Source organism: Vigna unguiculata, chromosome 3, assembly GCF_037176805.1.
Source record: "Vigna unguiculata cultivar grain cowpea cultivar isolate G323 ecotype 2 chromosome 3, ASM3717680v1, whole genome shotgun sequence".
Lineage (NCBI taxonomy): Eukaryota > Viridiplantae > Streptophyta > Magnoliopsida > Fabales > Fabaceae > Vigna > Vigna unguiculata.
Window position 1 is genome coordinate 18,927,846 of NC_140794.1, and position 57,220 is coordinate 18,985,065.

Genomic DNA, 57,220 nt, shown 5'->3' on the forward strand with positions numbered 1-57,220 from the left:
TGTGGCAGAAGTTATTGTGGCAGAGGTTGTTTGGCAAAGAATATTTTGTTGTTCCAGGAGTGGCTTGTTAAAAGAGAACTCAAAAGGGAGCCAAGAGTATATACAAACACAAACAATACTCACATTGTACTTTTGCAACATTAGTATACTTTCCAAAACTCAATTAGTCGATTGAGAATTGCCAATAGTCTAGAATTCATGTTATTCTGTCTTTCTCCTTATCTCTTTGCATTGCATGTTATTTCCACCTAAACTAACTTAAAATGAGAGTTTTTGTAAGAATACATATAACTAAATCATTTTTAAACAAGTGAATCAATTAGGTGTTTAAGCTTTGTTTGCTACATTTCACTTGAGAAAACTATCATTAACTGATTACTTAATATATAAAACTATCATCTAAAAATTATTCATTAGATGATATTTGTAAAAAGAGCCAAAAAGTTTGAAAAACACAATTCAACCCTCCTAAGTTTTTCATGTTTTTCATAATAAGGAATGTGATGGCCAATAACCATATAGAACCACAATCTCCCAATAACCATATGCCATAACCATGCCCATAACCCTATATGAAAAAATATATAATCTATCAGTGGTATCAGAGCCGATGGTTCGGAGTGACTGACCGCATAACCACCACCATAAACAAAAAGGGGTCACCGATGTGACTGACCGCATAACCATAACCAAAGGGGTCACTCATACCTGAAGGGAAATATACCATATGAAAAAGAAAAAAAAATAAAGGACTCACCCTTGAGGGGAGAATTGGGAATGGAGAACAACTTGCTGTGAAAGGTACATGAACAATTTCAATTAAAACTCATTCAGGTATCAAATTAATTTTTGATGTCTTATATGTTCCTGAGATTACCCAGAATTTGTTAAGTGTTGCTCAATTGTTAGAGAAAGGTTATAAGGTCTCCTTTGAAAATAAAGTATGTGTGATAAAAAATGTAAACAACATAGAGGTATTCAGAGTCCACATGAAAGACAAAAGATTTGCGCTGGATTTTATGAAGGAGGAATTTGATACAAAGAAAGTGAACATGAAAGAAGGATCAAAATTAGAAAATAAATATCTTTGGAAGAAAGTAGATGTCCAAGTGAAGAAAGTAGATGGAGGTTCACATTTTAATATTCACAAAAGGTCCAATGCCACTCCAATGAAATCCACACCGAACAAAGCAAAAGAAGATGATGCTGATATAAGAAGAAATATGAAGGATAATGCCAAATTGAAGAAAGATGTGATGCCATGGAAGAAGGAGAAAAACAAATATTGCAAACACAAAAAGAGGAGAAAATCAAGCATCAAAAGATGGAGAATCAAATCTGAAGATATAAAATAAACAGATATTAAGCAAGGAGGAATGTTGAGAATATTACTTAATATCTTTTTTTATTTAAATTAGTTTTTAGAAAATATTTCAGTTTTAGAAATTTGTTATTATTTTAGATTAGGAGTGAGATATTCTAAATATTTTATACTTGATATTTGTTATATTTTGCTCTATATATAGAGTATATCAATAAAATACAAAAACATGTTCCTCCGTATAACATATCACATATATCTCTCATATTTTCAAAAGCCCAAAAATCCCAACAGATCTATGACTTAATTTGATTGTAGTTCTTATTTACTTTTATGTTTCAAACAAATTGTTGATTGTCTTGATACTTTTATGTTTCTTTAAGACTCTGGATGAATGATTCATTTTCTCTTTTGTTCACAACATTTTCCTATCATCCATTTGGAAGTTTGATTTCTTGTTTTCATTTTTCATTGCTCATATTTTCTTTTCTTACTCTTTTTTCATCTGCATGGAAGTGCAAAAAATTTAGAGGAAATTTGATGATACATATTTTGTGAACACATTTAAAGATTTAGTGCACAGTAAAAGCACTTTTTATATATGCTTTATTTCCAATTTTTCACTCGTTCATTTTCAATAACAATAAATTGGATTTAATGTGCATATTTGCTTTAATTTTGTATTTAAATTAATTTGACATTTATTCACTATTTTGGTCATAACTTCACTTCACGTAGATATTATTTTTTGTTAACTCCAATTTAGATTCTACATTTCTGGAGCTTCAAAGTAAACACATGCTTTGGTAGATTTAAATTTCCTACCATTTTCTACGATTTTTAAGTTAAGATAGATTTATTGATAATTTTCAAAAACAACTTCTGTGGATTTAATCCTCCTTGTTTTAATTTAGACTCTTATAATAAATTTATGTACCTAATTAGAACCCACGTCTAGAACCATGTTTACTTTAAATTTTTGAATATATATAACTTAGATATACTATAAACATGAACAAAAATATCATTTGTTTAAATTTCCAATTATAAGAAGTGTCTCTTTCCTCTTGAATTTCATTGACTCATCCTTTCTTCTCTTATCTAACTTCTCTATTCTTCACTATCAAAAAAAAAAAAAAAACTGATCTTTAAAGATCAAATCACAATGAAAATCAAGCAAACTAGAATGTGTTTTCCTTTTCTAATTTTGATTTTGCACTTTGTAATTATAATTTACATTTATAATGTTAGAAACCAAATTAAAAATCTATTAAATCTTAGATTTGATGATTAAATATAAATTAGATTGAATGATATTTTGAGTTAATTTGTATAATTAATTTAATTGGTAAACTAATTAAACAAATCAAATTAAATTTGTTCTTTTCTTTTCTACTTTTGATTTTGACTTTGTAATTATAATTTGCGTTTATAATTCTATAAATTAAATTAAAAATCAATTAAATTTTGATTTGATAATTAAATTTAAATTAGATTAAATAATATTTGGATTTAATTTGTATATTTAATTTAATTAATAAGTTGAGTAAGTAATTTAGGTTATTTTAATTTATATCCGAATCTTACAAAAGAAATTATTGGATTCTTAAATCTATAAATTGACTTTTACCTTGTACTGAATTTCATTTTTCAACCCTTAATTTATCTTCTAAAATTTGACTTTAAGTTATACTTCATATTGCAAATTAGTAATGAAATGAAAATATTTTATTATAAGAACGAAATAGAAAATCAACTTGACAACAAAATTTGGTGACAAACAAGTTCTTATAGCAGTGATAAAGATTACAAAGTTCTTTAAAACCTACTTGACAACCAAAAACTAAAGTAGAAAACGCAAAGTCCAATAACATTTAATATTGAAGACTACAAGAGTTTGCACTCAGAAGTTTGTAGTATGCACAAAATCTAAACTGTTTGTCATACCTAGAAGTATAAAACATGACATGAATGATCATCATGATGCCCTAATGCTCATTGGAGTCGTCAGAAACATCAAATCCAGGAGGTATAAAAATAACATCATCCCAGTTCGATGTAGAATTTTCCTGCAAAAATTATCATTTTAGTCTTGATTTACAAAATAGATTTCATTACACATTAAAGGAATACAGATAATAACAAAAAAATCCTTCGACCAAAAAGGGGAGTAACAAAACCAATCAAGTAAATGTACGCTCTCATCTGCTGTAACTTTGACACTCACCCTCATTTCTTTTATTATATCCTCTAGAGTGGCAACCTGAAAATAAATCATGGGTTAGTCCTATGAAACAATTAGTCATACATTGAAAGGTGTCATGTAGTCTATACCTGGATATCCCCTCGTCTCATAGTGGGATTTAATCTGTTCTGATCACGGGCTGCCGATTTCAGTGTATTTTCCAAATCCTCCTGTGAAAAATTACAAGATGTGAAAAATAAAAACAAAATCTAAGCTTCATTTACAACTACCTAATCTCAAATAACTCAAAGCCGGAAAATCAACACACCTTTCTGAAGAAAAGTGGACGATATCTCTTATTCTCGTTCTTCAATATCAGACTTCTGGACTGAAACTCGCCAATATAACAATTCAAAATCCCAGTAAACGGATTCAAGCACGAAATAAATTAAGGTAACAGGATCAGTTGAAATGAAGCGCAGTCACTAATTATGATAAGATTAGAAGAATCAGTACTCCAGACATACTCGTAGAACAACTCCAGTTACTGTCTCCCACAAACATAGCATCAACTCGATCAATTTTCTTCATAACACAAGCATGACAAAGATGACAAACATGGAAGCACATAAAGTTCAAGATATAAGTCGTACGTGTGAGTTGGACACGTTTGTGTCAAACAGTTAAAATGCTCCTAAGTTAATTTTATAACTTTTTTTTTTTAATTTTATATTTCATAAGTTTACCAACACATTTGAGAATGGCAGGTAGATATATGATAGCCCTTTGGTTACAATGACTTATGGTAACTTTAAAACACCAAACCCTCGATTTCTGTTTTTTGTTTTAATTTTATACTTGATACTTCATTTTGTATTATATGCCCATAATTTTTTAAGTGTTATATTTGATTATCAATGCTATTGTATAAGTGCCTCATATCCTTGATTTACTATAATACCTCGCTATATAAATAGATGTGCTCTCACCAGTCTTATCTTTGCATGAAAGCAGATAAAGGAGGTTTAGCACAGTTTAGAACTTAAGGTTTGCATCTTTTAAATGAAAGCAAAGATGCTGAACTGAAATAGGATCTTTGCTGACATATGGTAAGTGATAAGAGTAAGTCATCCATGGTTCCAAAGTCACAGACAGAACATTGATGAAAGGAATCATGGTCTATGAACTTGTGGTGTTTAACTAATTTCAAGTTTGATAGAGACAAGGCTTCAAGCATGTGCGAGCAGCAATTTATGGGTGGCAGTAAAGTGTAAGAATTTTAGACAGCTTGCAGTTAGGAATTCATGGATAGAACACAAGAAAAATCTAACACTTTTCTTTCTGGGAGAGAATGAATACGGTTTATGTTCAGCAGAAGGCAATGACAAACAGAATATGAAAAGTAACATCAAGAATCAGTAACAAGAAAGAAGACTTTGCTCATAAGCATTCTGCCAATGATTATCATTATAACTTAAAAACCAAAGAAAAAAAAAATCAGAGATTCACAATTCTCAGCTATATTAAATCTCAGCATGATTCTGTTATGGTCCCCGTTCATTAGATCTAAGTGGACTTGGAATCATCAAGCATAACGAAATGGTATTAACAGGTGACAGTTATCTGCCAAAATGTATTATCTACACAAAATAGTTGACACTTGGTTCTTCAGTTTAGATAAACCTTACCAAAGGTATTATTTTAGCAACAAAGTTTGGTTAATCAAGAGACCATAGCACTTAATAGTTGACTGTTTCAAATCCTGATTAGACTAGAATTTCTAATATACACAACCAGAGATGTCAAGCACAGGTTGAAATTAGGTATGTGATTCTTTTTTTTCTGTAAGCAAACACGATGTGCTCAACGACTCAACACAAAAAAGTACCTGTAGCTTTTAATTTTTTAAAGCTAAAAGAGGCTCTACCTTAAACGTGAGAAATAAGGTTTTATGAAATCTATAATTTTAGATAATGTATGAAGAGTGTCTTGTTTTTATTTCTAGCCGAGCCTTATTAGGTAAATCACTGCTGGGCAGACAACAAGCATATATGAGCTACATAAAAACTGTTAGAATAAATAATCTTAAATAGAATTTATTGTAAAGGTGTTGTGTGCTCTGTGCTATACCTAATTCATAGATATATATCTTTTTAGATTCTTTTCTCTTCCTCTCATACATTGTATATGATCTATCCAAAGTTATTATAAACGAGTTCCAGCTAAAGGGAAATTCATACTCTCAAATTCATTATCAATTAATTTATGTTTCTCAAGTTAGTATTAGAGTGGGTTGGTCCAACACTGCCTATCTCTTCTGGCAAAGGAACTGTGGAGCAGTGCCACCCAAACCTAGTGGTTGCACACCCAAATTCCGCTCAATGCGTCATCCACCACCATTGTTGCCCTAGATGCGTGTGTCTCACATGCCACCTTCCAATGGTAAAAATCTGTCCAGACCACCATAATTTGACTTGTCAGAGCACTTTGAGTCCTTTTCCACCCTCTACTCTTCATTCTAGAACCATTTGGAGTCTTCTAGTCTTGATCACGGTTTCTCTCATTTGGAACCCTAGGTTTCTCGATTGTATTACAGAACTATCCTTGCCTCTAACTTGTTCAACATGTCTTCAAGGATTATCTCCTTTAACATAATTTCTACTTGTGAAAAAGGAGGCTGTAGCACTAGAGAAGGGTGTTCTTGCGGTAAAGGGCATCCAAAATGCACATATTGCAAAAGAATGTGTGACAACCAAAAAAGATTGTTACTCTTTACACGGCTTTCCTAACAAGGCAACCATTATTTCCAAATCTTAAGTTTATGAGCCAAAGTTCTATAATGAAGAATATCAGGATTATCTCAAATTTAGGTGCTTCTGATCACATTTCATGTAATGTTTCATTATTTTCTTCTATTTTTCATCCTAAAATACCTATTGTTGTTACTTTTAGCCAATAGATCCACGGTTAATTCTTAGGGAGTTGGTCAAATCTCCCTTTCTCCCTCTTCTTGCCCCTGATGGTCCTTTAAATTTAATTTCCTTAACGCAATTAACCAATTTTTTAAATTGTTCCATAACCTTTGATGTTAGTTCCTTAGTTATATAGGAGCATTTGGAATAGTGAAAGACATTAATCTAGAGGACTCTACTATCTTGGTAGTAGACCATCGATATCTTGCTTAGAATCCCCATCTCCAAAGCTTTAGCATGATCACTTAGTTCATCCACAATTATCAAAAATAAAAAGGATGATTCAATATGAAGTGACAATCAATTTCAATATGTTTGGTCCTCTCATGGAACACAAGATTAAAAGCAATGTGTAGAGCAACTTGATTATCACACTACATCTTCATTGGTTGAATGTTGCAAAAAACTATTTCTTGTAGGAATTGTCTAACCCATATAAGTTCACATGTTAGGGATGTCATTGCTCTATACTCTGCTTCAGCAAATGATTGTGCAACAACATTCTGTTTTTACTTTTCCACAAGACTATATTCCTCCAAGCAAAACACAATATCCCATGGTAGAACGTCTATCCATAGGAGAACCAACCCAATCAACATCACTATATTCCGCACCCGCCACCCGTTATAAAAAAAGCGGCCGCCATGGCTGCCATAAGAAACCCACATCGCCACCGCATTTGTATGGTGGCAGGCTAAAAAAACATCCCCGATTTACGCCATAACGCTGCCATAACCGATTTTTAATAACACTGTTCCTGAACAGCAGATTGAGCTTCAACCATTAAAGTCACCATGTCATTGTCAAATTGCTTTAATGAAGCTAGTCAAATAGCCAAATCATAGAGGCGTTGGATATCATTTGCAAATATATTTTGAGCATTTTTCCAAAAAGAATGACATGTTTTAAAGGTCCTAAGTGTACTCAAAATATTGGGCTCTACCGATTGCCAAAGTAGAGCACAAAGCTGAAAATCAGTTTTCTTCCATTGTTGAATTCGATCTTATCGTACTAAGCTTTTGTCTCCTTCCAAATGATCATGAAACCCTTGGCCAAGGAACCAAAGTTCCACAGATGCAGACCAAGACTCAAAAGTTTTTCCATTTAATTGTTCGGAATTTATGGAAGTAGTACTCGAAAAAGATGGTATAATCCCTGCAGACATGATAAGTGAACAGTAGCAAGTAGACTATTCGAAAAACAGTAGAAACGACACACCAAGGGTTCAAGAAAGAGAAACTTAGGGTTTTAGGGTAGAAAACCCTAGGAGACCCACCAAAAGGCTGTGAAACCAGAAACGAAGGACAAATATGGACTCAGTGCTTCAGCGAGTCTGACGAAGGTGGTCTTGAGAATATCCAACAATTGGACACAGTGCGTGAGACTCACACGCCTAGGGTAACAACGACATTGAACGACGCGTGTGACAGAGAACGGAGGCATGACCCCCGGGGTTGGATTGTGCTCCTCGAGGCGACTCAAACCCAGGTGCTGGATGGCAAAAGTCCGGGGAACGACGGCGGAGGACAGCGGCAGATAGAAGACCAGTGACAATTTCTTTGACAAAAAGGTAGAGCAGGATCGACCCACTATGATACCAACTTGAGATTAAAGTGAAGAAGACTTTAGAGTGAATTTGAAAGAGTGAGTTCTCTCCTCTTAGGTTTCCATATTTGTAGTAGTTTAGATACATTAGATACAATGGATGAGAGGAAAGAAGAGAACTCTAAAAGATGCTCCTAGGAACTAGATCTAAAGCATGCTCCTAGGTACATGGTCCAGCACACAGTATAATAAATCATATTTAAGAGTATTTATTCTAACCGTAAGTTTGCACGCATGTGCTTCATTGTTCACCCAATTTAGTAAAGTTGATACTTCCCTCCATAAACAGGTAACCAACATAAAAACAGACTCACCACTTGTGGGGATAAGGTTGCATGGATCAACCTTCCCCAAACCCAACTAGGCGGGACCCTCAAACATTCCTTGAATCCTCAATTTTCAATAGCTTACAATTAAAACACAATTAAAAGGCTAAGAGAAAAACCTGGAAAACTGGAACACCAGAAAAGCCATTGGAAGCAGAGCCAGATTTTTCCCTTTCCTACAAATCACAAGCATACATTATCATTGCTGAAAAGCTCAATGGACAATAGAAAGGTAAATAGAGTGACTCTACAGGGATTACAAGCAATTTTCAAACTTCATGTTGAAGACCTCACATTGACTAGAAATATGACCAAATTATAGTATATAAAGGAGTGCAAATTTTATCTTACAATCGAATTTTCTAATGTTGAGTCAGACTTGAAGTTCACTTTATAAAATTGTATCAAAGTTTATTCTAACAAGGTTTGTTGGGCTTATTTTGCCACCACCACTATCGGACATCTTTATTCCCATGGCATGGAAAAGTGTGTTAAAGATCACATTAGAGATATGACTAAATTCTTACAATTCAGTTAGTGAGCTTGAATTAGGCATGAAGCCCACTTTTTAAGACTTCACACATCAACTAATTTTCAATATACAAGAAAATTTTCTAAGAAAAATGTATCATATTGGCTAACTAGACCAATGTAATAGACAAAAGAGTCGTACAACAGAGACATCAAGCTCTAATTCAAGGAATTAGTGAGAGCCAATCTATAATCTTGGTAAATTTATTAAGAAACTTTTTATCAACAAAGTAATTTTTCCCTCAAGGATGATTTGTCACCATAAATTGCACGCAAAGTACTAAGAGAATATAACTCGAAGATTTTTGTATTATCATAATCCATCATAATGTGAAAGTACCAATGTATTTTTGTATACTTCTCTTCAATTTCAGAATCAATGTATTTTCAAATGAGATATAACTTATCTGTATCTGTGTTCATAGGATATAAGCCATTAGAGAATTTTCAAAACTCAGGTCTCCTTTAGACAATAGAACTAAGGTTTTAAATTACTGTCCCATTTCTTGATATTGGGGAAAATCACATACCTGCAGCCGCGTGGTTGCAGACATTTCCGGTCACATTGCCATCACAAACACTTAAAAAGCCTTGCATTTTATTGGAACTAACGGTAACATAAAAGTTTTAGATGTTTTACAGAGTTTTAGGTGGGTGTTCGCGGTCACAACTTTGAGTCAATCCACCTAAACAATTTGCAAATGGTAAAAACAATAACGAATAAACGACTCACTTTGAGAGCATTCTGTATTTGAGAAAACTCCGGTATCAATCTAAAGGCAACGCCGTTCACCTTGAGCTGAAATACCTGAAGAAACAAACGCACCTTGAGCGGAAACACCTGAAGAAACAAGCACTACACAAAAATAAGCGGATGAGAAGAATGGAGGACCTTGTTAAGCGCAATGGGGACGACTTTGGAGCCCGCGCGAGCGTGAGGTTCGATAAGCGTGACCTGGCTGAGGAGCGCTTCGGCGTCGTCCTTATTGAAGCAGAAGAGACCAAGGTTTTTTCCGGCTGAAGAGCCCGAGACCAAGAGAAACTCTTCCGAAGCGTTGCTGAGGGCGTAAACGGGTATGCCCTCCAAGCGCTCCTCGATTGCCTCGACCGACATGGGCCTGCTCCGGCCCGGTGGGGCTATCCGGGCCCAGGGCGGGCTGGTGCGAAGGGCTGGAAATGAGCTGCGGTTAGGCTGGAGACGGGTGAGGTTGCCGAGCAGCTTGGAGCAGTGGGCCTGAAGGTCCCCTAGGGCCTTCTGGAAGCCGTCCAAGCTCATGTTATTTGAGTCTGTGCGGTGCAAAGAACACGATACTGACAAAGTGAATCAAAGCTGTGTTCATAGACTTATTATACCATTGAAAATACGAACTTTACGTATTTGTGTCAATTTTATTATAATAACAAATGTAATTAAAAAATTAAATATCATGACAATTATTAAAATAAAAAAGTTAACTGAAAAAATAATCATAAAACAAATATTTTTTTCTTAACTCTTCTAATATTAAAGGATAATTTTTATTTATTATAAATAATTTTTCATAAATGATAAAATTAGTAAAATGAAAAGATAATTATTATTTATTATAAATAATTTTTACAAGTAATAAAATAAATTATGTATACAGTTCTATATTTTTATCTAAAGGATTTCTTTTCTAGTGTACATAATTATTTTTAAAATTTATCTAACTCTTTTTTAAATTAGAATAATTATTTTATTATTTTTATCTTTCACTAATAATATAAATTTCAATGTAAAACTCCGTTTCCTTTCTTTTAAAATACAAAAGTCAGCACCACAAACTAACACCCTCACGTTTTGAACTTCTCCCATTTTCTCTTTTCTCTTCCTCTCCAACATCTCATCTTTTTCCCGTTTCTCCTTATGTACGGTTTGCTATACAACCAGAGAAAGGAAGCTCTCCCACTTTGTTGTCTTAGTCAATCTCAAAAGGTATCTACTCCCTCTTCTCGTGGGTCAATTCTCCATCACATTGCAAGTTCCATCTTTCTTTTGCATGTATTTTTAAAAAATCTATTCAAAGCGTCTATTATAGAACGTGAACCCAATGGAACGTTGGGTCATTAATCTCAGTTGTGTTCGTGTTTGTAGAAGACGGATAACACCCTTTGTCTCCAAAAATCCCCCAATGCCATACGAGAACCTCGAAAAAATATGAACACCTAAAGTCTTCAATTAGGAATTGTAAACTTGACACTAATATGAAGGTTTGTTTTTGAAACTTTGAGGTTATTGGTTGTAGAGTTTAAACCATAAGGGAACTTTATCGGTTGTCGACAAAAAGTTAGGGAGAAAGCAAAATAAAACCTTCCTAAACACACACATTTGGTGGGTGTCTTCGTGGGTGCAATAGAATGGAATTAAGGTTCTAAAATGGCAGCAAAGGATTGAGATCGAAAATGGGAGCTTCTACAAACGGAATAGAGATTGGGTAAATTTGAGTCCAAAAATGGAAAGTTCAAGAAAACAACAATGGAAAATTTTTACATGAAAAGGAACAATGGTTTTGTTTGGAGGAATGGAGGTAAATGAATGTGAATTTTTCCCACCACACACGTCTGACGGTTTTACTTTTCCTCTAGCAGACTGGACAACTAAAATATACATTGAGAAAAAAATTTAAAATAAAAAACATACTGCCACATTAGGTAGTAAAAAAAAGTGGTAAAAAATAATAGTCATCAAATCGTTTTCCTTTTAATATTTCAATTTTATAATCTAAATACTATTTTTTGTTTAGATCGTGATAATCTAATTTTTTTAGAAAATATAAATTTTAAATTGTATAATTCAAAAGTTAAAATTTATTTTTAAATTATATAATCTAAAGTTAAAAGTAATTTTCAAATTGTAAAACCTATTTTTTTTAAAAAATTTGACATAATTCGAAAATTATTTTTATCTTAAATAGATTTAGCCTATTCATTTAACTTGACATGGCCAAACGGTTACAAATATACTTCCTCCATTTATAGCTTCAAGTTGGAGATGATTGCATATGTAGCTTTAGAAGAAAATATATTATTACCTTCCCTGGTCGTTATAGCGAAAAGAGGCTCAGCTTTCAGAAAATATGCCTTAAAAGTAATGATTGATAGTATTTAGTATGCCACTTATGAATTGATAAGGCATAAACTATAGTAGCTAAATTTCTGAACCAAACTTCCTCCATGTTTCAACCCAATATAAATAAGAGAAGAATATATTTATTTATTTATTTAATTTAGGAGGTGCAGTTATTCTCATGGATTGACTGCAAGTTGGCTCCAGAGTTGTGCTGCCTCCATATCTGTTTTATCACAGTCTATAGTCAGTGTCACCATGTTGCTTACACAGTTAGCATTTTCCATTGCCTTAATCTGCAGCAGATGAAAAAACTATTATTCTATAAAAACCTGTAAAGTGTAATTACCTCAATTTTATTTTTTAAAATTGAGTCAAACATAATTATGCTCTAAAATGTTTCTATATTACATTTTACCTGTTTATGCAAATGCTCGTTTTCTTTTCTCAGTGTATGTTCCTGTTTGGAGCAACAAAACATGTAAAGAAACGAAAAGATTAACAAACCATAATTGAACTTTGATCTACTGTTTATGAGACTCCATTTTGACATTTGGACAAAAAAAAAAACAGAACAATTGTGTAATTGCATATGAGTGCGACACGGTTCTTCACATCATATGTTCATTTTTTAATAAACCTTAATTGTCATATTCAATACGAGGAACTGGAATTACTCTCAACAATTGCATACCCTTTTCTTAAGATTATCTACGGATTCCATCATCAATCGCATCTGCATAAAAATCTTGAGTTAGACAACTCTGTCTCAAATATAAAACGGTGGAGATAACGAGAATAACTGCACCCTAAAATGCAATTTTAAAACTTCTTATCCTGGCTACAACTGCCATAATTTACAAGGCTTGGTAAAATTTTCACCACAGATACTTCAATAGTGTAAGAGAGAATGTCTTTTCTAAAATAGACCTTTATTTAGTTAACAGAAAAAAAGAACTTGGCAAACAGTTAAACTCACAAATAAAGCTTGCAACAGAGTGGGGATACTAGTTAGGTATATATCGTTACAAAGTTGTTCAATATGAATCTCTTACACAAACATACAACACCATCACTAGAATTGAAAGGATCTTCATACTATAAATATTTCACCCCGAAAATAATGTTTTTGGGTGACTTGAATAGAGAAAAAAAAAATAATCAATCAAGAATTACCTGAATTTATTTTGATATTCATATCAAACACGACACTCCACCAGAAGCCTTTTGTCCTTGAAGTAAAGCTAAACAATAATATACCTTATTTTGTTAAAAGAAACAGTTTTTTCTAAAAACAATGTCTAAAATCTGTTTAGGGAAATTAAGCTAAAGTGCAACCAAAATTCGCCTAGAAAACTTGTGCTTAGCCCCTGCAGTATTTTGGTTTAACTTTCATTTAATTATGAAGAACGCATAACAATAGTTGAAAACTTGACCATGGATTCTAAAAGGATTTGGTACCTTACAAGAAATATACTCACCTCAAAAGCTTAAACTGTGAGTTAGATCGGTTGACCTAAAAAGAGAAGGTCGAAACCATATTATTCTCAAAAAGTGCATAAGGCCTGACCCAAAATCATTAAATTAGAAGAATGTAAGCTAATGATGTTTGTCCCAGGTTATCTTGAGAGAACACTTCAATTTTTTAAAATAAATGTAAAAGATGGACTCATTAAGAGGTAAATTTTAGAATATAGTGTTGGGTATTTCGACAAAGGATCACTTGGAAAATACAACACTAATGAAACATGAGTTCAACTCATACATAAGAAATTGACACTACCGATAGATATGGTATTGTGTACAAAGGAGGGCCAAACAGATAGTTGAAACAGTTAGAAACAGTTAGTAATGTAACCGATAACAGACCTATATAAGTCTGTTAAGGGTTTAGGTGTTTTTTTTAGTCTGTTTTCTGTTTACAGAATTATAGGAAGGGCTGAGAGAAGGTCTCTCAGAGTTTTGTGCGAATTGTGTGTAAGAATCAAGAAGTTCTTTGGATTTTCTCCTTGTCACTATAGTAGGAGATATACCCATATTCAATAAAGCAGGTTGTTAGCTAAGTCCAGCAATTACCAATCCTTTGTTTCCTCACAAATGACTCTTTTTAGCTCTCTACGGACGTGACCCTCCCCTACTTCTAAAAGGGACTACAATTCCTTCTAAAGTTGCTAGTGTGAATCAGCTACAACAAGAACATGATGATATGCTTCAGGAACTCAAAGCTAACCTCTGTAAAGCCAGGATCAGAATCGGGTTCAGGCCAATAAACATTGTAGGATGGTGGAATATCAGGTGGGGGATTGGGTATATCTGAAGTTGCAGCCCTATAGGCTTCGGTCCTTGGCTAAGCGACCCAATGAAAAGCTCTGTCCTCGTTTTTATGGGCCCTATCAGGTGCTTACTCGTATTGGTCAGGTCGCTTACCAGCTGGACTTACCTCCTCATAGTAGAATACATCCAGTATTCCATGTCTCGTTTTTGAAGAAGGCTGTTACACCACTTGCAGTGCCTCAATCCTTGCCTCTTGTTTTGGCTGACGATTATGTGTTGGAAGTTGGTCCTGAGCACTTGTTGGACGTTAGGCGTACATCCCAAGGAGATCTCGAAGTCTTAATTCAGTGGAAGGATCTTCCACCCTCAAACAACAGTTGGGAATTAGCTGAGTGCATTTCTAGGGAGTTCCCTGAATTTCACCTTGAGGACAAGGTGAAACTCCATAGAGGGGGTAATGATAGATATAGTATTGTGTACAAAAGGAGGGCCAAACAGATAGTTGAAACAGTTAGTAATATAACCTGTAATAGACCTATATAAGTCTGTTAAGGGTTTAAGTGTTCTTTTTAGTTTTTTTTCTGTTTACAGAATTGTGGGAAGGGCTGCGAGAAGGTCTCTAAGAGTTCTGTGCGAACTGTGTGTAAGAATCAAGAAGTTCTCGGGATTTTCTCCCTGTCACTGTAGTAGGAGATATACCCATATTCAATAAAGCAGGTTGTTAGCTAAGTCCAGCAATTACCAATCCTATCAATTACCTTTAACCCAAAACCTTAAGGTGATGGGTTTATGGGTCTTCATCCTTATATGGTGCTCAATTTTATCATTTTTACTCAATATTGGACTTAGACTCACACTTGGATTCCTAGCCCCTCAAGTGTGAGTCCCTTCACATTGGTACTACCCCCTGAGCGGAAGCATTTTAAGTCACGAGTATCTCTTATTTGTATTGTCGTTCATCTTAATGGGACACGCTTACCTGACCCACGGTCAGGAAAACTTTTGATACAGTGATGTGAACCCCATTTACACAAGGGCTGACATATGATCTTTAGGGTTAGAACCTTGTAGGAAACTTGGAAAATTTATGAAATGATAAATAGGAAAGTAGCTGATATTTCAGTTTGAACAGTAATTTAGGATCAACGATATCTCGTGCTGTAAACCTCCAATTGAGATGATTCCAAAACAACGTGAAAGTTCACATTCTAAACTTTAGTTTAGGCTTAAAAATCACTAATTTTGGACGAGTAGAACAGGAGTTATGGCCACGAGATATATCTGGGCAAAAGTGGGATTTTTCTGAAAAATTTGGTGAAGAAGAAAGAATAAGAGGTGAATATGAAAGGTGGAAGGAAAGAATCACTCTTCCAAAAGAGAAACACACAAAGGATGGAAAAGTCCTTTGATACAACAAAGGGTTCTTGAATCACTCCATAACTTAAGAGAATCACTCTCACTAAGATAGAAAAGAGATGAACTCTAATATTTCTGAATAAAACTCAATCTGTTTTCATTGATAAAATGGTTCAGCTTATATAGAGACTTTAACCATCAGAATTACAAAAGACTCATTTTGTGCAATTACCTCCCACTTAATCTAATAATGATCCCACTACTTAATGACTAATTGTAACTGAAATTGTGGTAACCCAAAAGTCACCCAAAGATGAATTCTAATATTTATGAATAAAACTCAACATGTCTTCTTGACAAAAATGGTTCAGCTTATATATAGACTTTAACCATCAGAATTACAAAAGACTCATTGTATGCAATTACCTCCCATTTAATCTAATAATAATCTCACTACTTAATGACTGATTATAACTGAAATTGTGGCAACCTAAAAGTAACCCAAAAGCATTTAGCTATGCATCCTCTTGGTCTCCCAAAAGCTGATGACTAAGTTGACAATTTGGCCATTATTACAACTTGAAATAAAACCAAGCTAAAGCCCATTAATTGATTAACCCAAAACATAATGTGGTCAGCCATTTTTACAAATGATTGGGCCATTATTTAAACAAACTAATTACTTAGAAACTGCAACAAAGTAGTGTGTTCGTCCTCCTCCTCCATTTGGGTTGTGATGTAGTTCATATCATACAAAGACTCGTCTAATTCGGTTACCACACGAACCTTCGGCTCTGATATCACTGTCGATTTTTTTGAGAGAGGATCACTATGGCGATGAGTTTATAGGTCTTCATCCTTATATGACACTCAACTTTCTTATTTTTACTCAATGTTGGACTTAGACTCACACTTGGATTAGTAGATTTATATCGATTTCCAAAGAATTCTACTAAATGTGATGGTAGGTTGTAAGATAAAAAGACTAAGTTCTATTAAGTCTCATCTATGACTAGAGCCCTTAAGGATAGAAATATATATAAAAAAAGTGCAAGTGAAGCATATTCATCATCCCAACTAAAGCGAGAGAATAAAATGTGTGAATGGATAATCACTTAATAGATAGTCTTTTATACTCATAGTGTTACAAATTTTTGTAACTCTCGAATGGAGGTATTTTGATTCATTTGCAAAGTGGTACACAATTTGAGGTGGGTTACAATTCTTATAATTTACCTTGGAAAGTGAGACACTTTTGAGATGGCTTTGTGAAGGTAAATAGGTAGGTTTAACTATGGTAATTATTTGTCACCTCCATCTAAAGAACACTATTATTTTGACAACCAAAATATTTTACACGCTTTACATCTACTATTTTATCCTTCAATCTCTCTCTTTCTTTACAAATACAAAAGTTAATATTTTAATGACCAAAATACCCTTAAAAATGGATTGTCAATAGGTGCAAGTGGGTGATTCCATTAGTGTATATTGTTTTCCCAATCAAACCAGAGTTATCGCTTGAAACACATTAGTATAAGATCATGTTTGATGGAAATAAATTTTATATGATTTGACTAGTACCACTTAAGACACTTTTGGGTTAAAAATAAAAGAGAACAAACTTAAGATCTAAAAGAAGGCTTTGAGCATAATTCAATTAGCTCTTCCACTCGCAATCAAGTACAACAAATTGAAAGAAACACCATTAAATCTCTTACGGGAGAACTCAAAAGTACTTGCACATCCATCCCGTTGTTGATTCTAAAGAGAGTAAGAACTATAAAAATAAAGAGTTGACTTAAGAGTTATCATCACAACTCAATTAGTTTCATAGGCGTATGAAAGGCTTCATACTTGTGTGTTATTGAAGAGTTTGCAATTTTGTTCAAAAATTTGTGTGTGATTATTTGTAGTTTTCTCCTGAAAAATTGAACAAGATTTGTAGTTTTTGTAAGAAAAATTGCATGTTAAGTAATGATATTTTTGTTGAGTATTTGTTTAGTGGATGTGGACTTAGAGATGACAAACTACGTTGAATTTATGGTGTAATTTTATTTATATTATTATTTGTGGGTGTGCTTTCGCTTGAAAAGATTATTTTTCTATTATGTAATTCTCAAAAGTGATATTAGAGTCACAATTACAATCAAGGGATGAAGATGAGCATTTTGGCATGCTGACTAGAATCAACATTGTGTGGTGTTTTTTGAAAAGAGGTTAGTGTTGTAATTTTTCTTATGTGTGATGACTTTGTTCATACATGTGTGGTACTTTAAGTCTTAGCCAACCTTACAAAACTCATGACTCCATGTTGAGAAATGGAACCTTACAAAACCGAGATATATAAGGTGAGATTTGTACCTATTTATTATATATAGTAGTTGTGAGATCTCCAACAATTTCTCATTTATTATAGATGTGTTTTAGTTTCAAAATAATTAATGCAAAAAATGTTATACACTACAAGAAAATATTTTATTAGTAACCAATTTTAGTGACAAAATTTGTTAGTTACTATAGTAACCAATTTAGTTACCAATTTACAAAATAAAAAATTATTGGTTACTAAAATAGTCACTATTATGAATAAAAAATTATAATTGGTTTCTAAAATTTATCTACCTTGGTTTTGACTACTAAAGAAAATTGGTCACTAAAATTTAGTACCTAGGTTTTGGCTACCAAAATGAGTTAGTTTCTAAATTATTCTCTAAATAATTAGTGACCAATTTAGTGATCAATTAATAATTTTTAATTTTGTAAATTGGTATCTAAATTTGTCACTATAATGATTAACAACTTTTGGTCACTAAAATTGATTGCTAATAAAATATTTTTTTGTTGTGATAGGAGTGTTATAACAAGAAACGAGTATCTGTTCTTAAAATTAATGTTCACAAAATCTCAATTGAATGTTGGGATTAAAGTTTCTAAAGTGTATCTTTACTGATTAAGTTTAGAAAAGAAACAAAATTTTATCATGCAAAAATACTTTTGAAAATAACAAACATATCACAAAATTTAATTTACCCTCCAAATTAAATTTGGAGCATCCCAAACAACAACCAAAAACATAGCCTAAGTTATCATGTAGAGTTCAAGAAAGGTTTCACGTCTTCCGACTGTTCTTAAAAGTATTGGCAAAAATAAAGTAGTTTCTTGCGAATTATGACCAATTCTACATCGAGTAAATTACTGTACAAGACTTTTCATTGAGGAATGATTCAAATGATGCTTGCTACCTAAAGTGACTTCATCATTTTAAGAAACCCATAGCATAAAGAATGTATACTAGCATCAAATTCCTAGAATAATAACTTTTTATTTAATTTATTTTTTTGTGAAAGATAAAATGGTGTTAGTACACTTAATGAATTGAAGTTGTTTCTCAGAATAGAGTGTAAACCTTTGCTGATCTGATTTGTGAAAGAGCAGTATGAATGAATTTCTCTAGTTCCATAAGGTTAGTCAGACAAAGATGTTCAAGTTCAGAAACACCATATCGCCTGCAATCAAATTTAGATCAGTGATTCGTTCATACCTTAAACTTGCAGGAAGACAAAGGCAAATCATCACCTTTTCACCATTTCAGAAAACGTTGCATCATACAAAATCTCTGCAATTTTAATGTGGCGTTCCTGCGACCAAATAATAGTAATAATAATAACAATGATTACAAAGTCACATTTCTTTTCCACGCATCACTTCTACATTTTGCATTTGCTTCAAATAATTCCATAAAAGGCTGAAACAAAAATATTTGTGCATCACGTTCGTTTGATCAGCCACATTTTAGACTTGTAGAACTTAAAATATAAGTTTGGCTTAGCTAAGTAAAATAAAGCATATATTTTCATTTAGAAAGAAAGAGGAAAGGAAAAAAAAAACACATAGAACTTTACCATTAATGTAGTAACATTAAGAAATATATCATATCATCCCAACATTTCATATTCAAATTTCACCTATTCAACTCACGAGACATTTTGGTTCATATATGTCTATTGTTATAACCTTCTAGATGTTCTTATTGCAGCTATGTCTTGGATTTTTATTTTGTCTTGTATATAAAGAGTAATACATTTGGCATACATGACAAGCTTTATACCTTTGAGTCAACACCACTCACTCCTTTGTAATGCCAATATCGTTGCAGGACCTCGTCCAAACTGAGTCAAACATTAAATTCATCGAACTTTAGTTTTAATAATGAAATTTAAATAGAAAAATTCATGATGATAGAAATTGGTTCAAGAAGATTAACAATATTTGAAATTCTAATATTATAATTTATATGGACTTTCTTATTTTTTATTGTTACAGTTTCCATATGTTATTATGGCTATACCACCTGACTTTATTTTTTATCTCCACTTTTGTGGCCAAGTACCAAAGATTTTTAAACTCTTTTATACTTTGCATTTATGTCTTTCTTGTTGACTATTCTCTAACTACTTGAGTTTTCCAACCAACAGCTTTCCACTAACACAAAATACATAATTAACGTCTACGATTTTACGTCTAATGCAGAGGAATCAGACATTAAAAATGATCGGTTGCAAACTTGTAAATAAGTGATCAAATTTTTACGTTTTGCGCCCTAGGATCAGATGTAAATATCGCAGTTTACGTCTAATTGCATAAGGTCACACGTAAATTTATATCTGACGTCATATGGTCAGACGTAAATTTACATCTGACTGGGTAAAGTCATACGTAAATTTACATCTGATTGGTGACGTCAAACGTAAATTTACGTCTGATTGGTAACGTCAGACGTAAACGTTAAAATTTATATTTCAAATCTTCTTCTCCCGTGGCTTCGACTGCGCGAAAGGGTTAATTTGTTTTGGTTTTCGTGGTGCGCACAAGGGAGGAAATTATCAAGCAATTTCAAAGGTTTGTTTTTTCTTTGATTCCATTTTTGTGTGCCTCCATTCACGTGGTTCTCCATTTTTGTTTCCTGAAACGTTGAAACCCTCCCATTTTGTGCAAGGGTAGTGAATAGTAGTGCTATGTGCAACTGCAACGGCGATGCGACGGAAGGTCTCCTTCCAAGAGGAGCGACGACGAAAGTATTTTCACCCAACTATAGTGACGACACGAACAACAATGGTGTTTCTCCATACCAAAAGCTTGGTTTTTGCATTTTTCTTCTGTGTTTTCTCTCATAAAGATTGGTTTATGTTAGATGTGTTATGTTTTTGTGTAATTTTACATTATCATATGAAGAAGAAGGAGAGAAAAAAGAAGAAAAGAAAAAGGAGAAAAAGAAAGAAGCAAAGGAGGAGAAGATGAACAAATTTGATGCAGATCTGAAAAAAATTAAAATTTTTTTATGTTTGTTACTTTTGTAACAGACGTAAATTTACGTCTGTCATAAATGCAACAGATGTAAATTTACGTCTCTCGATATAATGTCTGACCTACCACAGACGTAAAACGCCAAAAATAGCATACGTAAAAAGCCTTTTTTATGTTAGTGTTCTTAGCTATGGTTGACATGTACATTATCAACAACACACTCAATTATAAATTCTTGAAAATTAAAGCATTTCAAACAAGTTAAGCATTCCATACTGAAGTATATGGTGAGTAGACCTCGTGAAAAATAGGTTCATTTTCTTAAAACATTTATGATCATTAGAATAATTGATTTCGATATATATGAAATTTGCAAGTATGGAAATTCTACTACAATCTTATTAGAAGTGAACTTTAAGTCTAACTTAACCCTACAAAATCGGCTTGTAAGATGAGATTTGCACCCCACTTATATATATTATGAAATTGTCTTATCTCTAATCGATGTATGACTTCCAACACCCTTTTCACGCCGAGTTATATACATTTCGTGCGTGAGACTAGAAATGGGTGGTCTGATAGCGGCCTGATAGCGGGTGAAACAATATGTTCAAGAATCTCGCTAGGATAGGTTTTAACCAGGCTTTGATACCATATTAATGAAGTAGAATTTAAGTCTAACTCAACCCCACAAAATCGACTTATAAGGTGAGTTTTGCACCCCACTTATATACTATGAAATCGCCTTATCTTTAGTCGATATGGACTTCTAACAAATCTCATTGCCTTACCTCATGTGGTGATCTCCGTCGAGATCCTAACTACACTCTAGACGTCGTTGCCACTGGAGCATTGGTATATCGTCAACCAATGTGATGCCTGCAATGCCCATTGCAACACCTATGTCTGCAAGCTTCAAAGATAGGTGCATCTGTCACAAAGACACAATTAAGACTTCAACGCTCCGTTCAGTCATGCCTTTCACCAAACACTGGCAAGAACAATATCGCAATGGAGCTTTCCTCCTTGTACTAGATTTTGTTCTTGTCGTTGTCGTTATAATCTCTAACGACAATGTCGAAACTATGACGAGAAGGATGATGAAGTAAGGTTAACTCCGAAGGCGTAAGCAAAAAGAACTTCCCAAAACATCATAATGACTCCAAAATAATTTGCAACGTACCAATTTTTTCTTCTTTCTTCTCAATCTTTATATATAGATGATCTTTTAAAGAAGAAATGTTGATGATGATAATGACCATGAGAACAATAGCAAATCTACTGTAATCCTTAGCAATCCTCAAGCCATAGTTTGTGAGCAAGAACAATTTTATGTTCATTAACAATCTAAAAGAGTATTCTTGATCTTATATTCAATTTAGGAAATTAACTCTGTTTTAATGAGCGAACCTTGTGGTAATTTAGATTAAGCTTTTTTTGTTTATCATATTCTCTTAGTTAGGAGTGATCAAGTGTTCAAAGAATTCTTAATGTTTGCCAATGAGTGGTTGTATGTTAAAAAAACACTTAATGTTTAGCTAGGAGTTGTTGGACATTCAAAGAGTACTCGATGTTCAGTCAGAGTGGTTAGGTCCAAGGAATACTCAATGTTTAAGCAAGAGTGTTTGGAGTGTAAATATTACTCAATGTTTAGCTAATAGTGGTTGTAGTCCAATGAATATTGACCTTATACCTTAAAGTAATAGATATTCGATACTCGACGTTAGGTGAACCTTAGACTAGGGGCATGGGTTGAGAGTTAGAAAGCAACATTAGGCTACCCCTTAGGTTTGTTAGACGCATGGTCTGCTAGACGCCTAGCTCTAGCAAGAGCATTAGACGCTCACAAGGGAGTTAGATGCCAAGGTGAGTGATTGGTGCTCTAGCTCTATAAGAGGGAAGCATGTGCTAAGTGAGGTTTTACGCCTCGAGAAGTTGCATGGGCTTAGGGTGCTAAGTCCCATTTGAATGTTGAGGTTGAGTGTTCATAACCCTGGGAGGACACGTGGAGGAACAAGATAGGAGATTTGGTTGGGACATAAGAATTGCAATTTTGATACGTTGCCACAGAGACAATGTCAAGCACAAACTTACACTATGGTATGAAGTAGGTTTCTGCTAGGACAAAGGAGCAAACACATTGCAATTGCAAACTTTCTCATTTAGAAAGCTAGAGGTCGAGCCACATTAGGTCAAATATAAGGTGTCATGTCTCCATTTTCTCTTCACTCATCCCCTCATCTTGTCTTTTCAAGTTCTAAGAGTTCTTGTGAGAAGATAGAGCACAAGTAGCTTCTAAGGAAGAGTAAGCAACCATTAGCTACCTAGTGTCATTAGGAGAACCTGTTTAGGTAAGGGAAGCTAACCTTATTCTCTTGTTTATGTTTATGTGCATGTTGTAATGGTGGTTGTATGTCTTAAAGGTGAACTTCGTGGTGTTTTATATTTTCATTTGTATTATGATGAATGAAATGATGAATATTGATGGTGTTATTGATAAGTCTATGACTTCTCATGAGATATTGGAAAACCTTTGATTAGTCCATCTTCAAGCTATGAAGCCATGCACATTAAAGGAGGGAATCAATAAAGGTTGAAGTCGTAGAAGCAAAAAGTAATGGAAAGGAGAAGGCTTAGTTATGGTGAAGGAATGAAGCTCTCATATGAGATTAGGCCAACACTCAAGGAAGAAGGCTAGATGAAGCCACTAAGGGGAATTCTAGCCTAGGTTGATTCACAAAAAGAGACTAGTCTGTTGTCATCTCAACATCATAACTCTACTATATTCATGAATGATTTTACATGACCTAAGGTGTTCTATTTATAGGATAAAAGAGAGCTAGGTGTCTCCAAAAAATGGGAGGAAAAAGTGATCTAGAATGTTGTATTTGGAGCCAAAATGAGTGAATGCACAAAGTGTGACTTGCCACCTAAGCAAGTCACATGCTTCTGGCCTTGGTGCATAAGGAGAAGCTTGATCTCTAAGATTAGTGCAAATTTAGGGTAAAAACACTAATTCTTATGCGTCCCACTCCTAGGCCCAATCTAAAGCCCATCTCTTCTTGGTCTAAAACACTTCTTAGGCCTACAAACCCATCTTGACCCAATTACATGGCTCAAAGAAAATTCTATACTACTGGGCTCGGAATACAAAGCCCAAAATTAAACCTTAGTCTAATATTTAGAAATTATAGAGTCCTAAGTTAGGTCTTCACATCCTTTTTAGCCCAGATGAACTTTAACTTGGGTCTGTCATGCTCAAAGAAAGCTCAATCTTCTTGTATCCTCCTAGCCATAAATTTGGTTGTAGGTTGCTTGGTTAGAGGTATGTCATCAACGTTCCTAGTAGGGGGCCTCTAGCCCATCATCTTTGTCTTTGTTTCATTTCTTTATGTTGACTTTTCTTTTGTTGACTTGAGTTGAGTTGACCTTGTTGACTTACTTGAGTTGACTTGTTGACCCTTTTGTTTTGTTGTTTTTTGTAGGACAAGCTAGGATCACCTTGGAGGAGGATAACACTACTTGGAGTAGAGAATAGGCTTGTACTTGGGACTGCACACCATAAGTGCATATTGAAGAGCTTGGAAGCAAGGTTGGCCTTCTATTCTAGAAGGACAATGTTGCACCATTTGTAGGCTTGGTGACCACGTTAGGTCACCCTCCATACCAAGATGCCACCTTTAGTTGACTTAGCTTCTAGAACATGTTTTTGTGTTTTTTCCATATTGCCTTTAGCTTTGTGGCTTTTCAAGGAGTTCCCCCTACATCACTTATAAAAGGAGTTCTTTTATACTTGTAAAAGGGTTAATATTTGGAGTTATATACATTATATATGACCATTTTTATGATAGCTCTTCTCGAGGGTATCTTCTCCCCAATCTTGAGCTTGGAGATCAAGTGGCGTGCCTCACCATAACCTCCATCTTTTCCCCAATCTTGAGCTTGAAGATCAAGTGGTGTGCCTCACCATAACCTTCATCCCTCTTCTAGACTTCCTTCATTTTACTTAATATTTTCTTCTATTTTGGTTATCATGATGCATTCTATGTCCGATTTACATGTTTCCATTTCCATTCTTGTTTATATATATATATATATATATATATATATATATATATATATATATATATATATATATATATATATATATTTTGCACACATGTTTCTTTTAATAGGTAAATTTTGAATATAGGAGAAAAGAACAAAATCAAATGATACCAAACCAAGTTCTCTCTGAATCGAGCAAGAGAAAGAACTAACATATTCAACGACAAAAATTCAAAAACTTGAAGAATTATATCGCAGAATTAAGTTAAAGAGCTAACCAATGAGTTGGAGAAATTAGAGAGGAAAGAATGAGTTAATCAGTGAGCCGAAGACGGAAAAATAAAACTAAAAATCATGAATCTTTTTAATGGTAAAATTCAAACAACAAAATACTTAAAACAAAATTTAAAAACAAATTGAGCACTCAATAAAATGATACGTTGAAAATACTCAAATTTTTGAAGTACTTAAAATTAAATTAAGCCAATATATAAGTTAATATGTTAATGCGAAAAAATATAATTATGAACATTGATGTTTGAAATTGACATTCTTTTTATGAAGTTATGATAGATTCATATAAGAGAGAAATAGGCTCAAGAACTAAAAGATTCAAGACTTAGCTTTCATGAAGTACAAATTAAACAAACTTTGGACGGTTGTTGTGTGTTTCATAATGTAAGTGGGCTTAGTAGGAAATTCAAGATGTAGTAGTGTTTTATGAATTGGCTCTCAAAGTTTTACAATTGGCTCTCAAAGTTGAAACACAACTAAGAAAAAAAAATGAGGCCAAGAGGAGTAGCTCATACGATGACTACTACAATAATAGTTGGAAAGGAAATGAAAAAAAAAAACATGATAAGCTTCCTTCCAAGAACTCCCACGACCCACCTACTAAGACCAAATTGCCTAGGGCCTCTCAAAACACTCCTAATTCTTCTCAAGTTTCAAGGTTAGGTTCCATAAAATGTTTTAAATTCTTAAGGTATGGAGACATAGCTTTAAATTCTCCTACCAAAATAACTATGACCATAAACCCTAAAGGAGATGTAAAGTGAACATTCTTCTCTCCCTTGCCCTAATAGTTCTTCCTCCCACACTTCTTCTTTCTCTTCAAGTGAGGACGAAATTAAACCAAGTGAAGGAGACTTGTTAGTGATAAGGCACATGCTAGGACAAGTTCCCAAAGAGTTTAAGTACTCTCAAAGAGAAAACATTTTCCATACAAGGTACCTTATCAATAACAAGTTATGTTTCATCATAATAGATGGTGGCGGTTGTATGAATGTAGCTAGCACAAGGGTGGTGCTTAAGCTTGGCTTAAAAACCATTTCTCATGCCAAGCCATATAATATCATGGCTTAGTGAGGAAGGTAAAATAAAAGTCTCAAAATAAGTCCTCATCAACTTCTTAATAGGAACTTGTAAAGATGAGGTATTATGTGATGTTATGCATATGGAAGCTACACACATTTTGTCAGGGAGGCTATGGCAATTTGATAAACACATTTTTCATAATGGCTAGTCTAACAAATTTACCTTCCTCTTCCAATGCAAAAATATCACACTCTTACCTCTCATCCCTAAAGAATTCAATAAGGACCAAAAACACATGCACACCAAAAAGAATGCGAAATGGCACAAGTGACACATAGGCAAGGCAAACGGGCCAAGGAGAAAGGCATCATGATTAGGGTTGTCAAACTAGGTTAAAACCCATGAGCCAACATGGTCTACCATAGGTTCGAGTCGAGTTGGGTTAAGAAAAAATTGCAAATTTCAGTACGAGCAAGAAATTGACCTAGCCCACTAAGGACCTAGGTTGAACCCGTGACGAGTCAAGTTGGCTTACCAACCTGTAAATGAAAAAGAAAACACTCACTAATTGGATTTGGATGCTTCTTCGTACAACCTTACCTTTTCACTTCATGCACCTAACACCATCATGGTTATATAGTAAATTCAAGTCAAGTTATTAAGTCTTTTTTTTTTTCGCATGTGTTTTGTAATGTTCAGGTTGATCTAGTTGTTACAACTACATGTGGCATTGAAGAAGAACTTATAAAGTGCTTTCCACCGACATTTATAGGAGATTTCTCTCTACTTGGGGTGTATATTATTTGTAATTGGAAATGCACAAACATTTGAAATAAAACTACTTATGTATAATGTGCAAAATTGTAATTTATTCCTTTTGGGATTGAAGATAAAAATTGATTTTTTGTTAATTAAATGAGCCAACCTGTTTAACCTACTAACCTGTGGTGAGTTGGGTTCAAATTTTTTGGACTCGCTGATAAATGAGCCAATTGGGTTGGCTCACTAAGTGGTTATAAACAACATAACCATAAAGTATAGACATCTCATTTCTAGGTTAGATGACTTGCTTGATGAGCTATAAGGTGCCACCATATTTTTCAAGATAGACTTGAAAATTGGACACAATCAAATTAGAATCAAAGAGGGAGATGAATGAAAAACTGCCTTCAAGACTAAGTTTGAACTGTATGAGTGGTTAGTCATGCCTTTTGACTTGACCAATGCACCTAGTACCTTTATAAGTGTTGATTGAATGTTGATTTGATAACTGAATATTGATTGAATTAGATGATATTTAATTTTTATAGCTAATTTGGTTAATAAATTGAATCGATTAATTGTTTAAATATGGATATGAATCTTTAGAGAACTGTAATAAAAGGATTGTTTGGTTCTTAATTATGTAAATTGATTTGTTTTATGTTTTAGTGATAGTTTATATTTCTCTAAATTTACATCGAAATATGCAAAAAGTGGTGCATTTAAACATTTTAAAAGACTTGTTAATGTATTGAGAAATGAAAAAGGCTGCAATATTATCACTATTATAAGTTATCATGGGTTGACTTTCAAAATGATGAGTTAAATATTTTTATGAGAAATACGAAATTAGGCATAATTTATTTTTGGACTTGGAACATTATAAAAAAATGGTGTTGTTGTGAAAGAAAGAATAAATCATTGGAAGAACTTCTTAGAACCATGTTGAATGAACCTAATCTACCGACATATATTTGAGTTCATGTAATGAAAATATTGTTAGTCAATCCAAATATTGTCAAGATCTCCTAAGAAAATAGGGCACGCAAAGTTGCAAAGAGGCACACATATGCCCACCAACGACCATATTGATAATGATGAAAAAGGTAAGCCTTTGAACTCCACCAAGTATAAAGGTCTAATTGGCCCTTTGTCATATTTGACTGCTATCATACTAGATATAATATTTAGAGTGTAATGTATGCTATATTTGAGTCTCGTCCAAAGGAATAACATATTTCTATTACAAAAATAATTTAAAAATATCTCAAAGGAACTATGAATGTTGGATTGAGGTATCCATGGTTACATTTATTATGATAAAAAATTTTGGATCCTTGTATGAATGAGTTAACATTTTCATAACAATAGTATCAACACTTTGCAACGAATCCTATGTCTCGAGTTTGAACATCTTTGAGGCTTTTACTCCTATGAGAGTCCAAATTCTCTACTGATTTTTTTGATGTTGTCCTCTGCTGAACATTAAAAATACATTGTGTTGGTATTTTAAATATCTTTTTAATATATTTTAAAACGTCAAAATTAGTGGTAATCAGTGTATTATAAAGGCACAATAGAGAAACAACAAAAAAAAAAAAATCAGAAAATCCAAATTCCTCGTATGAAGGGAGAGTTTCAAATTCACCGTGTTAGGTATCAAACTCTTAAGTAGAGGCGTTTGATAAGGAAATTTGGATCCTCATATAAAGAGGTTAATCTTTTCGTAACATAATATGTTTGGATATTTTCATTATAACTTTGATTGATGTAAACTAGATAGAAAAAACAATTGTGGTACTTGTAATTTACTAGGAAGTAATTTAAGTTTTTTACATGCAAAAACCAATTAATGTTACGATATCTAGAATTAAGTTAATTGTAGTACAACTTAAAGTTGTCGTGCTTAAATTTTGAGGTTGAAGCAACAAAATTTTGATCATAGCTTAAAATTGGATCACATTCCTCGTAAAAGTGATAACACAAGTGCAATTTATTTCACTAAAACGCTATATAGCATTCAAGAATAAAACAAATACACGTCCTTTTTATTTATGATCATATCCGAAAAGTTGATTATGTGATTGAATTTGTTAATACAGACAATCAATCAGTAAATATTTTCATTATATCCCTTATTGTCGAAACTACCTTAGCAATCCAAATTCTAGAGTAAAAGGGTTTAATGTTGGAGACATGAAAGTTAATGAAAGGAAGAACATTTAATTTAACCAATTAAAATGTTTTTAGCTTTGTTGGATTGACATGCATAAACACTTTAACAGATAAAAATAAGTTTTTAATTGGTTAAAAGATCAAAAGTTTTATTAACCTGTTATTTAATTGATTAAAATAAATAAAGAAAACCAACTCAATTAATTTTAACCAATTAAAAATGTGTTTTTAATTAATTAAAATTATTAAAGAAAACATGGATCAAAGAATAACATATTTTGATATCATGTCTCATCCAACAAGCTCTATAGGTAGAGAGCTATAAAATTATTTAGTCCGTCTTTTTTTTATAAAGTTCAAGTAGAATTCTTTAGTCGTGGAATTCTTTTTCCTTTGTAAAATTTTATAGAGTTTAGTTTTTTTTGTTTTTTACAATGCTTGTTGGATAATAACGATTAATTATTAATTATAATAACTGATTTCCAAAAAATATTTTGAGGATTTTGTTTATTTTCAACAAATATTTTGAGGATAATAAGACTCCGTCCATGACTTCAGTCTCCATTTCTTTATTTTTTTTATAGATTCTGTTATTCAACACTATGACTGATTAAATTCTTCTTTCTTGAAATTATTATACGTAATAATCGAAAGTATATTTTAATTGTATTTATATATAGTTTTATTGTCATTCTTTTCATTGATGTTTCATATTTATGCTTATTATTTATTGTACCTTAATCAACCATAAATTAGTTGAAATTGTAAGACATTAAGAAATCTATATAAGTCCTTGACTTAAAATAAGAAAATAAATGAATCATTTGTATGGGAACAAAGAATGATATATTGATCATTTTAGTGATATAATCAATTATATTTAATATTTATTGATTATCTTGAAATTGATTTTTAAACCCTTTCACATATTTATCAATTATTTTCAACATAATTAATTATTATATGTTTAAACTTGCACTTAATGGAGAAAAAATAGATTAGATTGGTCCAGTTTTATTTTCATAATTACACTTAAATTCTATAAATTGATTTAAGTGCCCTGTTATAATAATTGAATTTGATATTACTGAATATACTCTTTCAGAAACTCCCCAAGAAGTGAAAATTTATTCGATTTCACATATTTTTGAGAAAATTCTCTATTTGAGGCAAAATTTGACAAATATAGTTTCTTTTATCTTTGACTTTAATAATTGGATATTCATCACATCAGGTAGGGGATATTCTTCCAAAACTTTTATGTTTTCTGTTACATTCAATGAAATGTATTTTGTGCATTAGGTTTATCTCTCGAAAGGTGTTCAAGCGATTCTAGTTCTTATGTTGTGTGATTAAATGTGTCACACACAAAATTGTTATATAAATTACCAAGGTAGTTCAAACAATCTCATAATTATGAGTAAATTGATATTAGATATAAGTTTAATTTGAATAATTTAAAAATTAATTATGCAATTTCCTTTTCTCTTATCCTTTTATAGTTTCTTAAATATAATTGTCTTTATATATAAAAGAAATTCAATTAGACTTGATGATTCAAAAGTCTTTTCAAAGATTTTTAAATGATAAAAAGTTCTAAATCTCAGTCTGAGAAATTTACTTCTTCTATTCAAGTAATATGGAGGTTACCAGATATGAATCGGATCAAAGTGAATACTGATAGAACTGCTCGATTGAGGTTGGTACAGTATTACTGTTTATGCTGAGGTATTAAGGAAAAGTATATTGGTAGTTTCTCTTCTAAGAGATTCAAAATTCCTTATATATTGAGATCATGGGAATTATTCATGCCATTAATTATTATTGAACTATTAGTTTTTATATGGCTTCGGATTGAACATGTTTCATCCTTAGTGTGTCAAGCCAGTTCTCTCATTTGATGGTTCATTAGATTCTTAGAGGAAGATGAAAAATATCTTTCAGAAAGAAATCATCGTGCAGATAAATTATCTAATATAGGAATGAGAATAAAATTGACTTTAAATGGTATCTTGTTGTCATATTTTGTTATTTTGGATTTTTTTTCACAATAGTATTAGCTTTCCTATATTTGGTTTTGTTTAACAGGAAGTGTTTCTTGGTTTGTCTTTACATGGGTGTGGTGTAGGCTCCATGATTTTGTGTGATGACAAATGAATAATGAATTTTTAGGTGTTAACCTAGATAAGATGTTAGACTTTATAGTGATTCCTAACATGAATTTCATTTTTCTAAAAGGAAAATATAAATTACAAGTTCACTCGTTAGAAATTTTTGCTACAAAGAAGGATACGAAAGAAGTTATACACACAACATACATGATAAATTGTCCCAAAGTTTTGTTGGTGTAGGAAGCCATTTGTAGGGTGTTGAAAACAAAAATCCTTCATGTAACAATTGACGTTACAAGCCCATAAACTATTTAAGTGTCTTCATCTAACCATTGATTAGATTTACTACAAGTAATTTTACTTGTGACTTGACTTTCCTTTCGTCGAATTTAATAATTTCCCGCTTTATGTCTTGCCTTTTGCGTTTACTTCATCTTATTTTGTAGTGTTTTTTATAAGTCAAATAACTTATATTTTATTAAATGACTAAGTGGCGGCACAAGAAATTCAAACTCAGTGAAATCTACAAAATTACAACAAAATAAATGAAAGTACAGCCTGAAAAAGCCAAATAGTGAAACCATAATATGACATAATTCCCCTAAGACCATCCTTCTATAAAAATGTCCAAACTCTATCGAGCAAATTAATAGAATAAATATGCAAACCTTTTCCCCGTTCTGTGGATTCTACAGCACAGGGCATGAAACGTAGGGCATGAAAACGTAACACCTCTACTTTCATAATTTAGAAAAATAATTTTAAAACTTGATTTTTTTTAAAGAGAATTTAAAATAATTTTAATAAAATTTTAAAAAAGTTGAAATTTATAAAAATGTATAAAAGGAAATTTGATAATTTAAAAGTACAAAATTACAATTTTCAAATTTTCAAATTTTTTCCAATTATTTATATTTATGTCTCATATTTTGTTCTTTGCTCAACTTTGATTATGGTATTGTCACTCAAGATATTGTGTACTCAACTTCAATTAGATATCATTATCTCAACCTTATTAAAGCGTTGTTAATTTGACATCATGTTTTAATTGATTTCAATTAAAATTTACTTCATATAAAAGTTTATCAAGATTATTAATGTTGATTTTTTATATACATTAAAATTGTTTCTCAATTGACATTAGTTAAACTTATTTCTCAATTGACATAGTTAAGATTTTATAATAACATCAATGATATTTTTTAATAAATGTCGATATAATTTTTTTTGTTAGTGTCAATTGAAGTTGTTATGTTGATATTATTTTCAGTCAAATGTTGATCACTTATCTTTGACTAACATGGGTTAAGGTTATTCATGTTGAATGTCATGGGATAATTTTTCAACTGACACAAGTCAAAAATCTTCTGGTCAATATTCTTCATTTAATATTATAAAATTTACTTTTCACTAATTTGAACCAATATATATTTCTTGATCAATGTTAATCAAAATTTTCTTAATAAACAATAAGAAACTTATTCTTCAACCATGACATTTGTAAGAGCTATCTATTGGTCAACAATGTTCATACAATCTTCAATCAATGATATTTTTCTTTATAATTAATTACTAAGAGATTTTTCAACCAACATAAATAGAAAAAAAAGTCAACAGAAAATAACATCAACTAAATTTAACTGAAAATAAGTTCTCGACGACCCACATAGATTGACATGATCCTAAAAAGTTGCCTTAACCCAATAAAAATTCAACTTGAATAGGCTAAACCTAACTCAATTTGTCTCAGTTTCATCTGGACCCAACCCGACTTGGACATTATCAGAGTTGGAGTAGACCAAACTTGAGTTGACATGGTCCTACCCTAACTCGTCTGAACATGATTTCACCTCAACTAGGTCTGACTTCCAACTCAACTCAATTTAACCTATGCCAAGGTTGACTCGACTTGACTAGTACAGACCAAGTTAACTCAACTTGAACATAATTTGTTCTTGATTGGACCAGGATCGACTTGGGCATAGCCCAACTTGGACAAACGTGAGTCGGCCCGATTCGGATGAACGTGGACACGCCATGACTCAATTGAATGTGGGTTGCTACAACTCAACTCAACTTGAATCCAGATCGACTTGGCTCCACTTTGGTCCACATGAATTCGACTCAACCTAGATTCAGGTCAACTCAGCTTAACATGGATCTAGATCAACTCACTTGACTTAAGTTCCCTCCAACCTAACAAGATCAATTCAACCTTGTATGAGCCTAACTCGATTCTATCTTACTTAGGTTTGATTTTTATCTAACATTTCATAACTTAAAAATAATTTCATTTTACATAAACCGAGAAAAAGTTTTTGCAAATATAAAATGATAAAATCTTAAAGAACGTTCACTAGAAAATAACATCAATCACAATCAACTAAAAATATAAACTACAAAAAATCATTAATACCGGTAATTTTTAAATTTAAAATATTATTTAATATGTAAGTATATTTTTTTAATTTAGTGATAAATGAAATACTTTATCTAATAAATACATTTAGAATTCATTAAATTTGGATTGCCTTATCAAACAAAAATATTAAAAATAAAAAAAAATTAAATAAAACCAATTTAAATTCAATGTGTCTTAAAAAAATACGAAATTTCCTGGTACAAGGTTAATTTGTATAATTTGTAGATGTTCAATAGAATAAAACTAATTAGTTGGGCTTCTACCTCTGCTCACGAAACTGATTACTAAGTTGATTAGTGGTTGCATATTTAATCAATCTTCTTTATAAAAACTTTTACATAAGGTAAAAAAAATGAGGATTACCAAAATTTAAAATTAGTTTATGTATGAACTAATTTCTAAAAATTATTTTTTATTTTTTGTAACTTGTACGTTAACTTCGAAATAAATCAATTATTTCCTTGTACTATTTATTTTCCTATTAGCTTTAATGAAAAAGTTTGTTGAAACATAATCTTAGTATCCGTACATATTTTTGCTGCAGTATACACCTTAAATAACATGCAATTGTAACGCTCATAATCAATAAAGATGATCCATATCTCTTGACAAACAAATATTCATTTTATAAGACCCACTTTTATTAAGTATCCTAATGTTAAGGATCAAACTGTTGGGCCTAAAGGGTTGATCTATAGGATGCCAAGGCCCCTAAAGCAGTCAAGGTCCCTCAATTGTAAGTCATTTTAAAAAAAATCAGTGTCCTAACTCACCCATATTTTCTCCACATAACCTCTGCTAGGGTTTGGAAATCTATCTAAGTTCAAGTGAGCTCAACCTCCGTCTCCCGTTTAGTTCTCGAACCTAGCCTTTCTAAGTTGTTTTCGTGGTTTAATCCAATCTCCTTTGTCGTGCCACTGTTTCAGTTCATAGATTTGTTCTTGGAGCTACTGGTTTCGCTGGCTTAAGAGTCGAAGTCCAATATTAGCCCTTTTCCAGATAAGGGAAGCTAGGGTTTCACGTTATTTCTATTTTATGTTATTAATGTTTTGTGAAATATGAGAAAAGATTGGGGGGTTTTGGTATATTTTTGAGTTAGGGGTTCAAATATTCATGAAACTGTGACATTTGACGTTATTTCTCGTATTCTGATGCGTCGCACAGTCACCCAACGACGGTGTGTTTTTCTAATATGTGCAGTTTTAGTAAAATTGACTTTCCCGACTCATTAACCGTTGGATTGAGCTCAAATTTTGACAAGTGGTTAATAACATGCTATTTTATGGTTTGACCGGTTGGATCGTCGATTAGATGTCTGAAGCTTGAGAAATGTGTCATGCATTACTGCAATGATTTTGGTTTCGTGATAATAAATTTTCTTGGGAATTTTGGTGTAAGAATTATGGTTGTGAGTTGTGCTTGATTGTATGGAATTGCAAGTACTTAAACGTTGACACTCATTTATTTGGGATGAATACTATTTTGTAATATATGTATGTCTTGGTATGCATTTATAAAATATGAGATGAATGAATCTGCATGAGTGATGTGACTCATGGATTGTGAATGATGAACTTGGATAAATCTTGGCATGCGATTTCAATGAAATGGTTGGTTATATATGTGGTCATGAATTCGATATGAACAATAATGTTACATTGATGGCATAGTATTGGTATGAGGTGAAGCTCTATATCCCCGAATTGGGAAGAATGAGATGGTATAAAATTAACATGGAATATGAATGAGGATGGGTTACAAAAGGATGGTGTGAGGTGTTAAATGAATGATCAATATTATTTGTTTGTTTGGAATGTGATTGGTATGTTGTTAGTACGTAAATCCACGAGTCTCTAGGTGAGACTTCCTGGTCGTGCTTCAGTGGTCAGGACGTAATTCCATGGCCCCTGTTAGTGGGTGTCCATGGTGGTGCCCCATCTATATAACTTGGTAAGGATTCAGGTAAGGGTTGCATCCTGACACTATAAGGAGTCAGTCAGTCTCACTTAGAGCGGACTGACTCCTATGGTAAGAGTAGTAGGAGGCCTGAAACTCATCAAGGACTAACCTTGTGTGTGAGGGAATTGATTTATTGTAACACTTGTAACACATAACTCGGCATAACTCGGGGGTGAGCAGCTCGGAGGTGAGCAGAGGTATCACCACAAGTGCAAGCATCCAATCCGACCAGGTTATATGTATCCGGATGAGTCGAGTCGAGTCTTAGTGTATTGATTTGAAGGTCATAACATGCTTGGATGATCTGTCTTTTACTCCTTTTGGGTTGTAGGCATTGTAGTGAGCTTTAGTATTTTCTTTTAAGTACCTCCGATAACTGTAAGGAGTGACCTTATACTCCACAGTTTGACTCTTTATTTTATCCGGTGTAAGATTTATTTTATCCGGTGTAAGATTTCATTTAATTATGTTATTATTTAGATGGGATGTTACATTTTGATAACCATATTAGTTTATACTTTTCTTAATATAAGATCTTATAACGTAATAATAATTTTTAAAATAATGATGGTAAAAGTCAACAAATTTATATGTATGATACTTTTTTAGACATAATGGCAGTGTATTAAACTGTTTACAGTGAATATATACGGTTTATTCTTTAATAATTTTATTTATATAAATCATATATATATGCACTATGTATAAAAAATGTTATTGTCTGTCCTAAATTAATGTGTATAGTGAACCTATCACCTTTGTAATAATTCTCTTTAAATTATATTACGGGTAACTTGTAATTAGTTTTACAGTACTGATATTTTAATCCCTCGAAAGATGAAGCTAAGCGTTGTATTAGATACAAATTTGATTGCAAACGATAACTACAGCATAAGTGAAAAAGAGTCAATATATAAATATAAAATATAAAATATATTACAAGATGAATATACGATAAATTGATTTCACTACCACCGTATTAGTTTTATATCCATTGATTGTCGTTCCTACAAAAGGCTTTTGTTAAAGATTTATGATATTTAGACATTAATATTTTATTCAACAATCTTAACATTATATATATTATTATTTTCTTTTAAATTTTACTTATTAACTATTATCATCTAAATATAATATTTAATTACTAAAAACATTGTTAAACATTTGTTTAAAAAGATGTTAAAATATGAATTTCCTTCCCGAAAATTTAAAAGAGGGTGGTGATAGAAGAAAGCAATTGAATAGTTGTTTGGATATCGATTACTTGAATAACAAAACACCACTCTTTGGCACTGTTTTCGTGAGAGATATCCGTACAACCAAAAATAACCTTTTTAATATTTTTTTCTTAAGGAAAAAAAATCACTGAATACCTTAAATTTAAGCGTTTTCTTAAGTGCAAAAATTTAATAAAAGATGTATACTAGTCAGTTCCCGTGGCAGAGTAGTTATATCAAATCAAACAATAGGGCAGCAGGATGGTGCAGTCAAGATATGTGACCGCGAACTTATCCGTTCAGCAACTACTGTTTGTCCTAATCCACATCTAAGGCTTCGTTAATTCATCATTTCCATTTATAGATTTCAACCAATGAAAAGCAAGCACATCGAAAAATCAAAGTACACGAAGAGGCATAAAATGGAATTTAATGAATTTCATGTGCGACGTGAGGGATCCTAAGAAACTGGTCAAGTAAATTACTCTATATGCAATGCTGTTGTACGGAATGGAAACAAATCTTCAAGATATATGTGTACTCACTACTCTTTACAGTTCTGTGCGTTTACCTGTCACCGTTGCAGAGGTCGAAAAGCTTCCCGGTGCTGGAGAAGATGAAGAGCGCCACCTTCGCATCGCAGAGAATGGACAACTCGCGAGCTTTCTTCATCAATCCATTGCGCCTCTTCGAGAATGTTATCTGCCGAGAGCTTTTGTTCTCGATTCGCTTTATCTCCAACTTCTTCTTCCCCATTTTTCTCGCACCAAAACCCTAACTACCTTCTTTTATTTTCTCTTCTTTTATTTTCTGTTCTGATTTCTCGTTTAATATCTCCCAACTCCTATAGTTATCATCACTGTTCTGTGATGCTTTGGCACTTAGCAACAACACTCATTCCTCATCTGACACGTGTCCAAAAGCATATTATTTTACTTAATGATGTCATCTCGTTAACAAAACTAGTTTTTAACCTATAGCGTTATTGTTGAAAGCAGATTTTAACATTTAATATCTGTATCCTTTTATTGTTGAAAGCAGATTTTAACATTTAATATCTGTATCCTTTAATCCATTTTTTTATTCATTTTTAACCTATTATTTATTACTCTTAAATTATCATATTACATCACTACAAAAAATTAAAATAGATAATCTAAAAATAATGAAAGTGATAGATTAAAAGTGGGTAAAAAAAGTGGGTTAAAATATCATTATCCTTAATATTTAACTAGAATTTTGACACGTATAAACGCACAAGTTATATTTTAATGAATGAATTTTGTTTTTTTAGTAAATGGAAAAAAATTAAGAAATATCAATTTAAATATGTTTATAAATGAAATATCAATTTTATCATGTTAATAAATGAATTTAATAATTCTGAATATTCAGGATCATGACAATACTAATTGTAATAATTATTATTTTGTTCGATATAAAGTTTTGACTTTCTGAACATTTATATATATACCTGTTATGATTTCTATACAAAATTTTTAATTGATTTAATGGGTCAGAAGATCATTGTAATCCACAATATAAAATCGATATAATTTTATTAAATTTAAAATGGGATTAAAAGAAATAAAAAAATGCAATACAATAATTGACAAATAACTGGAATAGTATAAGATTAATTTTAATTAATATAATAACATATAAAAATATGAAAATAATTAAAAAAAAAAGAAAAATAAATTAAAAGAAGAAATTTCTTACTGGTCTTCATGAATATCATTAATATAAATTTCTTTATACAATAAATAATAAATAATAATATTAGAATTAATAAATACGAAAAATAATAAATATTAACATTATAATTAATAGATACTAAAAGTTATTATATTTTGGTTCTATACAAAATTATGGTTGCAAAATTGAGAAATTATAATCGTATAATTAAAATCCAATTCAATAATTTTTCAATACATTACAAACTTTTTCAATTAAAAATTAATACAATTATAATTTCTCAATTTTGCAACTACATTATAGAACCAAAACCTAATAACCTTCGGTATTTATTAATTATAACGTTAGTATTTATTACTTTTCGTATTTATTAGTTATAATATTATTATTTATTATTTATTATATAAAAAAATTTATATTAATATTATTTGTGAAGACGAATAAGAAATTTCTTCTTTTAATTTATTTTTCCAATTTTATTTTATTTTAATTATTTTCCTATTTTTATATGTTATTATATTAATTATTTTCATACCATATATATTAATATTATTCGTGAAGTCTGATAAAAAAATTCCTTCTTTTTTATTTTATTTTAATTCCTTTCGTATTTTCATGCTTATTAAACAAAAGCATATATAAATCATTTCAAAATTATATATTAATATTTTACAAAATATTATATTTTAAGTACACGATATAAAATAAAGTACTAAAAAATTAAATTAAATATTAAATTATGTAATTAAGTATTAGTGAGAGAGTTTAAATACTTTCTCTTTTACCAAAATCAATGTTAAAATAAAATCATTAATTGTTCTACAAACTCAGAAGAAACTATAATTATAAAAGAAAAATCTAAAATTTATCATATCGTGGAAAAAAATAGGGTGGTAGATTTATTTCCTTTAAATTTAATTTTATTAGAGACAATTCTTCCATATCTAATATCATTGAAAACTTTTATCTCGTGTTGAATATTATGATCTTCGTAATGTGTGCCTGAACTTGAAACATATATTGATTTTAAAAGTAAGATAGAAATTTTTAAAACAAATATCATGATAATCTGATCTTTTTTTTGTGATGTAACTGAATTTGTAAACAATTTTATCATACATAACACACATTACTTCGATGTCTGACAATCCAATGCTTACTGATTTTAACATTGTATTAGGAGATTACAAAATCATCTCCTGAAATTTATGTGACTTCCTTAAATCAAACTGAGAAATTTATGTGAGTGTAAATTTATGTTCTTTAAATTCTCAGATCTTCTTTTCAACTCTTTGTCTCTATTCTAAACTGAGAAAAACCAACAAAACATCTTTGAGTGAAGTTACGTTCATGAAAAATTGGGTAGGCAAAGTTGAGAGCAAGAAATATCTACACTTTACAATAATTTACCATTAAACAATTAGATCAACACAAAATGCAGCAAATTTCTTTGTTATTTCACCTCGTAAAAAAGCTAGTAGAAGTTTCGTTAAGTTGATCCACATTGTTGAACTTAATTTCTATAACAATTAACCTGATCCATCTTAAGTAGTAAAACTATTAAATTTATACTTTGAAGCATAGGAATGAAAGTAAAAAAGTAAACAGCTTGCTCTTTCTTGTCCCTGGTTTGGATAGATCATCCAGTTTATTCAAAGCAAATCTATTTCAACGTAAATCAGAGTCTGATGCTAACAATTTTCCAAAAGCAATGTCAAAGCTATTTAATTTATGTGCAAAATAATATATAGTATGCTAAACATGTAGAATAAATTTCATGAAAAACTATTAAGACAAATTATAAATAATATGTTAGTGTTTTACCCAATGTATCAAAGCTGTTTAATTTATGTGCAAAGTATGTGTAGTATGCCAAACCTATAGAATTAATTTCATAAAAAACTATTAAGACAAATTATAAATAACTATGTTAGTGTTTTACCCAATGTATCACAAAAAAATATTAAAATAAAAAAAATCTATTATAGAATGAAATGATTAGAAGTATTGTATTGTGTACTGGTTCACAACTTCAACCAGTACCTTAATACAACAATATTTAACATGCCAACCGAAATAAACTAAAGAAAATGGGTGAAAGAGAATTCTATTGCTGAGTTATCTCTTCAAGGGAGTTTGAGAGCATAAAGAGAACAGTACATAAATAAAAATAACCTAAAATGCACAAAATTAAGTATGAGTATTTAAGGGAAAAAATTGATGCTGAGTTAATAATTATAGAAAAGGATGATGAGTTTTACCAAAATACAATTGTCCAAATCTTTCGTCTCCTAGTTCTCTGCCAGGATCAAAGAAGTTTGGAGTCTCTTAAAAGTGTTTACTTCCCTTCTCAAATTCTTCTAAAGAGGAACCATGTGAGATTATTTTATAATTAGATAGTACAAAAGATGTTACTACATGGAGATAATTCTTTTTCATTAGACAACCATAACACAACAATCTGAATGAAAACAGTCAAATACAATTACAGACCAAAATTCTGATTATAATTTGTCTTTAGACAAACAACAACAACACAAATACCATAACATCAATCTTCCACAATAATCTAAATGAAGACAAAATAGAAATGTTGATAATCCAAAAGTTTAGACAATTCATTTGCAATACACAACTCACTTTTGTTTTTTAATATTTTTTAGCAACATCTTCAATGATAACTCATCATTGTATGACTCTAACATAGTTTCAAAATCTCTTTTAAGAGAAGTGGTTGGTAAATCAGTATATAAAACTCTCCAAATTATTGATTATTTAGTAAACTTGCTCAACAAATCCTGATAAATAAATACACATATTTAGAATATAGACAATTGTTGGGTATTGGGCTCCCTTCCTATGTGGAGAAAAGACCCAAAATTTGAGAAGCTCATGTCTCACTTAACCTAGTGGAGAAGGGGCTATAAAATAAAGAGAGAGGCAGAACAATAGAGTCAGAACACACTGAAAGCCCTGACACATAGAGGGAGAGGTAGAGGGAAAATTCTGTTCACGTTTTTCACAGAGCTGTCACAGTAGAATCAGCGCTGCGGATTCGTTCACCGTTGGATCGGGCTGAAATTTTTACAGCAGGTTCGGAACTCATTGCTCTTCATTCTGACTGGTCGGATCTTTGATACGAGGTTTGAGTTGGGAGATATTAATTTCGTATTGCAGCAGTGATTTGTAGAGGTTTTCCTATCTTGTTCTTCTCTATTTTGAAAGCTTTGTTGCTTTGTTATTTGGTTGGGTGTTGGCACTAATTTGTGCTATTGATTGAGACTCTTTTGTACTCTTGTTGATCATAGTGGAGCTATTTCTTTGGTCTGGACGACTCGTGGTTTTTACCCTTGATTTGAGGGGTTTTCTACGTTAAAAATCTTGGTGCCTTTATTTGTGCTTTTGGTGATTTATTATTGCTGCTCTTTGATTATTGCTCCTCATAGATTCTTGTAAGTTAGGGGAAATTATATCCGCTGCATTCTCTAGTATATTGTTTGTGTTATTGTTTTCCCCATCAGAGTGGCATCAGAGCTAGGTTGGGCTATATTTAATTGCTTGAATGATGGAGGCAAATGCAAAGATGGTTGCTTTGAATGGTACAAATTATCATTTGTGGAAGGGCAAGATGAAAGATTTATTATTTGTCAAGAAATTGCATCTTCCGGTCTTTACAACACAGAAGCCAAATTCTATGTCTGAAGAAGAATGGGACTTTGAGCACCAATAGGTATGTGGTTTTATTCGGCAATATGTTGAAGATAATGTTTATAATCATATTGCTAATGAGACACATGCCAGAGCTTTGTGGGAGAAGATTGAGTCTTTGTATGCTTCTAAGTCGGGCAATAATAAATTGTATTTGTTAAATTGCTTGATGAATTTGAGGTACAGGGAGAATTCTTCTATTTCTGATCACTTAAATGAGTTTCAAGGGCTCCTAGATCAATTGTAAGGAATGGGCATAAAGTTTGATGACGAAGTTATGGGATTATGGTTGCTTAATACTCTACTAGAGTCTTGGGAGGTATTTCAAGTTTCAATTACGAACTCTGCCTCGAATGGTGTTGTTTCTTTTCAGATGGCAAAAAGCGGTGCTCTTAATGAAGAGATGAGAAGGAAGGCACATGGTTCTTCATCTCAGTCTGAGATGCTTGTTACAAAAGCTAGGGGGAGAAGTCAGAAAAAGGAACATAAAGGTGGTAGAGAGAAGAGTAGGAGCAAGTCCAAGTCAAGATACAAGAATTTAGAGTGCCATTTTTGTCATAAAACTGGGCACATTCAGAAATACTGTTTTAAGTGGAAAAAGGAGAATAAAGACAAGAAGGGCAAACAGAGAGAGAATGACCATGATGATGATCGTGTCATCACTGCTACAGATGGTGATCTTGTTCTTCTTCGTGACTTTGAGTCCGTTAATCTTGTATCTGATGAGAGCATGTGGATTATTGATAGTGGTGCTACACTGTATGTTACACCTAGGAAGAAGTTCTTCACATCTTACACTTCTGGTGATTTTGGAGTGTTGAAGATGGGTAATGATGGTGAGTCTAAAATGATTGGTGTTGGTGATGTTTGCCTGCAAACCAACAAAAGGAGTGCAGTTGTTGCTTAAAGGAGTCAAACATGCTCCGGATGTCCATTTTAATTTAATCTCTGTGCAGTTGCTTGATGATTGTGGTTATGACAATCACTTTGGTTCTAGTAAATGGAAGCTCACTAAAGGTAACTTGGTTATGGCCAGAGGGGAGAAACAATCTAAATTGTACTGGACTAAAGCTTTGGTTGCTAAAGACAGTGTGAATGCTATGTATATGGAGGCATCTTTGTGGCACCGGAGGCTTGGTCATATAAGTGAGAAATGGCTTAACTACTTAGCTAAAAAGGATGTGCTTGTGGGATTGAGAAATGCAGAATTGAAGAAATGTTCTCATTGCATGGCTGGTAAACAAACCAGAGTATCTTTTAAGAAGCATCATCCCTCAAGGAAGCCAGAATTGCTTGAATTGGTGCATTCTGATGTTTGTGGCCCATTAAAGGTAAAGTCATTTAGTGGTGCACTTTACTTTGTTACTTTTATTGATGATTGTTCCAGGAAGCTATGGGTCTATGCTCTTCAGCGGAAAGGTCAAGTACTTGAAAAGTTCAAGGAATTTCATGCTATGGTTGAGAGGCAATCAGGCAAGAAGCTGGAATGCATCTGTAGTGATAATGGTGGTGAGTACCATGGACCTTTTGATGTTTATTGCAGGCAGCATGGTATTAGACACGAGAAGACTCCTCCTAAAACTCCTCAGTTGAATGGTCTAGCAGAGAGGATGAACAGGACCTTGGTTGAAAGGGTTACATGTATGCTTTCAGAAGCAAAGTTGCCTAAGCACTTTTGGGGAGAGGCATTGCTTGCAGCTGTGCATGTTATTAATCTTAGTCCCGCAGTTGCTTTGAATACTGAGGTGCCAGACAAAATTTGGTTTGGTAAGAATGTTAGCTATGATCATTTGCGTGTCTTTGGTTGCAGGGCATTTGTTCATGTTCCTAAGGATGAAAGATCCAAGTTAGATAAAAAGACAAGGCAATGTATCTTTATTGGCTATGGTGAGGATGAATTTGGCTACAGGTTTTATGATCCTATTGAGAAGAAGCTTGTTAGAAGTCGTGATGTACAATTCATGGAAGACCAGACCATTGAAGACATTGATAAGGTGGAGAAGACCACACCTGAGAAAGATAGTAATCTCACTGATGGTAATCCAATGAGGTTGCCCGCTCACAATTTGGAGAATGGTGAAATAGAAGCTCAAGACAATGAGGAACATGGTGATGTTGATGATCAACAGTTTGGAAGTGGAGTAGAGGTTCCAATTGATGATGCTCAAGAGGAACATGATGATGATGATGATCTTGGTGATATACCTGAATCACCTCAAGTCCAACTCAGGAGGTCTAATAGACAGAAACAACCTTCTACAAGGTATTCTTGTGATGAGTACATAACCTTGACTAACGGTGGAGAACCTGAGTGTTTTGAAGAGGCTTTGGATGGTGAAGAGAAGAAACAGTGGTTGGATGCAATGCAAGATGAGATGAAATCTTTGCATGACAATCACACTTATGACTTGGTGAAATTGCCTAAGGGCAAAAGGGCATTGGAAACTAGGTGGATTTTCAGGGTGAAACAAGATTCAAATTCTACGCTTCCAAGGTACAAGGCTAGATTAGTGGTGAAAGGTTTCAGACAGAAAAAGGGTGTTGATTTCAATGAGATTTTCTCACCTGTGGTGAAAATGTCATCCATCAGAACTGTGCTAAGTTTAGCTGCTACTCTTGATTTGGAGGTTGAGCAGATGGATGTGAAGACAACTTTCATTCATGGTAATTTGGAGGAAGAGATATACATGAAGCAACCTGATGGTTTTCTTGTTGAAGGCAAGGAAGATTATGTGTGTAGACTAAGGAAGAGTCTATACGGTTTGAAGCAGGCCCCAAGGCAGTGGTATAAGAAGTTTGAGTCTTTTATGTGTGAGCAAGGTTATAAGAAGACTACTTCTTATCATTGTATCTTTGTTAAAAGTTTTTCTAATGATGAATTTATTATCCTGTTATTATATGTTGATGACATGCTTATTGTTGGGAAAGATATTTCCAAAATTGACAGCTTAAAGAAGACACTTGGCGAGTCTTTTGCCATGAAAGACTTGGGAGCTGCTAAAAGGATTCTTGGCATACATATCTCACGTGATAGGAGAGAAAAGAAGATTTATCTATCACAAGAGCAATACATTAGGAAGGTGTTGCAGAGATTCCAGATGGAAAATGCTAAAGCTGTGAGTACTCCTCTTGCTACTCATTTTAAACTGAGTGTTAAACAGAGTCCTTCAAATGAAGTTGAGAAGACCAATATGAGTAGAGTTCCTTATGCATCTGCGGTGGGCAGTTTGATGTATGCGATGGTGTGTACAAGACCAGATATTGCACATGTTGTTGGTACAGTTAGTCGATTTTTGTCAAACCTAAGTAGAGAGCATTGGAATGATGTGAAATGGATTTTGAGGTATCTTCATGGTACAGTTGATATGAAGCTTTGTTTTGGAGGTGATAAACCTACTTTGATGGGTTACTCAGACTCAGATATGGCTGGGGATATTGATTCCAAAAAGTCCACTTCGGGCTATTTGATAAAGTTTGCAGGGGGAGCTGTGGCTTGGCAATCAAGACTACAGAGGTGTGTAGCGTTGTCTACTACAGAGGCAGAGTTCATTACTATTAATGAAGCATGCAAGGAGTTATTATGGTTGAAGAAATTCTTGCAGGAGCTTGGTTTTAGGCAAGATAACTATTCATTGTTCGTTGATAGCCAAAGTGCTATCCATCTTGGTAAGAATCCAACTTTTCATTCTAGATCCAAACATATTGATGTGAGGTATCATTGGATACGTGATGCTTTGGATGCTAAATTGTTGGAGTTGAAAAAGGTTCATACAGATGATAATGGTGCTGATATGATGACTAAAGCATTGCCAAAAGGGAAGTTTGAAGTTTGTTGTGAGATCGCCGGTTTGGCGGTTATCTCCACATAGTTGTGAGGGGGAGATTTGTTGGGTATTGGGCTCCCTTCCTATGTGGAGAAAAGGCCCAAAATTTGAGAAGCCCATGTATCACTTAACCTAGTGGATAAGGGGCTATAAAATAAAGAGAGAGGCAGAACAATAGAGTCAGAACACACTGAAAGCCCTGACACATAGAGGGAGAGGTAGAGGGAAAATTTTGTTCACGTTTTTCACAGAGCTGTCATAGTAGAATCGGCGCTGCGGATTCGTTCACCGTTGCATCGGGCTGAAATTTTTACAGCAGGTTCGGAACTCATTGCTCTTCATTCTGACCGGTCGGATCTTTGACACGAGGTCTGAGTTGGGAGATATTAATTTCGCACTGCAGTAGTGATTTGTAGAGGTTTTCCTCTCTTGTTCTTCTCTATTTTGAAAGCTTTGTTGCTTTGTTATTTGGTTGGGTGTTGGCACTAATTTGTGCTATTGATTGAGACTCTTTTGTACTCTTGTTGATTATAGTGGAGCTATTTCTTTGGTCTGGACGACTCGTGGTTTTTACCCTTGATTTGAGGGGTTTTCCACGTTAAAAATCTTGGTGCCTTTATTTGTGCTTTTGGTGATTTATTATTGCTGCTCTTTGATTATTGCTCCTCATAGATTCTTGCAAGTTAGGGGAAATTATATCCGTTGCATTCTCTGGTATATTGTTTGTGTTATTGTTTTCCCCATCAACAATGATAAGTGCATTAATTTCTTAATGAGTGAAAACTTATAAAAATAACCTACCAAATATAAAAATAACACAATATGACATATGAAATCATGGAAAAAACAGAAAAATAAAACCATACAAAAAAATTGCGCAAGCAAAATTTAAAAGTTAAATAATTACAAAACACAAAAGGCTAATATCACTTTACAAAAGGATTCAAATAAAAAACACTTGAATATATGCTATATATTTGATTTGTTGTTGACAATGTTATAATCATGTCAAAACTTAACCAATCAAACAACATTTTTTTTTAAATAAACAACAATTGGTGAGCAAAATTAACATAACAAAGTATGACAGAAGATTGGAATCTATAAATACAAATGTTCATAATATAAGTAAACAACAAGCGTGAAAATATGTAATTACATGAAAGTATGATAGATAGAACAAAATATTTCAACACAAAATCACCACCAATGCAGGCTAAAAACAAAAGAGATTAAAGAAATGAAAAACTTCAATACAAAAACTAAAATTTTAAAAAATTTATCTACCATGACCATAAGATCCAATGAATCCAAAATTTAAAAATAGTAGATAAAATGTGTCTCATAACTAATACCTGTAGGTATTCCAAAGGTTGAATGCATGTATTTCAATGCCAAGAGTAGTAGCATAGACCACCTGTAGAGTTTCTTAGCAAGGACAAAGACTATATGCTAACATACACATATAGTTTATAACATTAACAATGTCACTACACAAATATACATAATCGTATTAGTACCATTCTCTTTCCTCCATTGCACCATGTTGGTCCACAAGTGTTCTACTTTCTCAATATCAAATTCATTGCTTCTAAGAATCTACGACAACATCACAAAACTAAACTTCAAATCCATGGCTTACAAACAAAGGTGAATAAAGAAAATCAATACAATTTACAAAACATAGTATTAGCCATCTCTTATTATAAATTTAGCATGTATTTTTAGTTTATATTGCTAGTGAGAATAAATTCCATCTCAATGACTAATTTCAAACAACTTTTTTTTACTTTTTCATCTTGAGTCGTCCACTTACCATGAAATTGCTTTTCATCACTTAAGACCATTGGTTCTTTAAAGAGTCTCCTTTTCCTCAATTAAGAATATCGAACATCAGTTGCTAGTCATCAACCATGGAAACATACATATAGTGAGGTAGATCGAAAGGAAAACAAATAATTAAAAAACAAAATAAATGTAAAATATGTAACTACAAAAATCAATGGTGAAAAGAAGATGACAAAACCTTCAGAAGCACGGTAAAGAGTCTCTTTTTCATCGGTTAATACCATTAGTTTCTATTCATAAACCATGGAAACAAAATATAGTGAGCCAGATCGAAAGAAAAAACAAAAACATAGAAGAAGAGCAAGATCCAGAACCATAAATCCATAAACTGTAGGTCATATCAAAATTAAAAAAATATATAGAAAAAAAGGAGATCTAAAGAGAAAAAGATTGAAATAAACTTTGAAACCCAGAAATACAAACCAAAATTAAACTTTGAAACCTAGAGATACAAACCAAAATCAGTGTTGGAGAGAACAAACCTTCCAAACCTTCAAAGGAGTGGTAAAAAGCCTCTTTTTACATAAAAAGGAAACTGTTAAAATAAGGGTTGAAGAGAACAAAATCGAACAAAAAAATTTGAAACCCAGATCTAGAAACCAAAATTAGCGAAGAAAGAAAAATAGGAATTTGCTCGTAGAGGAAGAGTGAGGCGGCAGCAGGGGATGATAGAAAAGTTAGGAGTGAAAAAATTAGGGTTTGAGACGGGAGAGGATGAGAGAAAAGTTGGAAGTGAAAAAATTTAGGGTTTGAGGCGGCATAGGGTGAGAGAAAAGTTGAGAGTGAAGAAATTAGGATTTTAGCACATGAGATGAATTTTTCTTTTTGAATTTAAAGTAGAAAGAAGAAATCACACGTGTAAGAGCCACACTTTGCCATTAGTCAAAAAATGGAGTGTTTAAACTTTCCACTTTTAGTTAATTTTGTGTGTTCTTCTTTTTGTGGTTGATGAAAAAACTTGCACTTTGTGCTACCTTCAATTGTATTATGTATAGATAATAAGTAATTTTTATAGTATATAAAGTTTGATTAATTTAATATATTATATTTAATTTATATAATAAGAATTAAAGTAATGAATAATAAAAAGCATGGAATATATATATATATATATATATATATATATATATATATATTTAAATTACTATTAAATATAAAGTTTCCTCTCATATCTATCTTTGGTTGTGTTTTGTTTTATGTGGATGGATTTGAAGGAAAATGTGAATATCAATTTGTGTAAATTTGAGTGGATGAATATGTGTATTTTTTGAGTGAATTTAGAGGATAAAGTGAATAGATTTGAAGATAAATTTTATGAAAGTTAATGAGTGATTTGAATGATGTGATAAATTAAAAAAAAAAGTTTTAATAGAAAAAATATTAAGATTACTAAATTACCCCTAATGATAAAAATAAAATTAAATAATTATTAAATGAGTTAAAAATATTAAAATTTAACAATATTTTAATATATATATATATATATATACATATTTATATATTTATATATTATTAATTATTATACAGAAATATAAATAATAATAATAATTATCATACATACATTTATTTATTATTATAAATTATTATATATATATATATATATATATATATATATATATATATATATATATATATATATATTAAAACATCAATAATAAAAATAAAAATAAATAATTATTAAATGAAATAAAAATATCAAATCTTAACAAAATTTATATTACTATTATTAATTATTATATATATCTATACAAATTTTGGTTTTATTAAATATTATATACAATATTAAAAATAATTATGATATATATATATATATATATATATATATATATATATATACATATTTCAATAAATATATTATTAATTATAATATAAATTTTAATAATTAATAAATATACTAACTATAAATAAATAAATTATTAATATATATATATATTATTTATTATTATTAATTTATTATATAATGTATATATATATATAATATTAATTAATAAAATAATAATAATAAATAAATAATTGAAATTATTAATAATTAATAATATATAATAAAATATTAATTATAAATAAATTATTGTAATAGTATATTGTAACTAATAATTACATTAATATATATATATATATATATATATATATATATATATATATATTTATATAAAATTTAAAGAGAGTATAAATGTAAATTATTTTTTATCTTCTCAAATATTTGCAAAATGTTGGGATGAAGTTTTAGAAGTTTATCATATATTGATCCTCGGTTTTCCTTTTAAATCATGCAATGAGAATATGAATTTTTTTAAAATCTGTCTTTACAAATCGTTGTGTACAGGATAATCTATTCAAGCGAAGGATAATCTATTCAAGCGAACAGGGGCTTAGTCTATTCAAGTGAAGAGGGGCTTAGTCTTGGTTGAATATATTTTGAAATTTTTTTTATCAAGATCTTTTTTGTTCCAAGTTGAACATTATTTAAAGTTTTCTATTGAGATCTATTTTGGTCCTAGTCGAACATATTTAGAAAAGTTTTCTACCAATATCCTTTTTGGTTTAGGTTAAGAATTACTGATATTTATCTTGTTCTTGGTCGATTATACTTTTAAAAGTTTCCTACAAAGATCCTTTTTCGTCAAGGATGAATGTAATTTCAAGTTCCCTATCGAGATCCATCTTGGTTTTGGTTGGACCTTAATTCAAGTGTTCCTTGACAAGATATATCACAATTTTGGTCAAATGTTAAGTAAATGTCTCGTACCGTGATCTATATTGAAGTCCATGATGCTCTTTATCAATATTACTTTTGAGCTATAGTTTTTGACATATCAGTTCAAGTATGTTCAAATATATCGATCAGTATGATGTCGATGTAAATTGTTTAAAAATAAATCAAGTTATGGGAGAGAAGTGCATAACAATTGTAGAAAGACAAACTTCATTGATAAACCCAAAATAGGCACACGAATACATACAAGCCTACGTTACATGTTGGCCTTTACAAAAGAAGAAGAAGAAGAAGAAGAAGAAAAAGAAGAAGAAGAAGAATAGAAGACACTAACAACAACGTAATCAAACAAAGTTATTATACGTCTTCAACGATAACTTCTTCAACAATAGGGAAAGGTTTAGGAGGAGAGCTCGGATAAGGTGAAGTCCCTTCGTTGTCAAAATCCTCTTCGACATCCCCATCATCATCCTCGGTATTGAAGTGGTTATATCTCTAAGGACGAATAGTGCCTTCTGGTGAACATCTTTGTTCACATCAATGTGCTTATCATTGTCAGGGATGTTGAAGAGAAGTGTCGCTTGGTGAAGAGCCTTCTTGAAGTCTTCCTCATGCTCAGATGCCACAGCCTTTTGGCATTCAAGTAACTCCTCAGCAATGTCTTCCCCGAGCTTGATGTTTCTCTTCAACAATAGTTTTCTTAGCCTTCTTTAGCTTGCCCTCAGCCTCCAAGCAATAAGTTTTCCAAGAGTTCAGCGTTTTTGTGCACTTATTTTCTCCTTCTCCTACTTTTCTTTCTCTGCCTTAATAGTCATCATTTAGTTCTTCAACTCGGACAACTCATTAGCTATTTTTATCTTCCTTTCACCTTCTACCTCTTTCTTGAAAAGAGCAGATAGTTGATGGCTAAAAATGGATGAACGACTTTGGGCTTCGATAAAGGCATTCATCAAAGCAATGACAGGGCTAAAAATGGTTGATTTTATATTTCGATCTGTTGAATCATATTGCATGAACAAATTAATCAGTTGTTTTTATTTTTCAATCGACTAAAATATATGATCATGCAGTTATAAACTTCTAATTTGTTGATTGATTGAATTCAAACAGAAAAGGGTTTTACAAGATTTAATTGAGCACATTTTTAAGTACTCAATTAATTCAATCCCCATTTCTTGGCTAAAAAAGGCATTTTAAATATACAATTAGTATCATGAGTGAGTTCTTGAAAGGTATTCAAGTATGATCCTAAAATATTTTTTGAAAAATGGTTGAAAACAAACTTCCTTTTGCAGAAGGTGCTTCTAGACATAGGAATCCTATGTTTAGTGGTATTAACTATCAATTTTGAAAAATAAGTACGAAAATTTTTATTGAATCAATTGACCAAGGAATTTGGAATGCAATTATGAATGGACCATTGATAGAGGTCGTACCCCACCAAATTATAACACTTAAAATGCAGTATGTGACAGTTGAACCAAGTCGTCTCCCAACGAACAATGTTCTTGTTCAAAGCCTCAATTTCCAGATGAACACAACACAATAACACAGTGGGGTTGGCAGATTCAGTATGTTAATCAACAGATTAAATTAAATGCTACAGTTATAAAAAAAATGTATTGACATCCTTGATTCAAACACAATTTCACTTATCATAGGCCACCAAATTAACACCAACTCTGCCTTATCTCAATCCACTAGATAATAATTTACTAAGCGAAAATTACAATCCAGCTTCATTATGCAATTAACACATCCTTAAATTTGTGATAGCCAAGCTACATACATTAAGCATGAACATATCTTAACCTAAACGTATGCAATTACTCTATAAATTAAGCATTAACATATTCACCAGATGCATTCCACGAATTCAAAACAAAGACATGGCAGATTTCACAAATCAAGTACAACCTCAAAGCTTCATTGCATTTTTCATCAAGGAGTCAATACACGAATTTAGCTAGACGTGGAAATGGGGCAATTAAACACTTCAAATCTGGAATCACAAAAACAGAACCAAAAACCCTAACCTATGAATTCTAAAAACACAAATTAAGAGCAAAAAGAGAGATTTCAAAGCTTCAATGGAATGTAAAACGGTGTTGTGATATATAAACACGAAAACCCCATTAATGGGTGTTGTTCCAAGTCTATAAAACCCACAAAACGAGCTGCCCAAGATAGAAAACGAATTCAAAACGTAAAACCCTCAATGGATGCTGTTAAATGTGCATAAAAACGGTAAAAACTAGCAAAAAACATGAAAAACCGCAAGGGGCACCTCCATGGAAGCTTGGAGAACGAAAATGGTGGTTGGAGAGAATGTAGAACATCCAGTTACGGTTGGGTGCCTGGAAGGAGACCTAATTCTCGTGGTCACATCCACTCTGCCACTCATATTTACAAAATTGTCACTCTGCCACTTATAATTACAAAAATGCCACTCTTAGGCCTCTAATGTTGGCTCATTCACTCTGCTGATGTGGAAATGACATGGAAATAATGTGGAAATGATGTGGCGACTCTCTTCAACTGAATATTGATGTCCAAGCTCCAAAATTGCTTCACCCAAATACCTAAAAATAATTAAAAACAAAATTTAGGCCAAATAATGTGAAATTAGTCCAAATTCGGAACAGTGGCCCAATAAAGCCCAACAGATGAAAAACACTCTGAAGATGAACAATTAAGCACTGAACAACTGTCTAATGGGTACACAAAGGCTAGTGGAATGGAATAAAATAATGACTCATCAACCATACATTTCTAAACATGTTGTCGATAACAAGTAGGTTGACAATATGACGGTAAAACAAAGAACATCCTCAGCTCTTCATTGAACATGGATGAGTTCTTTAGAGCTTCTTAATGCATAAATGCAAAGGATATGTAGGATGTACTTGAAGTCACACATGAGGAAACTAATGATGTGAAGAGAGCTAGGAAGCATGCTTTGATACAAGAATATGAGTCATTCAAGATGCAACAAGGTGAATCAATTGAAGAAGTACAAAAGAGATTCACATACATTGTCAACCACCTTATTGGCTTGGAAAAGGATTTTGACAAAGAAGAGCTAAACATCAAAGTGATAAAGTGTCTTGATAAGAGTTGACATCCCAAAGTCATGGCCATCTCAAAATCAAAGGATCTAACCATTATGGCTACTGCTGCATTGTTTGGAAAGCTAAGACAACATGATATTTAAACGCAAAGACTGAATGAATAAGAGTCAAGTGGGAAAAAGGTGAAGAACATAGCCTTGAAGTCTAGCACCAAAGAGAGTGATGAAACTGATGAAGAGGTGACTGAATCAAGTTAGAATGAGAACTTGAATTTATTGGTTAAAAGATTCGGAAAGTATCTCAAGAGGAAATGTAATAAAGGTAATCAAAGGAGGTACAATTCTAAACGTAAAGACTCAAATAATACTCCTAATTTCTCTTGTTATAATTGTGGTAAGCAAGGACATATAAAAATTGAATGTCCAAACATTAACAAAGGAAAAGAGAAAGGTGTTGACATGAAAAGGAGAAAAAGTCGAAGGAAAGACGTGCTTACATTTCTTGGGAAGATAATGATGATTCAACAAGTACCTCATCACAAAATGGAAGTGAAGAAGCAAACTTGTGTGTTATGGCTGGATATGAGTCATCATCATCAAGTCAACTATGTTCTCTATCATCAAAAGACAAGAATGACTACAATCAATTGTTGCATGACTTTGAAGAATTGCATAGTGAAGCAAACATAATTGTTGTCATAAACAATCGATTAAAAGGGTTAAACAACTTGCTAGAAAACATAGTCAATAAGCTAGAATCATAATTACCTGATTTAAAAGTTGATTTTGAAAACCTCAACATGATTTACAGTAATTCAACCTATTGTTGTGAAAATCAGCTAGATGCAAAACCTTGTGAAAACGACATTTTTTTGAAAAATCAAGATAAATATCTTTTAAAAACCTGTGCAAAATACACAAGAGGAAAAGCAAACCTAGAAGTTGTTCATGGCTCTCAAAATTGTGTTTTTGGAAATGCTAGCTAGATTATAATCCTATTCATGAAAAGAAAGCCAATAAGTTTGTAAGTTTTTTTCCAAAAGTGAGCCAAATGATATACCATTTATTTCTTGTAATTATTGTATAAAGAAAGGTCATATATATATATATATATATATATGTATATATATATATATACATATATATATATATATATATGTATACATATATATATATATATACATATATATATATATATATGTATACATATATATATATATATACATATATATATATATGTATACATATATATATATATATATATATATATGTATATATATATATATATATATATATATATATAAGAATTGTAATGAAAGGAAATATGATGTTCCTAAGAGATTTATGAAATGGATCCAAAAAAGGACCAAGAAAGATTTAACCATGTTGTATCCAATTTATCAAAGGGTACCATGTAATATGAATTTGTTTTGCAAGTCATAAAATGTGACAAGGATGACTTGTGGTATCTTAATAGTGGTTGTTCTAGGCACATTACAGGTGACAAAATCAATTTTGCAAAGTTGAACTTGAAAGATGAAGGGTGCGTGACTTATAGAGCTAATAACAAAGGAAAAAAATACTTAGAAATGGATCCGTAAGCTATGGATCCTTATTCAACCTATAAATGTGCTTCTAGTTGAAGGATTGAAGCATAAATTGATAAGTATAAGTCAACTTTGTTATAAAAGATTTAAAGTTTTTTTTGAACCTAGTCATGGTCTTATCTTTTATGCATATGGTAGCATAATGTTAATAGGAAAAATAGTCAATAACATTTACTTGCTTGATCTACATCATGCATCAAATAACATGCACTATTTTCTTATAAAAGAGGATGATACATGGTCGTGGCATAGAAGGCTTTGTCACATTCACATGCAACATTGAAATTGATTGAATAGAAAATAATTGGTTGAAGGATTGCCAAAACTCAAGTTTGATAAGGATAAAGTATGTTAAGCTTGCCAAAATGGAAAGTAAACCAAGATCTTTTCTAAACCTAAAAATTGTGTTTCAATTGAAAGACCTCTTTAGAATTGTTTCACATGGATCTATTTGGACCTTCACGAACCATGAGTCTTGATGGAAACTTTTATGCATTAATAATAGTGGTGACTATTCTAGATTCACATAGAGATTATTTTTAGCAACCAAAAATTATATGTTTCATGCTTTTAAAAGGCTTGCCAAGGTTTAAGAAAATGAAAAGAGTTCTAAAATTTTTTCTATAAGAAGTGGTCATGGTGGAGAATTTCAAAATGAAAAGTTTGAAAATTTTTGTGAAAAACATGGTATTAAACATATCTTTTCAGCTCCTAGAACTCCACAACAAAATGGAGTAGTTTAAAGAAAGAATAAATCACTTGAAAAACTTGCTAGGGGCATGTTTAATGAAACTTAATTGCCAAAATACTTTTGGGCTGATGTGGTCAAGACAACTAGTTATGTCTTAAACCATGTGTTGATTAGGCCTATTTTAAAGAAAACCCTTTATGAGCTTTCCAAAAGTAGAAGGCCTATTTTGACTCACCTAAGAGTGCTTATGATATCGCTGTCGTTAGGCGATCAAATTACCACTACTTTAGCAACTTCAGTATTGCCAGTTTGTAGTGAAGAAAATAGTTAGGGTTAAGATAACCCTGAGTCGTCTCACAACGAATACGGAATTGATCTCAAATATCTGATTCTCAAAAATGCAATTTAAAACTAGCAACTATAAAAATAGGGGGTTTTGAAATGCAAAAGAAAATGACACGGAAGATTGTAAACACAGTAATAGTAAATAGGTCAATTCCACTGCTTTTTCTAAATCAGATTCTTCATTGGTTATCTAGAGATTATTGTTAAATTAATTATTGTTGTTGATTTACAAATAAATCAATGTAAAGACTCAATTCATTTGTTGGCATCCTCACTTTTAATCAAAGTACAGTCTCAATTAAAAGTGAGAATTGTTAGATTATCCATAGTAAATTCAATCAAAGTACAGTCTCAATTAATTTTACTATGCCTAATCATGTCTATTCCTTTGTTTCTTTACCAAATAGAAAACTTAATTAATCAAAGTAAAGTCTTGACTAATTTTAGTTAAAGTAATTACCTCTAATCAAATTAAAGTCTCAATTATTGGCAAAAACTTATTTAATCAAATGAAAGTTTCTAAACAAAATCAAAGTAAAGTCTCAATTTTATTTAAAAACCTTTTAACTCATATGATTAGCATGCATGTAGATTTAAAATCATTATTTTCTATTCGATTAAGAAGCAAAGGACATAGATAAACAAAAACCACAACAATAATCAAAATAACAAAACATATAAATTCATCTAACCTCAGAATCCATTTAAGAAATTACAATGGAATCAACCCTTAAAGCTTAG

At 32.0% G+C, this 57,220-nt stretch overlaps 2 protein-coding genes across 2 annotated transcripts; both read right to left on the reverse strand.

Annotated features, from left to right (window-relative positions):
• Nucleotides 1–3,090: 3,090 nt before the first annotated feature.
• On the reverse strand, nucleotides 3,091–10,271 carry TIC22-III (Tic22-like family protein). The gene is made up of 7 exons (XM_028059863.2): nucleotides 9,833–10,271; nucleotides 9,674–9,748; nucleotides 8,529–8,585; nucleotides 3,835–3,894; nucleotides 3,656–3,736; nucleotides 3,549–3,584; nucleotides 3,091–3,390 (listed from the first exon to the last, which is right to left on the reverse strand). Exons 1-7 carry the CDS (start codon nucleotides 10,214–10,216, stop codon nucleotides 3,310–3,312), a joined length of 774 nt encoding a protein of 257 aa, XP_027915664.1. The 5' UTR covers nucleotides 10,217–10,271; the 3' UTR covers nucleotides 3,091–3,309.
• A 1,756-nt stretch (nucleotides 10,272–12,027) lies between these two features.
• Nucleotides 12,028–37,782, reverse strand: LOC114177467 (MADS-box protein FLOWERING LOCUS C-like). Its single transcript, XM_028062834.2, has 7 exons — nucleotides 37,547–37,782; nucleotides 19,770–19,830; nucleotides 19,238–19,299; nucleotides 19,068–19,167; nucleotides 12,723–12,764; nucleotides 12,447–12,488; nucleotides 12,028–12,324 (listed from the first exon to the last, which is right to left on the reverse strand). Exons 1-7 carry the CDS (start codon nucleotides 37,729–37,731, stop codon nucleotides 12,208–12,210), a joined length of 609 nt encoding a protein of 202 aa, XP_027918635.2. The 5' UTR covers nucleotides 37,732–37,782; the 3' UTR covers nucleotides 12,028–12,207.
• Nucleotides 37,783–57,220: the final 19,438 nt, after the last annotated feature.

Bases quoted from the DNA above. Each gene is read 5' to 3' on its own strand.
- TIC22-III (XM_028059863.2), bottom strand. From the start codon at position 10,216: ATGAGCTTGGACGGCTTCCAGAAGGCCCTAGGGGACCTTCAGGCCCAC. The intron at 3,585-3,655 runs GTATAGACTACA...ATTTATTTTCAG, and splicing joins TGAGACGAGGGGATATCCAG to GTTGCCACTCTAGAGGATAT. The intron at 3,391-3,548 runs GTGAGTGTCAAA...TAATTTTTGCAG, and splicing joins ATATAATAAAAGAAATGAGG to GAAAATTCTACATCGAACTG.
- LOC114177467 (XM_028062834.2), bottom strand. From the start codon at position 37,731: ATGGGGAAGAAGAAGTTGGAGATAAAGCGAATCGAGAACAAAAGCTCT. The intron at 19,831-37,546 runs GTAAACGCACAG...TGTTTGACTCAG, and splicing joins GACCTCTGCAACGGTGACAG to TTTGGACGAGGTCCTGCAAC. The intron at 12,765-19,067 runs GTTTACACTCTA...ATTTTTATGCAG, and splicing joins CACAAATCAGATCAGCAAAG to ATGCGATTGATGATGGAATC.